The 72,089-nt window shown below is 45.0% G+C and overlaps 3 pseudogenes; 1 reads left to right on the forward strand and 2 right to left on the reverse strand.

Annotated features, from left to right (window-relative positions):
* Positions 1-13,110: 13,110 nt before the first annotated feature.
* On the forward strand, positions 13,111-13,230 carry LOC136656332 (5S ribosomal RNA; annotated as a pseudogene).
* Positions 13,231-29,798: 16,568 nt separating this feature from the next.
* LOC136656670 (5S ribosomal RNA) lies at positions 29,799-29,918 on the reverse strand (annotated as a pseudogene).
* Positions 29,919-51,460: 21,542 nt separating this feature from the next.
* LOC136656479 (5S ribosomal RNA) lies at positions 51,461-51,577 on the reverse strand (annotated as a pseudogene).
* Positions 51,578-72,089: the final 20,512 nt, after the last annotated feature.

Consider the following 72,089-nt stretch of genomic DNA (forward strand, 5'->3'; position numbering starts at 1 on the left):
AGGGTCTGGACTTTTTCTCAGTGGCATCACTAGGATTTACATCACCTGGTGTGGGAGGCCAGTGCATTACCCCCATGATGGACCTCCTCCCATGCAGTGGGTGGGGCAAAAGCCTGGGTGGTGGGCGTGGTGATGTACCATCGCCCTGCCCCCACTGTTTTTTGGGGCCATACCTTTTGACAGAATAGAGATATTTCAGTGGTTTGTTTCATTGCATTCTACTGTAAATTACACATCGAATTGTAAATAACATGATGGTATTATTCCTACAAACCATGATTTTAGCATATGACCCCCCCCAGTGCGCATCACCCCCCCGTGAGCATCACCCTTGTGGTTCACACCCCCCTAGCGACGCCACTGCTTTTTCTACATTCCCCCCACCACACAATACTGAGGGTTCCCTATCTTGAAAGAGATACCCAGCTACTTTCTATTTATCCTAGAAGCAGTGCTCACCCAGGTCAGCTTATCAACCCCAGTAAGGGACTGAGGAAATTCTGGTTTGCTTTGCTTAGCCGCAGGATGTGATGATGGCATCTGGCCTGGATGCCTTTAAAAGGGGATTGGACAAGTTTCTGGAGGAAAAATCCATTATGGGTTACAAGCCATGATGTGTATGTGCAACCTCCTGATTTTAGAAATGGGCTATGTCAGAATGCCAGATGCAGGGGAGGGCACCAGGATGCAGGTCTCTTGTTATCTAGTGTGCTCCCTGGGGCATTTGTTGGGCCGCTGTGAGATACAGGAAGCTGGACTAGATGGGCCTATGGCCTGATCCAATGGGGCTGTGCTTATGTTCTTATGTTCTTATGGTGTCAAAATGCCTACCCAGTTATGTCTTGGACTGAGCATCAGATTTTACAGAGCAGTGGTAACACTTTATCATGAATCCACACAACTGCTGTTCTTCCATAATGCACTAGTGCAGCAGTTCTCAAACTTCTTAGTGCCACAGCAACCCAGCTGATCCTCGCCAGCGGGTCACAAAGTGATGCATCCTTTAGTGCCACAGTGCCTCAATGGAAACTCCCAGTAACCATTTCCTGATCATGCTGAGCCAGAGACACACTCCATTGGCATCTGAGGGCCCTAGAGTGGCATCACTAGGATTCACGTCACCCACTGCGGGAGGCCTGCGCATCACCCCATGCAGTGGGCACAGCAACACCTCAGGTGGTGGGCATGGTGATGTACCATCACCCCGCCCCCACTGGTTTTTTGGCGGTACCTTTTGATAGAACACCAATATTTCAATGTGATTTGTTTCATTGCATTCTGCATGAAATTACGCATTGATTATTATATAACATGATGGTATTATTCCTCCAAACTCTGATTTTAGTTATTTTGAAAACTTGTAGAGTCTCACACACGCACACCCCGTGTCAACTTACTAACACCTTATTGCAGCAGTTCTCAAACGTTTAGCACCGGGACCCACTTTTTAGAATGACAATCTGTCCAGGACCCATTGGAAATGATGTAATGGCCAGAAGTGACAACATCAAGCTAATTAAAATAAATAATTATAAATAATTAAATTAAAATAAAATAAATAATTAAATAGGGGGGAGCCAGTCCTGTTCTATCAAGTGAATTTTCTCTGTAGTCTGCCTGCAATAATACCCCCCCCCCAAAAAAAAAAGAATCAGTGAGATTTTTAGCCCTCCCCATTGCCCAGTTTAAAGTTCTTCTATTTCAAGCATATCAAGATAAAGACATACCTGGCTTTGCAAGTGCAAAATAGAAAACATTCCCCCTATCAGTTGAAGCCTCTTTTTTTGTCCTTTTCAGGGGGGGGGGCTGCCTTCTGGAGCATTTGTTGCGCTCCAGTTCCATCGGATTGGGACCATTCTGGTGTCCTCACATTCCCCTTTGCCTGGCCTGATCACAAGCCAAGGCACATCTGCCTACTTGCAAGTAAACGTGACCATGTGGCTTAGCTTTGCTTTCCACAGGGTTCAATACATTTGCAACTGGGAGGGAGGGATCTCCCTCTTGGGTGTTTTTTTTGGGGCTGCATTCATTGGATCAGGACCAATCTGACATTGTTGGATTCCTCTCAACCTGCCCTTTCCGACGGACTAAGGCAAGTTCGCCTATTCGCAAGTAAATGCGCGATACAGTTCAGTTTTCACTTTCCATAGGGCTCCATGCATTTTTTTTTGTTTCTGTTTTTTTGGCCATAACTTTTGAAGGAAAGGAGCTATTTAGCTCTGGTTTTATTCATTGCATTCTGCTGGAAATTCTGCATCCAACGGTATATGGCTTGATGGGGTTGCTCCTAAAACCACGATTTTAGCACGTCATCCCGCCAGTGCGCGTCACCCCCTTGCGCATCACCCTGTGTGACCCGCACCCCCCACGCCCCCCTAGCGACGCCACTGCAGCCCTAGAATGTTTTGTGGGAGCAACCCGAAGTGACTTGTATTGCAAAGCTTACCTCAAATGCTATTTGGTCTGTGGCGGGGGGGGGGGGTAAATTCAGTGTCATTCAGCTTCCACAACTCCTAGGTGTTGAGGTTTATGAACTCAGGATGCTAATTGATAAGTTCAGGCTGCTAGTTGATGACCTATAGCTTGGAGTCAGGTGGGAACACTCATATGCCAAGGAGATGCTTTCACTGTCCTCTGTATGTTAGAATCTTTCACAGAGGGGAATGGAATGTGAGGCAGGACCTTCTGCTCACTGTTCTTAATTCATGATTGGGTTATCAATAAATGTGTACCAATACTCTTCGACATTAACTTATCTCATATGTTTATTTGGGGGTTATAAGGGGAATTTCTGTGATTCTATAGTACAACCATCCAGTGATTTGTCTCTTCGGTGGAAGTTAGCTTGAGAAGTTTTTCTCAACTGACACATCCAACATTAACAGAGCAGCCATGCAAATCTCACAGTAGGCCCCACTTATGCCCCAGTGTTCCATACAGAGATTTCTAAATTGACTTGGATACCTACTTGGACTGAAAATTGAACCAGCTTGTTCAAGGGCTGAATGTGAAAATGTTTCTTTGGGTTCTTCTAATTAGATTATATCCAAGCCTGTTTAAGCACTTGTAGGAGGGATACGATTTAGGGGGGGCTTTGTTGTGACTCTTGTTTGTTTAAACTGACTGATAATATCAGGAATTATCTCCCTTTCCAATACAATAGTACAATTGTTTTCACATCTGCCAACAGCGTAGTGAGCCCGGTGCAGGGGGGACAGGTCACCCCTGTGGCATGTTGCGGGTTTGCAAAGCTCTCTGTTGGGGAAGGTACTGTGCTGACCACCCTAGTGCTCAGAGCAGCGAGTAGCGTAAAGGTGGGTCCTCCCATGTATTCCTTTGCCTGTTTGGCTTCAAATCAGAGCCATTCTGGACATGGAGGATGACCTCCATTCTGGACATGGAGGTCCCAAGGAAGGGGGTGATGCAATGATGCAGGGGTGACATCCGGCATCATCATGTCACACTTCCTGTAGCTCCAGTCAGTCCAGCTATGCTGCTCATATCTGCTCTGAAGCAAGTCCCACTGAGTTCAATGGGGCTTAGTGCCAGGTAAGTGCATTTAAGATTGCACCTTAATCTTTGTCCATTCTTACACAGAGGAGGGAGGTGGACTAAAGACACAATAAATGGATAGTAGAGGATAGAACTTTGATGTGGAACTTTGATGTAGATAGAACTTTGATGTGAAATGTAAGGAAAAGATCCTAAAGAGAATGTGTTACCATCTGTTATCATACAATCAACCAACTGCAAGGCAGTGAAAATAAAAAAAAATCTAAGACACTTCAGGTCCTGTGACCCAACTTTTTATCTCTCCTTCTCCCAAAAGAGCACCCAAAGCAGCTTACAGAAACATGACATCATAAAAACAAGACATCATGTTCATGAGTGAAAACACGGCTGTTGATAAAATTAACATTAAAAGATCATTAAATCAAAAGACGTAACAGCTAAAAAAAATAAACAAGACTAGAATGACCCTGAAGTCCCACACCTCATGGATAAGTAGAAGTGGCTGCAGTTCATTGCTATCCTTAATATATGGCTTTACTGGTCTGACCTTCTGCCCCAGTATTTCAGAACTGTCGGTTGAACCAAGCCTTGCACCACAGCACATACTTGCTATAGCGGGTTGCCTGCTTCAATATTTGTACATCAAATATTTGTAGGCTCTTTCCCCAGAAGCCTAATGCTTGCTGCACTTGCATGTCAGGTGGGTCATGAAAATGGGAGAAATTGCCTGCCTTGGGGAAATGGAAAAGGGACAATGTAAAACCGATCGATCAGTCAATAAAAATGGAGTCATGGAGTCAACAAGAAATCATGGGTTAGATCAGCTATTTTCAACCACTGTGCACCAGCACATTGGTATGCTGTGAATACAGGTGTGCCACAGTAATTTGGGGGAAGGTCAACTACTAATAGAGTCATTGGGGAATGTGAGCGCCCCACCAGCAACATGGTGTGCCTTGCCAATTGTCAAAAACCTGATGGTGTGCCTTGACATCATTCATCTCATACATAAGACTTTTTTGCACTATCTTTTGTGTTGGTCACAGAGTAAGATAAAACTTTTCTTCCACTAAGCAAATTCTTACAAATACATGGAGGGCTGCCTGGGGATTTTTATTTCACCTAACTTTTCCAACTCATCCATAAGATAAAGATATTATCTTACTTTAGCCTTCTTTACTGATTCAAAGGCATCCAAATTCCTGTTTTGATTCTTTCTTCTATACTGAGCTTGAAAAAGAGTTGCTGCAAACTTGCTACATCGGCAATTTTAGATGTAAAATATTAATGCAACAGAAAATGAAACACATATTGTTTATTAAGAAACCTATAGGTTTAAGACAAAAAAATAGCACAAGATAGTGTACAGTACAATCCTGAGCATGCTCTGTATTGGCACTAGATCACTGCACCAGCCCACAAGTGTCATGAACATATCGTAAAGCATGTTTGCAGCTAATTGAGAGATGGGAATCCTGGCGTAGAGGCCCATGCTTGCTTCTGGAGGTCATATCCAACCCTGAACGGGGTGAGTTCATGCCAGCTGAGGCAGGCTGGCATGAGGGCTAGGTGGGAGAGGGTGTTGGGAGGGTGGAACAGAGGCAGGCTGGCATGAGGGGTGGGTAGGAGAGGGTGGTCTGGGAGGCAGATCAGTGGAGGTGTTTGTTTCTGCTGAGACAGGATTACAGGCTAAGTCTTAATGAATGCAATGGGCTTATTTATGAGTAAGGTAAATAGCATCATTTCCAGACAGGCAGAGGACTGGGCTCTGAGTGGCTAAAAGGAAGTCGCACACAAAAAAACTTTTGACAATCTCAGGGAACTCTCTACAAATACAAAACAGCATAACTTGGCAAACTAAAAGGAATTATCACTCACACATACAACACACTCCCTAAACAGCTTTGGAACCTTCCAAGTTGTACTTCCAGGATTTATGTTGAAACCATAAATTTGAGTTGAGTCTCAAAATGTTGGGGTTGGGGGGGAGAGAAATTGAGGGCAGAGAGAGATTGGCTTGGTCAAGCTCCTAACAAATTTCTAATAAATATTCTGATTGAGACATACAAAATTATGTGCTTTCTCCTTGTGCAATGATGAGACGAAAAAGGCTGAAAATCGCTACCTTCGCATCATCTCCCAAAAGGCTCCTCTTGCAGGCTGGATGCAGTTCTGAATAGGAGCATTCCTCTAAGGAGCTGATCAACATTTTGTTAAAGTGTCCACTTGCAGTACTGTGTGATGTCAAAGTCTAGACACAATTTGCAAAACTCTATGGTGACTTTTTTCCCCCCCTAGAGTTATAAGCAAGCAATTTCATGCTTCCGACAGGATTGAGAAGTGACAGATAATAGCTTAAAACACTCACGACAGAAGAAACTAAACGGCCATGGATTGCAATTATCAACCAAATTCAAGAGGATTATCTGATGGCGGACTGATCTTCAATATTCACTGGAAGAATTTCAAAAAGCTGGTGTTAATGATTCAAAGAGGTCTTGTTCCGGCAATATTTGAACATCCAAGACACTTTTTTCCCCCTTCCTTCAGGCTACAGTTTATAAACTGAGAAAAGACATTAAATTTTAAGCTGAGGGTTTGCTTTTCAACTTTAACTTATTCCTGTATCAGCTGAAAATCTCTTTCCATTTAGCGCACCCGTCTCTCTCAGGATTAAGATTAAAACGTTTGCATTGATTTGCCAATAATGCAAACATGAATCACCTTGACCTGATCCTAAATGAGGGCAGCAGAAATAATCAAAGCAATTTTTGTACTCCGTTTTATTTACTGGTTAGTATGCAGGTGAGCAAGTCTGTAAGAATCAATGCTTTCTCTCTATTTGAAGCCAACTTCCAATCTAATTTGCATCTGCGAAAATTCAGCAGAGTGGCTAGATTAGGTAGATTTGGGACCTCTGGGCAGCAGACCATCAGTGGGCCTTCTTAACCAGCAAAGGATGAAATTCACAAACACAGCACCCCAAAATCCTCTGCCCAGATTACGCATGCATACAATAATTTTTCTTTTCTTTTTTTACAAGTTATCTTCCAACACTCCAATGTTGGAAGGACTCCGATTAGGACTCCGATCCTACTGAGACCTTGAGCTACTGAAACTAGCCTTCCGGTGCTTTACAGTGGCGTGAAAGCTGGGCCACTGTTATGCACTACTAATCCAGAGGGGCAGTGCACAAGGCAACAGGTCCAGGTGTCTTCACAGGTGCTGGTAAGTTAGAAGCAGATGGGGAGGGAGTAATGGGGCATGTAGGGGGAGGAAATGGGAGTGTGTAGGGGAGGGAGGGGGTGGATCCAGTGGCAGAGACTGGCTCCCAGATTCTATCCCTGAAACCCATACCCAGAATCCCCCTGGATCTCCTCGAACTTACCCCTGAAAAACAGCTGGCATTGGTCCAAGAATACTCATAAGCACTATCTGATTGTTCTCCCCCAATGGCATGCAGAACAGTCTCCAGCAGCACAGCTATGTGCTATAACATGATGGTATAGATTGGACAATAAAGGACTACCATTCTGTTTACTAGGTCACCTTAGGACACCCTGTCCCTCTCCTTTTTTTCTCCAATCTTGGGCTAATAACTAGAAGACCATCTCTTGATATTCTGCATATACAAAAATAGCGCTACACAGATAACTCAGGCCTGTGAAATCGAAAAACTTAAAAAAAAATATTATGGTGGTTTTATATGAATTTGGGGGACTGATTGCAAAAATAGCATCAGTTTTGCCTTACTACAAATACTTTCAGAGATACAGCATAGCCTCATTAGTGAATTGATCAAGCAGCTTCCTCGTGAGGGCGGAGCATATCAGAGGTCCCTTTGCCTTAGGTCAAAGCAGAGGATTCATGGCTGCTGTGTAGCCGGGGCAGGGATGGTAAGTATTGCAGTGCCACAACGAGCCGTGTAAGCAGCCCCTCCCACTTGCTGTCGGAGCCATTCCCGGCAGGTTTGCCATTAGGTTTGGCGAGCGTCTGCATGGAATAGCTCTGAGGGCAGCTGGAAGGGGCCGCTTATTCTGCATGCCGCAGCACCGGCAGCACTTACCATTTTGCCCCATCTAGCTACACTACTGATTCACAGCCCCAGATGAGCTCTTTTGATGGCAGCTGCACCACAGACTGACAGCCAGTGGCTTGCGGACTGGCACCGGTCCACAGACCACTGTTTGAGAAGCCCTGCTGTATGATATACCGGATCATTATTTAGACTTCTTTCCGCATCTCAAGAGTCCACCAATTCCCATGAGAGAAACGTGTATAAAAATAAGACAATGGTAATACCTAGCTCACCTGTTAAAAATTCAATATATGGATTGCCTCAAGCCTGGATACTGCTTTTCCCTACTTAGAAACTCTCTCTCTCTCTCTCTCTCTCTCTCTCTCTCTCTCTCTCTCTCTCTCTCTCTCTCGCTCGCTCGCTCACTCTCTCTCTCTCTCTCTCTCTCTCTAACTCCTTATCTACTTATTCTACTTGATGAAATATATCCAGAACACAGAAGCAACAACGTCTAAATCCCGTGGTTATTTTGCTTTTGTGTAAAAGGCTAGGGAGTTTCAAGGATAATTTATGCATACTAGAGTGGAGGTTGGGAAATGAGACCAAATGGCCCTGTAGATATTTAGTTATTTGATTTTTCTCTGTAAACCGCTTTGTGAACTTTTAGTTGAAAAGCGGTATATAAATACTGTTAATAATTAATAATAATAGATATTTGCAGATGCTATCACCATTTTCTATTGGTTTGGACTGTTTCCATATGCTCTTTACTTGGAGGGGTGTTCCTCTCTCCCACCCCCTTTCATCTCACTCGAGTTCCACTTCACTATTATAGCACATCCACATTTTGCAAGCAAAGCTATAGAAAATTAAATGCCTAGCCACAAGCACCAGATCCAGCATAGCCAAGCAATGGTGGGAGGACTTTACTCAGTAGCTACAGGAAGGTCAACCACTCTGTGAACTCAGAGATCTTTCCCTCTCAGAGCTATGATACAGAGTCCTGTATAATTGTGGGAAATCCTGCAACCACGTGAATGAACTCATCTCTTTCAAAAGTTAAGGCACAAACATGCTTTCAAACAGGTGAAAGCCATAAAGATAAAATCTTGAATTTCCAGCTCTCCTTGCCTCTGATGCAGTGATGTCAGTTCTGTGAATCTCTTCATCTGTCTGCCTTTTCCTCCTGACCCGAGGGGTGCGGGGAGTCCCTGCATCAGCTTCTGCAGGGCTTCCCACACTGCAGAGACCCTCAAAATTCCAATTGTGACTACTTCCAGTTTTGTGTTCGTGAAACCGGAAGTGGTCGCAATCAGGATTTTTACTGACTCTGCAGCATAGGGGGCCCTGCAGAGGCAGGTGAAGGGGCTCCCAGCACTCCCAGGAGGCTGCTGCAGGCTCTGGTAAGCAGAAGCAAGCCCCTGCGCCCTTCCAAAGTGGCAAGATCCAGTGGATCATATCACTGCCTCCCTCCCTCCCCATCCCTTAAGGGGGCAGAGGCCAGGGCTCTCTGGCTGGGGCATCGCAACACCCCAGTTTGACAGCCACTGCTGTACAGGGAACTATTTTTTGTATGGAACAGTAAGCTCCCACTTTCAATCTGAAGCATCTGCAGTTCTAGATGCAGGAGGTCTGCACCTACTTTAGTGCTTTTACTGCTTCCATAGTGATGGGAGAAAAGTCAGCAGCAGGCAGCTCATCCTGCCTCAGTCCTACATTCCCCCTCCCTGATCTGTCGGAAATAATCTCTGCAACAACAGGGGGTGTTTTGCCACTGCAGGTACTATTTCCAACAGATGTGGGGGAGGGAAGAATGCTCTCCAGCTGCCTAACCTTGAAAGCCTTTTATTCTTTTCAACTCAGCCACACCTCTGCAGTATGGTGTTGACCTTCCTCACTGGATTGTTGTAAAGGAGCACTTGAGAGATGTCTGTGAAGAGCTTTGCATGCTCCAAAAAAGCTCATTTATTTTCCAGTGAAAAAGACCTACTTCAGTCCCCTGTTAGTGTTTTGAAGATGAATACAAAGCCCCTTCCCTTTGCATTGCCAGTTTATAAATGGTATCTGCACTCCTTAGATTTGTGGAATCCTTGCCATGTCTCTTTTCAAATAAGATTAGAGATGAACAGCGCAGTTTGTTTTATTTTATTCTTTGGTGTGAGTTTTCAATTCATCCTTAGCTTGATTGCAGATCTCATTTCAGTTGCGTTGTGGTAATTACAGCTACAGTCTCCAAAGAGAGGACTTAGTTCTCTGATTAGCTGTCTGGCAAATATCCACATGTTGTTTCCTATGGCTACTTAAGGTTTTGAACTCTCTCTCTCTCTCTCTCTCTCTCTCTCTCTCTCTCTCTCACACACACACACACACACACACACACACACACACACACACACACACAACAATTCATCGAAAGGCATTAATGATGGTCAAGTTTCTGCTGTATGAATTAGTGATTGGCAACACACATTCATACTGCTGGATTCCAGAATGGGCTTGGCAAACGGAGGTTCTTTTTAAAAAATGGAAATTGCTCTCCCCCCCCCCCCCCGCTCAGTGATATATGTGGATCAGCATCTTATTGTGAGCACCACAAGATTCCCCCCAAAGTTTCTCAGCAAAGTTTCTCATGAAGTCAGGGACAGCCTTAGGAGCTGCAGAGCCCAATACCTAACATTTTTGTGGGCGTCACACCCTCTGTGCACCCCCCCCATGCGCACTGGGATGAGTGGCAGCAGAGAGCCTGGCGTCGATAGTTCCTCGAGTGAAGCGTGGCACCCAGAAGTAGATGGTGGTGATATGACGTCTGTTTCCAAGGTGCCAACTGTTTCCTAGGGGCCAATTTCAGCCCAATTGGCCACACAAGTGCTCTGCTTGCCACACTGACCACTGCATGGAGGCTTTATCTCCACGTGAAGTGCTGGCTATGGCTGCAGGCAACCCACCCAGTTACGCAGAATGTGTACAATTGAGCTAAATCTGGCCCTACATGGAATGGGTCTGTAGCTTCTGCTGCTTGAGCCACTGCTGTTTTATTTCTTGGACTAAGAATGGAATGTCACTTATGAGTGGGTTTTGGACAACCACTTGTGACTTGAACATCTTGTGATTTGTGATAGGCCAGTTCCGTAGAGATCACAGTTTCCATGGTTTTCTTAAAGGAACTTGCTTCTCAGTTCCCAGATGTGTCAGAGCATCGTGGTCCATTCACCTGAGCCAGTCAAAAAATCATGGTCCATGGATGGAAAGAGTCAATAAAAATTGCATTATTCACCCCATGATCCATATACTAAGCTATGTATATGGCTATACATAGCTACTAAGCTATGTGCCAGATGTGAGGTGATTAACTAGTCACTGTATCTTCTACAAATTGCATTTTTTTTATTGTCCTATTATGTAGGGGTACCTGGCTCAAGCCGCTTGCTGCAGCTCATTGTAGGTAAGTGGGGTGAGGCGCAAGGACCATGCAGCAAGGGGGGGACCACACAAGGACCACATGAATTGGATCCTGCACCTCCTAAGGCCAGCCTTGCTAGTGGCAGCAGCGTGTGCTGAACCCTAATCCCCATCCCCATCTCAATCCCCACACCCAGGTCCATGTGGACTTGTGCCAGATGTATTGCTGGTATAGGTCTGAGTAGACCTGGCAAACCAGTATGGCCTTACCCTGGGGCAAAAGGAAGCCTCCAGGTGCCAAAACTCCTCAGTTGGACACAGCAGGAGTCTTTCACACTTCTGCATACTTCCACACCACTGTATTGCCACACAGGTAATTAGGATTGGGCTGTTAATTAATGAAATTAAAGAAAAAAAGACTGTTCTTTCAAATTGAATCATTTATAATGTGGAATTTTCTAGATGAATCAGTTCAGAGCTCTACCAGATATTTATGAATCAGTCCAGAGCTCTAACAGATATTGACTCCACCTAGTCCAACATGCCATGGTCAGCCAATGTACTGCGGTCAGAAGGGCATAAAGGGCATGAATGCAATGGCCTGTTCCATGTTGCTTGTCCCCAGTACGTCTCTGAATATAGATTCTGAGGCTAAGTAGCAAGGAAAGGCTGTCCTCTTCTCGTCCTGCCAAGATACCTACTTCCCAGGGATGTCTGACTGGCTAAGTTGGAAGCAGGATATTGGCCTGAATGAATCTTTGGTCTGACCCAGCAGGGTTCCACTTATGTTCCATTCATGGAGATCCTTTCATGCAATTTGCTGGACATAAAAGGAAAAGACAGGATAAGGAGTTTAGGGACCAGCTATCACCTCTCAGCCTAATCTTTTTCTACAGGAGGTTTGGCTCATGATGAAGACAGTTTATCAGGAATGAATGCTTAGTGCAAAAAAATATGTTAGATATGCTAAAATTGACAGCCTCATGCATGGCCTGGAACTTCTGATCACCGTTAAGCATCATTTAAAGTTGTAATTCTATTTTGAGGCCATCATCCATTCTCACGACATGACCGAGCCAACGCAGGCGTCTCTGTTTCAGTAGTGCATACATGCTAGGGATTCCAGCACGTTCCAGGACTGTGTTGTTTGGAACTTTGTCCTGCCAGGTGATGCCGAGAATGCGTCGGAGGCAGCGCATGTGGAAAGCGTTCAGTTTCCTCTCCTGTTGTGAGTGAAGAGTCCATGACTCGCTGCAGTACAGAAGTGTACTCAGGACGCAAGCTCTGTAGACCTGGATCTTGGTATGTTCCATCAGCTTCTTGTTGGACCAGACTCTCTTTGTGAGTCTGGAAAACGTGGTAGCTGCTTTACCGATGCGTTTGTTTAGCTCGGTATCGAGAGAAAGAGTGTCGGAGATCGTTGAGCCAGGGTACACAAAGTCATGGACAACCTCCAGTTCATGTGCAGAGATTGTAATGCAGGGAGGTGAGTCCACATCCTGAGCCATGGCAGACAGGCCAGGGACAGACTGCACTTGCTCCCAGTGTGGAAGGGTTTGTCACTCCCGAATCGGCCTTTCCAGCCACACTAGACGCTGTTCCAGAACCACCTTTCAGAGCGCGACACCATAGTCTTTCAAGACTGAAGGTTGCCAACTACTATTTTGAGGCACATAATATAGTCTTCCAAATGTTGCATCACGCTGCCCCATAAATGTTTATTCTTTAAAGCAGCACTTTTCAAATTTATCTCCATTGTGACGCCCTCCATGCTGCAGACGTAGCACCTGAAAGTAAGTGGCGATGGCATGTGACATCACTACCAGGTTGAGATCACCCAATTGCAGACCACAGAACGACCCCCAAAATGGGGAGGCTCTGAGTGAGCAGGCCCTTCCAGCAGCTAAAACCTCGCACATGAAGCCTGCCTGCCAAACCTCCAGTCTTTGGAGTTACGACTATGGTATTGCTGCTGGGAAGCAAACATCCATAATGTCCCTGAGAACTTGTTCTGATGCACACTTTGGGGATCCCTGCGCAGATCCCAATCTGAAACAGCGTGCACTAACTCGCTGCTGGCGTGCACTGTCACAATGGTGCCACAAAGCACATTTGCAAGCCCTCAGTGCCAGCCCATGCTGGAGCTAGCTCAGTGCCAGTGGAAGCAATAGCAACTGTTAACTCACAGCAACTGTTACCCTGTACATGCCTGATCTCGTCTGATCTTGGAAGCTAAGCAGGGTCAGGCCTGGTTAGTACTTGGATGGGAGACCGCCTGGGAATACCGGGTGCTGTAGGCTTACACCATAGTCTTTCGAGACTGAAGGTTGCCAACCAGTGGGAAGCCAGTGCTCTGCTGCTCGGTGGTCACCTGAACTGCCAGGGGCATGGCGGGTGGAGGGCGGGGATAGTGCGGGAGGAGCTATGGCAGGGAAGGGAGTGGGGCGGGAGAAGGGCGAAACCAGTGGAGCTCAACTCCACTGGATCATGAACTCCATGTCCGGCCCCACGGCTGATGTGGAGCACTGATTCTGCAGCAGCTCCTGAGCTGCCGTTGAATCGAGTAGCCCCATTGTGGGGCTACTTCCTTTGCTCAGGGAAAGGGGATGAACATCCTCTTCACTCTAGAAGGCTGCAGTGGCTGCCTGGGGCACACTGGATGCCATGGCAGCCACTTTTGCCACTGTGGCAGCCCCTCGCTCTGGGCAGCTCAGGATTTGGCTGCCCATCCACAATAATATTTCACTTCTGAACTGTAACGTATGTGACGGGTGTTAGTCATATTTAAAGAACACCACTGATTAGATTTTCCAGTCGTTCCTGGTGAGGCTACAGGAGACTGACACCATTTAAAGAGTTCTCTTTGCACCTGGCAGCTTTTGACAAACCGGAAAACCCACCAGGCTTCTACGAGCACTGCCTGTTCAGTATTTGCACTGTGCCTTTCTGCATTTTTAGTTGTTTAATAAAGCTGAGACAGGGGAGAGAAAGAAATGTCAACTGAAACTGCAAAATAAAAATCATAGAAACTTTCCCTTGACCTATAGGGAGGACCTGAACTGCAAACGGAGTGTCTGTCAAAGCCTGCTGCTTCCAGCAACTGAAATTTAGCTGAAGAAGGAATGCACAGGGAGCTTTTTGGTGCCCCTGCGATTTAGATGGGCAGCATCGATGAAGCTCAACTGCCTAAGATTTTTGAAAGGAAGTTGCTCAGAGGTTTGTGTACCTGTCAGACATGGCTCCAGGGCAGTTGAGGGCAAAGACAGTCTTTATATCACAAGAGTTGATCTCTTTCTATTAGGTCAAGGAGCTTCACTTGACCACAATCACCTTTTGGAGGAAGGAGGATTCCTTGGCAAGTGTGGTTGATCTTATAGTTCTCTCTTGTGGCCAGGCCTGGGATAAATTGTTACCTCTCAGGCCATCAGTTCAAGATCAGCTGTGAGCTTCAGGTCCTGATGGCATTTTTTGCATCCTGCCAACATTTCTGTAAATCCGTGTTTACAGTGTGGGTTGAGACCCACTAGGTGGATTGTGGGTCAATTTCAGGTGGGTCCCCATCCATTTCAATGTGTATTTTTAATATATTGGACTTGATGCTACCAGGATATGTGACTGCATTTGGGGAAAAGTTACAGATCTGTGCTTTTAACAGGCTACTATGTATATGCTTTTCACAAGGACAGTCAATGGGGTTTAATCCCAGGTAAGTGTGGATAGGATTGCAGCCTTTGGAATATTTGGGGAATTTATTTAAAACAGATCAACAAGTGCTTGAGAGGGTTAGGAAGTTTCTTCCTTATTTTAAGTAAAATAAATTTATTTTAAATAATTTTTTAAACTTATACTTATTATATGTATACTTGTACTTATTGTAAACTTCTAATTTACTTAATTGATGGATTGGTTTGATGTTGTCAAATGGGGTGTTAAAAATGTTCCTGATTGATGTCACTTCTGGCTATGATATCACTTCTGGTGATTTCTGGATCCTGATGATCCACTAAAAAGTTTGAGAACCACTACTGTAAATGACAGATAAATTCCAGTGTTATTCATCACACAGACCACTGTTCCTTTGAAGAAGTGTGGAAGTTTGTGTTTTCACTAACTTTCCAAGATAAAGACTTCTTGCATTATAGAGGTTTGTCCAGAAGTCAGATCAAAACAGCTGACACTTATTGCCTACTTGTGCAGCTACTAAAAATGATGCAAAGTTCATCCGATGAAACTTTGGGTAGTTATAATTCCAGCTATCTGTGGCTGAGCCCTAGACTCTTGCTTTGTACCCAGATGTCACGCAAGTAGAAATCTTCAAGCAGTTCTCAAACCACCTTCAGAAACTAGTGAACATTTTCATGGGGCTGCTGTTTGCAAACTTATCACTTTTGATTTCTAATTGAACTGAGAGCCAATTCAATTGTTACAAATGAGGAATGCGAAAGCATGAGTCACTCAGCTGTACATCTGCTTCTCCCATGTGCTGTCTCACCCAAATCAGTTCTAACAGCCAGAACTGTATGATGGTTAGACATGGGGGAACTAAGACATTGTGAGTGCCTAGACTTCTTTCTCAGCTTGTCCTATCCCCCAGGCTTTTTCTAAGAAATACAAGTGTGATCAGAATTATTAAGCAATCATTACACTGATATTTTTTATGCGGCAAATAATGAATGAAAATGATCATTTACAGCAAATATTTTTGGCAAACCTACAATGCAAGATCCAGGCCCCAAGAATTACTAAGCTGCCAAAATCCACAAATACAACCATATGTGGGCATTTTCTTAAAAAAATGCCTATGCTACTTAATATGCAGTACATTTGTCCGGAAATTGAAAGAGTATGATGTTTATCAACATATAATAGCGTTTGTTCATTACATTGATTTTTATTATGGGTTTTCACAATTTGCAATAATTGCAATCGAAACAACAGGAATGGATTTCTGATTGTTCATTGTTGGGAACATCTGTAGAAAATATGTTGGCATGGCACCAGAATGTACTTTATATAATTTTTTTTTTAAACAGTGGCTAATTATAAACATTGTCTATAATGGTTCTTTGTAGTTTATATAATTGCATTTTGTATAAGAAAGAAGCCAAGCTGAATCTGACTTCATTTTTCCATTAGAAAGGATTTGACTGTCTTTATTCCATAGCACCAGCTGCACTGAGCTTTGTATGAGATCACTGTGCTTAATTTCAATAGCCAGAAGAAAGATTTTACTTTTTAAGTACCTTCTCTTGCAGATGTGCTGGGGCGGGGGCATCATTTGGTTCCTTTAATTGCACAAAGAAAACTAGAGCAGTTCAGAAACTTTGCTTCATATGTTACTTCCTGACCAAGATTCTGCTGAGGATATCCAAACTTCAAAACATTTTTTTCTCAGCCTTCTTTCTGGGTAGATTCTTGCTCATCATCAGAATGATCATTAGATATGTGTAATTCTGTTCTTTTGACAACATAGGAACACTTTAGATGAAATGTGACTCCACAAAGATTGATGGCTTCCATGGAACCAGTGGTGTACCTATGGGAGGGTCAATGGGGTCAAGGGACCCCAGGCTGCATGTCTGGGGGGCGCCACCACATCCAGACATGCCGTCCCCCAACACCGCTCATGCCATCATGGCTGGAGGGTTGAAAAACATCACTTCCACTTTCTTGGGAAATTTTTATGCCCTTTGAAGGCCTTCTGAGGGCCGGGGAGGCCTCTATGCCCTTCAGTAGATCTTTTAAGGGCATAAAAACCTTTACTTATTGTTTTCAGGTGAAAACTGAAATGACATTTTTAGCCCTCCGAAGGCCTTACAAGACCCCCAGATGGAAGGCAGCAGGTGTGACTTGGGGGGGGGGGTGCCTGGCTGGTGGGGCAGGGTGGCAATTTGTGATTGTGGCCCTGGGCAGCATTGGAGCCAGAATCGCCACTCCATGGGACCAGTTCACATAAGCATGTTTATTACTTTTTGTGACTACAATATAAGTATCATATAACCAAAAAGTCACCGCTTTTCTAACTCCCAACATCAACTTTTAAATAAAGCCCATTCTCACATTCAGCTGTAAGTTATGAAGTACTGAGTAATCAAATGGTGAGAAAAGGGATACATAGAAGTGTGCCACAATCCATGAAGACTGACTAGTCTATTGTGTTCAAGTGATGAAAGTGAGTTTTAATTCACGAGACTTACAGGGGAAATTTGAGTCCTTTCTCTGAAATATCAGAGATGGACACAGACTGTTGCTAAAGTCAATGAAGTTTTAACATGATCCAATATATAAACCATGTTTATGAAGAAGTAAGTCCTATTCATTTCAATGAAATTTACTTTCACTATACAATATATATATTCTTACGCATAGTCCTACCACTGTCCTAGATTTCATACACACACCCGCCAGGACTGTAGGTGCTGTGACATTATTTCATGACCTCATAGTTGTGACCTACATTCATTCAAGAAGATAGCAATGAGTGATGGACTTAGCGTACTACTTCTCAATTTTTTAAACACCACTACTCACTTTGTTGGTCATGGCAACTACAACACACCCCAGAACACCTTGCGACTTCTGGGTAATGCCCCAGAATGCCTTGTATTTTCCAGGTAGTGCCTGTGAGTGACCCATTTCATTGGCTGTATTGTGCCCCAGAATGCATTTCGGCTTCCAGGTAACACCCATGCAACCTACCAAAAACCAGGTTGCGACCTGCTGGTGGGTCATGACCCACAGTTTGAGGACTTAGATTTGTACTGCAAACTTAATTTTCTACAAACACAAGAGCCGCTGTTATTAGAACATGTTCTAATGAAGAACATGGCAGCACCAAATGAATGAATACAACAACAACCTGATTAGGATGAAGATATAAAAATCACTTCTGACAAGTTACTTCTGACAGCTCCGTACCGACTATTTAGTAACATGTTATCTCTCAGGCTCACTTCCACCAGTAATACAGGCATAACAATAATGACCTACCTTACAAGGTTGTTGTGTTATTGCAATATATGTGAAAAGCTTTCAACATACTAAATGAGCAATATTTTGACTGCTAAGCATTATTACGCAATCAATAGTCTGCATGCGGTGCACATATTTGCATGAATTGGATTCTTATAGTTTACATAGCTTCCTCACCCAAGCTCCCTTTTTACTCCAAACTTACATCGGATAACTTTAATAAGCACATTAAAAAATTATATGAAGGAGTCACATAAAAGATTTTAATTAGCCATGTTCACAGTTTGCGGACACTAAAACTGTCTGGTGCTAACATTTTCAAGGATTTAATTAACAAGTACAACAAGATTTGTTTAATGTTATAATGTGGTAGAACATGACTGTGGATATCTATTTTAATACCAAAATATTAGATTAGTTAGGAGTGTCTATATATAGATTAAAAGTGCAGATCTCTTCTAGTCAAATGATATTCTTGCAGCTTCATTAACGTTCAAAAAGTTTATCTGATAGAAAGGTACCAATTCGTCTTAACTTCATTCTGCTATAATATATATACATTTTTTTTTCTCAGTTCCCCAAGTAAAAATATGAATTATCTAGTAAGATCTTCTGGTGGGAAAGTTCCAATGAAATCAAATGACATCTGGTCTTTCCAAACATCAGGTGTAAAGTAATATTTAAAAAATTAGACAGTCTAGTAGCATAGCTAGAGTGGGGGTGGTTCAGTAAGTACTCCAGGCATGCAACACATCATGCAAATAGCTCCTCCCACTTGTCCTTGGAACCATTCAGGGCAGTGATGAATGAACAAGCAGAAGACACCGTTTGGTTCGGCAAGCTCTGGCACATTGTCATTGTTGCCCAGATTGGCTCCCACGATGAATGGGAAGGGCAGGTTACATGGTGGGTTGCAGCACCAGGCAGTACTTTCCGTTTAGCCTCTCCTCTAGCTTTACTACTGAGAGAGTCATAGTGATGGTGTGCCCCCTTGGTTCACCACATCATTAGCTGGCTTGTTCTGAGCTTGAGATAACCTAGGGACATGGAATTTCCAGAAGCTTCCTTTCAAGGAAAAGCAGCGCATGGTGGAGCTGCAACCAGGAGCAGAACTGCTGAGAAGGCAAAGTAACAAAATTCCCTACCCTACAGCAGTATCCCATAAGCCCACATCATGCACTTACAGTGCAATCCTAACTTGCTCTGGAACAGGCAGGCTGGCAGGCCTTTGCTGCATCCAGCACAAGTTTGGGGCTAACTGCAGGCCAGCCCAGGGCAAGGGGAAATAATTCCCCTTAGCCCAGGTAACACTGCAGCAGAAGCCCCAATGGGGCTACTTGAATCCATGCCACCTATAGAGGTGGTGCAGAGTTGGTCCAGGCTGACCCAGAACAGGGCTACCAGCATAAGTGCCGAATCCTGACCTCACCTCCTACTCCCCATCCAGATACCTGTCTGCTGCCTGCCCTCCCCATACCCTGAAACCTCCTCCTCCCTGCCACCTCCCCACATCCCCCCAGACCTCTGCCAGCCTGGAAAGGCCAAACTCAGTCGTCCCAGGGGTTGCATATTCTGAGCAGATCTGGGCACAGGGATCCTTTGGGCAGTCACGTCTGTCTTGACGTCCTGTTGCACAGCCTTGTGGGATGCCAGGCAACACTGCCCAGAACATCCCTTTGCCCAGATCTACTTGGAATACATGCAGCAATGTAGCTACGTGGCAGAATGGTAAGCTCCAGTTCAAACAGGAACCGGCTTTTTGGCACGCAGTGAAAATTTGGTGACTGCATGCAGCGGTCATGATTTTGGTGACTGCTGGTGTAGCCCATCACATGGTTGGACCAAAACTCCTAAACCTTTTACTAATATCTTCCCAAACCCATTTTATTATCAGGGCAAAGTCTTCTTAGTGATAATAATTTGAGGACAATACTATGGACTTGGTAGCGTAGATGGTGGTGGGGGGAGCCAAAATGGTAAGTACTGCAGGTGCTGCAATTCTCAGTGTAAGCAACCCCTCCCACTTGCTATCTAAGCCATTCTGGGCAGCAACACCAATGCACAGAAGTTTGTTGAATCAAACAGCGTCTCCTGAGCATTGCCATTGCTGCCCAGAATGGCCTCCAACAGCAAGTGGGAGGGGCTGCGTACATGGTGCATTCTGACACCTGCAGTACTTACTGTTGCCCCCCCCCCCCAGGTATGCACTGCATGGACTTTCATAAAACTGTATCCGTCCTGAGAAGTGTAACAAGGAAATCAACACTGAGGCCCACAAAAAAGGCCAGCCCCTCAAAACAAGTTGGTCTGTCTTTCAGTTTTGAGACAGAGCAGCCACCTCTGTAGGGGCAGGGATGTTTCTGCGTATGTCCAGTTCACACAATTAACAGCCTTCAACCAGTTTCTCTCCCATGTTCTGCTTTGATTTCTCACCCGTTGATCAGTCAGACAAAGTGATGCAAGGAGAAGGTAGAAAGTTTATCTGGGGTTTTCAAAGATCTGATAAATCCCCTTGGACTGATACATTATGACAGGCTCATGGCAGTTCCGCTCATTTAGCTCAGAGGTGCACCTGAGCACAAACAAGCAAACCAATCTGGCTTCGGTCAGAGCGTTTTAATCACCAGCTGGCTAAATCCTACACTCATTGCGCTGTGTATTTTTTTCCCCCCCAGCAAAGATTATATAACAGGAGTCTTACTCCTCTAAACACCTCCAGATTGTCATGCATTAATTCATTAGGTCATAAATAAATCACACACGCTCACCTTTCCCTAAACCGATTCAGCGTCCTTCATTTGCATTCCAGTGGGCACTTCCATGCTAGTTGAGATTTCTTTCATCACTAATCAACCACATTGGTTTAAGTATGACGTGATGTATATAAGAAGATGGATATGAACCACAACAGCTTTGAGGCACAAGGTTGTGTGGTTTGTAATCACCACAGGATTAAGTATCACTTTTATCTACTTCTAATCATTAGGAAAGGATCTGTAGCCATGCACACACAGGTAGAGAAGAAAGCTAGAACACTTTCTTATACTAAAGGGGAAAGAAATCACAAAGGTTTTATTAACTACAGGCTGGTTTGCACAAGAGTGATATGGTTTGCAGGCTCATGACCCTTTCTAAAATGCCCAGAACTTTTAATGTCAACCAGAACTCATACTTTTAAATTTGGACTAAAGCAGATCCACCTTTGGGATCATCCAACACAAAAAGAACCTAAGGTAGATAAGGCAAGCAAGACTTTGTCCTGAAGGAATTTAATTGCATACATCCCAATATACATATACAGGTGTAGTGAATAAACTCTGTGCCTTTAATAAAATCAGGCTCCATTCCCTTCAGTTTCCATCCATCCTCTCTTTCCTTGGAAGACAGCCCAATCCACCACAATTCCCTGTGCATGATGCAGCAGCACCATGGCAACATCCGCTGTATCCCTCAGGGAGGTTTTGGCACATTGAGACCTCCTCAAGTAAGGGAACATTTGTTCACTTGCTCCAAATTAAGTCCCAGCTGCAGCCATGGGTCACTATGGACCTACACTAATGCTATCACTGGAACAAGTCCACATTGACCCTTGAAGGTGGATAAGGCTTGGGGGATTAGGATTCAGCAAGTGCCACTTCTGTCCAACCCACCGCCATCCCAGGCCCAATCTGCCTTCCACCACAACCCATCTGTTTCCTGTTCTGACCATCCACTTCCCAATTCTACCCTCCCAACTCCCTCTTGACCCCTGCACAGCTTTTCTTGCACTAGTGGGCATCCTCAATCCTTCTTCACATGGACCTGGCTACACATCACTTGTGTCAGCAGCCAAGCCACAAGCTTCAGTTGTATCATGTTTGTGACAGCCACAAAGTGCATTATGCTGGGGAACATGTGCTCTGCCAGCATAATGTACCTATAGGGTTCGGCCATAAGAGAATTCCTTTAAGAGCCCCACCAGAAACTCATATAAAATTCAAATAAATAAGCTGTTATGTTTCCAAAAAGTTCATGTAGACAGAATAAGTAATCAAGGCTCAACAGAAAATGTAGTACATACTAAAGCCCAACTCTGTGACCTCACCTACTCATGTGTATAACCGATATCTCTGGTGACAATAGTGGCAGTGATGTCACTAGCAGAGTGCCGGTGGTGCGGCCCTCACCAGGTGACACGCATGAGGGGTTGACACCACTACTCATAAATTTTTTTTTAAATCTTGTTATGTTCAAATAACACCATCATGTTATATATATCAATCAATGTGTAATTTTATGCAGAATGCAAGGAAACAAACAGCATTGAAATATCACTATTCTATCAAATGTTATAGCCAAAAAACCAGCAGGGGGTGATCGGTACATCACTATGCCCACTGGCTGGTGCATTGCCACAGCCACTGCATGCGAGGAAGTCCATCGGGGGGGTGACGTGCTGGCCTCCCACACCAGGTGACATGAACCCTAGTGATGCCACTGAATGGTAGTATTTGTAAAAAAGGGTAGTTGGAAAAGGGGTACTTGCAGAGAGAGAGAGAGAGAGAGAGCGAGAGAGAGAGAGAGAGAGAGAGAGACTTGTACCAAAAGTTTTGGGACCTTGTAGAAAACAGAGCTTGCAGTGATTAAGACTGGAACTACACCTTACATGACAAAGCTTGTAAAAAAAAAAGATTGCTGCTTCTAGACAAAGCAGCAAGGGAAGGAGCAACATGTTGCAGAAAATCGCTTGTAGCATTGCTTTGGAGGGCTGCTTAATATTTCCTCCACCCCCCTGTTTTTCTTCTGCAATTCCTGCCTGAACCACTTTTTCTCCATGGGATGCCAGATGTATTTTTTTGTCCAGTAGCAAGATTTTATTTCCCCAGTTTGTGTGTCATTTTAAAACCAATTCTGCTCTCTGTATTATAGCCACTGTATTCTGTATTCTGATATGATGAAAACAACTTTTTGAGACTCTTTTAACTCTTTGAAAACTATTACCATTTTTACTAACCATAGTTTCTATTATCATTGTTATTATTTTCAAACCATGGCAATCACTTCCACCTCATACATATCATACAAGGCACCTAGATAGCATACAGATACACATAGCTGAGAGTCAGCATTTGTTGCGCACAGTGTGTGAAGTGGTCCTCGTCTCATGGATGAGAAAACCCAGCAGGACTTGACTCGAGTCGAGTCTCCGAGTCACCGCCCCCCATTACTCGACTCAAAAAAAGAGTTATAATGGGGGCACTTTCCAAGTCACCAAGTCACCCTTTAGTAACTAATGAATCGAGTTGCCCCCCTTTAAAAAGTGGAAATAAATAGGGCTGCTGCCAGGGTGTGTGTGTGTGTGTGTGGGTCGGAGCTCTCTTTGAACACTCCCCTGCTATCTCCACCCATCTGTAAAGAGGACAAGAGGGGTGGGATGGACGGCAAGGGAGACGGAACAGATGCGGCGAGAGGGAGGAGAAGGGTCACAAGCAGCAGCTGGGAGGCTTTGCAGGAAGACCTGAGCCTTGCAGGTCTACTCAGTAGTCCCTCTTTAGTCACTCCTTCAATTAGGGCCCCCCCCTCCTGAAAAACAACAGAGCCATGCCATGCAAAGTGTGATCACTATGAACTCCTTCCCTGCCTTCTCTTTCTCCCTAGGCTGAGTCGCCCCCTTAAAAAAGCCACCTGTGGGAAAAACAGGGCTGCTGTCAGGTTCTGTGTGTGTGGGGAGTTCTTTTTAACTACTTCCCTGTTGCCCTGTTCCATGTGTAAAGAGGGCGGGAGGGGTGGGCAGGATGGAATGAGAGCCAGGACAGAAACAGCCAGAATGGGGAGGGTCACTAGCGCAACTGGGTGGCTTGCCAGGACAACCTAATCCTTACCAGCCTGGGTCCTGGCATCTGCCCAGCAATGCTGAATCCCTGATGCTGGCCCTGACTTTGCTTAGTATTAGGCCCTCCACCCCTTAACAATGTTGGTTGATTCGCTTATAGTTTACTTCCTCCAAATTACGCACAGTGTGTGGGGGCGTTTTCATCTCAGTTGCCTTCTTGTAAATCACACTTTGCCTTCACTTTCCCAGGTCTATCATTAAGTTCCTCATTCAGTTTCCAGAAGGATGTGATGTGCAAATAATAGCAGGCTTTCTACCATGGATCTGTGATGACATATGAACAATACATGAAGTAGAATTCAAAGTTACTTTCAGACCCGCTCGTGGGTTGCAGCAAGACTTCCCTGCAGCTATTTTAAAAAGTCACACTTCAAATCAAGTCATCATACCAAACATGACCTGCGCAACTAATTTTACCATTATTTCTAAACTCTAAATGAATATATATTTTCCCTCCATTGGCATTTGTTTTTCTTTTGTAAGACCTCATCCTATAAATAAATAAATAAATAAATAAATAAATAAATAAATAAATAAATAAATAAAAAGAGACTGCTACAATCCATCTAATGTCAGGTCATTAAAAAAAAATTCAAGTACAACCAGTAATTCTGCAATTTTTTAATTGCAAGCCAGTATAGGTGTTTTTTTTTTAATTGCAACCCAGTATGGCTGCACTAGTGGGGGAAGGATAGGATTGAGTTCAATATTTCTCAGCACATTTGATTACTGTGCACTTGATCACTGAGAGCTGAACCTGCTTGAGCCAGCTGAAAAGCACATGTCAGGGTCCAGTGTAGGCCCTTGAGTTGCCAGAACTTCAGAACCAGGAAGGGTTTCTGTGCACGGATGGTGACGGCTGGGCATGCCCAACAGAGCTTCAGCGGCTTGATCCACTGGGGGATGTGGCCGGCTACAACAGAACTCCAAAGGGCTCCAGGTGCTGAGGTAAAGCAGCCAGCTGCGAGCGGAAGGTGGCGGTAGCCACTTGGCCCCCTAGGGAGCCCTGGCACCAGGACCAGGGGGCGTGAATGGGAAGCCCCAGAGCCTTCTGGGGCATTGCCTGGTCCAGACATCAGCAGCCAGCAACCAGGCTTCCCAGTGCTGGATGCGGGGAGGATACCACTGAGGAAGTCGTCCACAGAGATTCTCCCTCCCAGTGTGCAAGTAGGGTGGAGGGCAAGTGAGTTGCACAGGGAGGAAGGTGGGAACAGATGGGGGGCCACCATTAGCAACCAAAGAGAAAGGGGCAGGCTGCACAGGCAGCACTTTTGTGGACCTCTGAGAAGGAGAGGAGCCAGGTGGGGCTACCAGGCCCCCAAAACCTCAGGGTGGCCTATGATGATGGGCCAGATGGATGGATGACCTGCCTGTGAGTCTCAAAGGAAGTGAAGCCAGGGAGGAGGATAAATGTAACTACCTCACCCTGTAACTACCTCACCCTGGGCCAGTCAGAGGCTTCCCCGGCAGTGGACATTCAACTGGGAACCCCAAAGGTTCCACGAGGCCCCCTAGAGGTACACCCCTGACCAGCTAGCCTGACCCCTTTGGGGCAGCATCCACCATCCCCAGGGTGTGATAGCACCACATTTCAGGATGATATGCATATCCTTGCAGGTATGATATGTCTGACTTGGATAATTCGCACATACAAACCATTCCTTGGAGTTAATGTAACCATCAGGTTCTGCTTCCAACCCACTCCTTCTCCCCTCAAAAAATAAAAAAAATAAAAAAATCCAGGCATGGACAAGTCAATTGGCACAACTGCTACTGTTCTATTCTGAACACTGGGTACGTGCCTCTGCAGAATCTATACTCAGAGCGAACAATGTGCTCTTCTATATTTAGGGGGGTGAGCTGATATACAATTTCCATTTGCTAATGTACTCTTTGCAGGTGACAATCTAGAGTTTTCTGTCTTGCTCTACTTCCACAAATTCCCCGTTTCTAACACCTAGCACATTTGGAACATTGAAAACAAGAAAACATCTTCAGTGGCAGATGTTTGCTGACAGGCAGCAGATAAATTCTGCATTGGGCATATGTCTAATTAACACAATCCCCTCCTTATGAAGTTAAAACATGTTGTTTTCAATTTTTTGAAGCACACATTTTTATCTCGTCTTGACTCTGCTTCATAATGCACTTGAAAAGTCTGCAAATTTCTTTTTATTCCCCCCCCCCCCCCCATGATTCTCAGACTGGTCAGGCCAACGCTTGTAGCAAGACAGCAAGCACATGCAAAGATATAATTAAATTTCCTATAAGCTTGAGGGCAAGCCCAAAAGGTGTACGAGCATTCTCAGATTCCTCATTCTCATATATCAGAATGAAAGAAACAGCCTTTTGGTTGAATTATTTGGCAAACAAAAGGCTAATGCTTATTACATTACATGACTGTTGACTGTGATTGGTTATGATTTATGACAATATGGTCATAAAATGGCTGCCTGTTACCAATTCATTGTTAACTGTGATACCGGAGCAACACTTCAACAAATCCTGTTCAACAATGGGGTAAAAAAAAAAAGAAAGCAAAAGAAAAATAAACTTGAAGATCTGCTTTACTCAGCATTATGAAACTGAATTCAGGCCAGCGGCTTCAACCAATAAGAACATAAGAACAGTCCCACTGGATCAGGTCATAGGCCCATCTAGTCCAGCTTCCTGTATCTCACAGCAGCCCACCAAATGCCCCAGGGAGCACACCAGATAACAAGAGACCTCATTCTGGTGCCCTCCCTTGCATCTGGCATTCTGACATAGCCCATTTCTAAAATACAAATACTTGTTGACCTTGCAATCTGTTCAAGCGCAAGTGACAGTGAGATTTTCAAGGGGAGCTTTCAGCAAATCTGAGCACTGGTATGCATGGCTTTCGTACCATTCATGTATATGGCGCTTTACAAAGTAACACAGGCAAGAAGAAGACATCCGTACTCTCAAGGAGCCTGCAATCTTCCCAGTGAGGGATGAGAGGGATGGGGCGGAGAGACAAGGGATAGGTCCACACAGGGGCATAACTAGGCCAGAGCTTGAGGGGCACCTGTCCTGGAGGTGCTCACAACTGCCCTTCAGGCTCTACCCTAGTTACAAAGAAGGTGCTGGCAGCTCTGTGCCCCCCCCCATTCCTTCAACTGTGGAGGTTGCCCTTCAAGGGGAGCCATGAAAAGGGAATTCCACAGGAGAAGAAATGGGGGCACGAATCTACTGTAGCAAGCACTCCCTCCACTGGGAAGAACTGGAAATGATTACCTTGTGTCGCAAGTAGCTCAAGGCAGTCTCTTCGGGGTTCTCCCCAGAGGAGGAGGTGCTGGCTTCCTCCCCTTCAAGGAAAGTCTCCAAAGGAAAAGGAATGGGAGGCACAAAGCTTTTGCAGTGAGTGCTCCTTCCTCCAGGGAAAACCTAGAAGTGATATCACAACATCATGTACCGTCATGATGTCTGGCTCCAGACGCTAGGGCAGTGCATTATGGCTCTTGTTCCATGTTAGGGCTCTGAAGCATGGCTGAAACAGTGTCTCTTTAGCTATCCAGTAGAAGCTCAGTTGTAGTTGTGGTTTCACAGGACACTTAATATTGCACCTTCTCCTCATTAACTTCCTACAATCTTTATCTCCAAGGTAGAGGTAAAAGCATATGATGACACTGACCTAGGACTGCGGACCAAGAATGCTGACTTGATAGTAAATCGCATCCCATGCAATAATCTCAGAAAGGTGCATTTAGGACTGCAGACCTTTCCACTGTTGCGTTGTGGCTTTTGTACTTATTGTGGGTCAACAGGAATGTGAAATGCCACTCAATGCATGGGCGCAGAGCTGAATTCTGTGGTTATTTTTATCATTTGGCAAGGGGAGGGGGAGTTGCATGGTTTAGACCTCTGTGCATACAAGAGCCTATGCAGAGCACCTGGTTGCTTAATATATGATATGAGGTTGGTGAATGGGCATGTGCTATTTGAATTGGTTTGTTATTGGGCTGTCTGGTACACAGATTCTACAAGTCAGGGTATGAAGAGATCAACTGGGGTGGTTCAGATGCAAGGGAGGGCACCAGGATGAGGTCTCTTGTTATCTGGTGTGCTCCCTGGGGCATTTGGTGGGCCGCTGTGAGATACAGGAAGCTGGACTAGATGGGCCTATGGCCTGATCCAGTGGGACTGTTCTTATGTTCTTAAACTACAATTCCCAGGAGGCCTTGCAGGTCTCTTGTTATCTGGTGTGCTCCCTGGGGCATTTGGTGGGCTGCTGTGAGATACAGGAAGCTGGACTAGATGGGCCTATGGCCTGATCCAGTGGGGCTGTTCTTATGTTCTTATGTTCATATTTTGGGGCTGGGTCTTCCTAGTTTTGCCTGCTCCCTGCCTAGGATTGGGATCATGCCAACTGAATGCCTTTGGTCTCACAGAGTCGTGACCTAAGTGGGGGCTGATGGGAAAGGGAGTGCTTCACCTGGGCTGCCCATGCCTCTTTCCTCCTTTTCCTTCTTGCCTCACAGTTCACTCTCACATTTCTCCCCCTCCAGCCATCTCCCTTTCCCCCTTACTTCTTGTTCACCTTTCTCTGCTGTTCCTCTCCTCCCTTCACCATTGCCATCTTCCTTTCTTCATCCCCTGTTCACCTGTAGTATTGCTCCCTTTCGTAGTCTTTGTCTTATCCTTCCACTTCTCTCTCTTTCTCAACTAGCCCTTTCATCATCCTTCCACTTCCCGACTCTTTCTCTCTTCTCTGCTGCCTGTCCCACTTCTGTCCTCCCTTGCTTGTCTCCAACCATCCTCCTCTGCATCAAATTCCTTCCCTTTTGTGTCTCTTGTCCAGGCCCTGCCACCTCAATCAGCAAGAGGCAGGGCAGTTGTGTGTTTCTGAACAGTTTTCACAATATGTTGCTGCCATCAATGACATCATGGCCAGACAAGATACCTGGAAGCCCTAGTCCACCACAGTTGCTTGTGGCATTCTGGTCGGCCATGGCTGACAGCATAGAAGACCTATTCAGGGTCACTTCAAAAATTTAAGGCCATCTTGCCCTGGATGGTCTTTTGCACAAGGCCTATTCAAATGAATGGGAAATAAGAGAGCCAGGATAGTGTAGTGGTTCTGGTGGTGGACTTAGACTTGGAAGATACAGGTACAAATCCTGGCTCAGCAATGAAGCTTCCTGGGTGACCTTGGGCCAGTTGCTATCTTTCAGCCTCACTGACTTCACAGGATTGTTGTGGGGACAAAAGAGAACCACGCACACCACCCTTAGCTCCATGGAGGAAGGGTGGTATAAAAATGTGAAAATTAAAAATAATAAATAAGCAAGAGCACAAACCTTCCATTCATTTCAATGGGGTTGAGCAGGCCATCTTCCCAGAGGATTCCACCCATAACATTCTATGGTAAATTGTATCCTGGACCCCTGCAGTTGAATACAGTGCATAAAGTCACAGTATGCGCATTTTTAATAGACATACATTGACTCTGAAAGGAGATATATATTTCTGCTTTGGGTGCTTGTATTATAAAAACTGTATCTCATTTTCAGAAAGTAAAAGTGAAAATGAAAGCAGATGTGGGAGACGAGACTGGTAATTCATGACATTTCCCACCATTAATTTTGAATTCATCTGTTCTTTTCCATGCTACTCCCATCTTACCCCCACCCCCAGGCTGGAGTCCCCATATGAGACTTGTCACAATCTGTATCTGTCAGCTCAGGCAAAATGAAAAACCGCCCAATATGTTGCAGACAGTAGGACTTTAACAGAGTGGGTGGACCGGTAAACAGCATCTTGATTGACACTTCAGATATCTCTTATATGCACTGTGGATTTTTTTTTTTTCATGTTTTGGCTGAACTCAGGTGTTGAGAAGCAATGTGAGTTAACCGTTTCACTCTGCTGCTTGGAAAGACAATAATGTCTCACTCTAAGCACACCAGGTCCTCTGTCTGTTTACTCCAAAGTCCGTTTCACTGTGGGCTATGGGATTTGCACACTAGTGTTTGCCAACCTTCAGTCTCGAAAGACTGTATAAGCCTACAGCACCTGGTATTCCCAGGCAGTCTCCCATCCAAGTACTAACCAGGCCTGACCTTGCTTAGCTTCCGAGATCAGACGAAATCTGGTATGCGCAGGGTAACAGTTGCTGTAGAGCAGAAGATACTCAGCTGTGGGACTTTTTGCACAAACATTTCAACATTAGCGTGTCCATTTTCTTTGTCCTCTTGCACCCAAACCTCTGGCATTGCACACATTGCATAATGTATGCAGGGCCATACTACTTTGCATAATGACATCATCCATTCACGACATGACTCCTTCTTTGAATGGGTCCACTCATGGGACTAATCCAAGTGGCAGCCAAAGGAAGCATCTCACTGGGTTGTGTGATCCCCATCACATAATAGTTCCTTTGAGCTCTGTCCCCTGAAAAACTCTGGGAAGCCTGCAATAGGTTCAGCTGTTTCTTTGGTTGTTGTCCTGATCTTAGAAAAGATCATGAATGACCTTCTCCTCTCTAACATGCTGTTTTTCTATGCGCAAGGGACTTTTTGGAATGGAAGCACATCCAATCATGTGAGCTGCTTCTGAAGTCTGAAGTGGTATAGCCCAAGCACAGGTTTGTCATATCAATGAGAACTAGACTAATGCTGAGGCTTCATTGAAAACAACTTAGGGCAATTGTTCCCAAACTTACCGGGGTCACAGTGATGCCGCAGCCTCTTCTTCCTGGTTCAGCCAGTTGCCACCATCTTGGATTGTGCAAAATGTTCCCAAATCTCGCGAGATCTCACATGATTCAAGATGGTTGCACCCGAGAGAGCTGGTAGGAGGGGTCACTGGGGACATCCCACAATGCCCATGTGGTGCCCTAAGACAACAGTGCACAGTTTGGGAATCACTGTCTTATGGTACACAGAAAAGCTAGGGTGATGACAATAGATACTATGCGGGGCTACCCATGATGATAGTTCAGACACTGCAGAGTGCCACAGCCTGCCTTCTAACAGGGTCTAGGCATAGACACTACATTGTAATTGTTTTCTTTCAACTGCACTGACTGCTAATTACTTGTCCCAGACCTTCCAAAATACCTTCTGTCATGTGTGCCACTCTATTTCCTGCAATTGGTTGGGGAAGCTTTACTCAAGAGGCTATCCATTAGGGAAAGGGCAGCAAAAGAGCACCTGTTTTGCAGGTAGAAAGAGCAGGCTCAATCCCTTTCATCTCCAGGTAGTGCAGAGAAGAATTCCTATTTGAAATCCCCTGGAGAACCACTGCCAGTCAGTGTTGACAGGACTGAGCTCAACAAATCAATGGCTGCTTCCTTTGTTCATAAAAGGAAGGTACTCAGGAGAGTAGGGTAGCAACAAATGTAGAACAGCCTCCTCAAAAACACTAGGCTGAAAAGATTTTCAGTTTCACAGTCTGATTTCCCCAGGAGTTTAACCCTGCTGTGTTGGTCAGCATAATGAGATGTTCCATTTGCTTTCTGAACTCTATCTACTCCTCCTGACCAAGGATGACCCAGTTTAATCCAAAGGTCTACACTAAATAACATTGATGGGCTCTCCTGACTGTGGCAAAGAATATGCAACAGTACTGTTGGAGATAGGCACTGCTTGTCTTGAAAACAAGGAAAGGATTTGAAGGGAGTCCAATGGAATGTGCCCAAATCCTTGACGACGTAATGAGCAGTTGATGTAGACATTCTCAGAAAGCCCGCAGTCACCACATCTGTTGCTGCTACCTCAAGTTGTCCTCCCAAAAACTGTCTGAGAAGGGGAAAGCAAAAGTGTCAATGGGCACTCCAACCCCCAGTGAATAATGTAGGAGAAAGCAATTCACATGCCCTTAAACCAGGGACCAACTTTCCCTACTGGGAGGTCAATATGTACACACTTGCTGAATATATACATTGCTTACATGCTGCTGCCTCTCCAACAGGGACAGGGGAAAGGGGAGGCAGCTCATAGGACTGAAGTGGGCACAATCCCAGCCACAGTCCTGATAATCTAGACTGTGTAAATCCAACAAGGTTGTTTCTTTTTGTCTCAACACAATCTTGACACAAAGTCTGTGGTCAATGGTCAGTGAAAGTACTCAGTGCTGTAGTTGGTGAATTGAGTAATAATATTTAGATGAGTCTTTGCCTGCTCATACAATTTGGAATGAAGATAACTACTGAAGGCCATTGTAAGATGGCTGCTGGAGTTACTCCTGGAGTAGCTTTTGGAGGCTAAGTTGTAGTATAAATTATATACAAATAAAGAGTTTGATTTTTTCCACAAGAAGTTGGTGCACATATTTTGGAAGCTATAAGACACTGTGTCTGCATTTTATTACAACATTACCTGCACATCATGTGATCTGTGAACCTGTCCATCATTTCAATGGATCCTAGTTTTAGTGATCAAGGACTTGTTATTTACAATAGAAACACAAGGTATCTGGGTTAGTTTTCTGGATTTTTTTTTTTTTTAATTAGAGATTTCCATTGCTTTGAGCAAAATCAAAACTTGGGAGGATATAATACACCCAAGACTTTCTGAAATTGCTTCCTTTACGTGGATCACCGTTTCATAAAACACATTTCACAATTTCATCCTCTGAAAAATGAGTTTTGGTTTAATTTCCCAAGTTGGGGGAGAAGGAGCAAAAAAAGTGCATTGTCGCGAAATGCCCATTAGGAATGCATTTGGTTCTATACAAAAGAGCACATTTTTAATTGTCTCCAAGGAATGCAAAAGTTTGAGAAATCTTCATTACCATTTGCATGCCTGAGTAGTCAACCAAGGATGCCTATAGGAGGAGAAAAGAAAGCCCGGGGAGGGTCAGCAAGAAAGGTGAGCTAGAAAAAATTAATTTCCTTCTCTTTAAAAAAAGGAAAGAGATTTTGCTTCTGTTTCTAAATCGTACAGTTACAAAAAGGCTACCCTTGCAAGGAACAAATGAACTGTCTGACTGCTTTAGAAAGCCGTAATGAAGTGCAGAAGGGCCTTATTGAACTTTCCGCTGCGGCAAGGCTGATCATTGAGGTCTGTAGCGAGAAATGCGAAATGGAAAAAAAAGGGTGTTGAGAAGGTAGCAGAGGGTTGACCCATAATGCCTGAAAACAAATCATTTGTTCAGCAAAAGCCAGACTAATAACAGCAAATTTCTCTGTGTGTCTCCACAGTCAGCATATCTGAATACATTGGTTACCCTGCTCAACAGATTCCAGGGCCCGTGAAAGATATGCGCTCTCTGCAGTTCTGATCATTTTCTAGCATAATCGAATGTCTCCCCCCCACCCCCACTAAAGTAACAGATTTGTGGACAGCAGAACAGCCTAATCAGATGTGTTGTGCATTTGGCATTTATGATCCTGTTCAAGTTCCTGACCCGGTGGTTTCTAAGGATGTACCTGTATATAAGGGACAGAGGAAAAGAAAGGAATTTAATTTTCTCCTGCACATAGTGGGATGAGCATAGAGAACCCTAATTTGCCAAGGGGCCATTCATAGCTTGGATGTTGAAAATCCACTGTGCTGCTCACTGCACCTTTGAATGTTCAATAGGGTGCTGCTACCAGCTGTGCTTTTAAAATACACATGTAAGATGTGCAGTGCGCACAGAAGGGAAGGAAATTGTAAACTGGGATTGAAGTAGGCCGATAGAGTTGGGTTGTAAATTGTACAGGTCTGGTTTAGCAGTTGCTCAGGTGTGCACAGGAGCAGAGAAGAAATCCTTATGGCTACAGGTCATGTGAAGGAATTTCAAAAATGACAGTGTCAACATATTATCAGAGGTGAATCTGGGGTGTGACAGGTGGGGACACATGCCCTGGGTACCACTTGAAGGGGGAAGCTTCTCAGATGACTTTCGTCTTCTGACAAGATGTGGCAAACCTCAGTGCACAATGGTGTTTACAGGGGCTCGGCCAGAAAGCTGCTGCACAAGGAATGGGGTGGCACCCATTTTGTGAAGCCATCACCACTGTCCTCCAAACCCAAAATTGACATCATAGCATCACATGGCATTATGACATCCAATGTCATGTGATGTCACTGCCCAGGTGGGGCTGCCCCTGGATATGTCTCTGCATATAATGCCATTTTTTTTCTTTATTGAGGATCTTGTTCACACACATGCATGCCAATGACTTGATGAGTGGTAGCTGAATGAGTGAACTGATTCGACTCAAAAGTATTTGGGAAATGTAAAGTCTACCTGTGGTGTTTGCTCTATGGTGTCTCATTCATACCTTCGGCCAGTCAGTATCTTTCAGCCTCACCTACCTCACAGGGTTGTCATGAGAACAAAGGAGTAGAGGAACTACATAAACTACCTTGATCTCCTTGAAGGAAGGGTCGTATAAACAAGTGACAAATAAATAACTAGAATCTCCTTTTCTCTCAATTAAGTACTCCTCGCCCACTGGTTGTTCTCCAGACCAGTGGATCCCAAACTTACCTGGATCAAAACACATAAGAACATAAGAAGAGCCCTGCTGGATCAGGCCCAGGGCCCATCTAGTCCCACTTCCTGTATCTCACAAGCAGTCCACCAGATGCCTCAGGGAACACATGCAAGACCACAAGATACTTGCATCTAGTATTCTATTTACACTCACACACACACACCCCAGCGAATACACCCACAGCCTCTTCTTCCCAAAATCTTGTGAGATCCGAAATGGTGACCAAGATGAGATTGGAGTGGCGCCATCTTGGGTCTCACTAAATCTTGTGAGATCCAAGATAGCGATGCCAAAATATTGCATGATTTGGGCTCTGCCATATTGGAAGATTTTGCAAGATTCAAGATGGTGGCAACTGGGGACACAGTCAGGAGGGAGTACTGGGGACATCCTGCAGACCCCCTGTGAGTGTGCTGTGACTCCCTAAGGTGTTGCAATGTACACTTTGGTCACCCCTGTCCTATCCCATTAAACAGCACGCAGAGATCCACAAGCATACAACTCTACTTCCTGGACACACGGGGAATTGGATGGTTAAAGCTTCACCTTACTCATGCACCCTATGCATTCAAAGCTGAGGAGAGGGGCCGTGGACCCTCCTCAAAGGGCAGCAAGCGAGGAACATCTATCACATTGTGCCACCTTGAAAACTTGAATTAACTGCACTCTAGCATCTATCAAAGAGTGTGAGAGATCGTCTGCCCCACATTAGCAAATGGAGGACGTTGTGATAGCAGCGCACCGAACTGCTTTGTCATCTGGGAAGCCTTTCACACTCTGACTGCACCTTCTTCCTCACTCTCTTTGTCTCATAATTGAAGAACTTTTCTTTTTAATTCCCGAGTCACATTTCTGTTGACACTCACTCTTTTTACAGTGATCAAGGGCAGCTGCTGCTCAGGGGCAGAAAAAAAAAGCCAAGTGGTGTACATTATATATCCTTTCTTTTCTCTAATAATGCAGCGTCTTTTTTTTTCCCCCTAATGGCACCGAGGAATAAAAGCCAAATATCATCTCAAATGATAACCTTGCAGAAATATGGTTTCGTACAGCACCCGAGAAACTAACACTCTTCTTTGTAGAGTTAAAGGGGAGGTGGTGGTGGAAATCAGCTCTCTCTCTCTCTCTCTCTCTCTCTCTCTCTCTCTCTCTCTCTCACACACACACACACACACACACACAAGACTTATAAAAGCTTAATGTGATGACAGCATACCATACAGAAGTCTCCCAAGGGCTCTCTTGAGAGTTGAAGACTTTGCTTTGGACTTAAAGACAAGTATTTGCAGAGCAAAGTACTCCTCTTCCACCCTACCTGGAATTCTTATGAATCATTCATTCACCATCCAGTCAGCAATAGCAAGTCTGCTAGACCTTTATCCAGGGTTTCTGCAGAGAGAGTATGCAGGGAAAGAAGGAAGAATAAAAATGTTCCTGTGATTTTGGGAGGGGGGGTTCACAATTTCCCACTCGGCTTGCCCACTTTTTAACTGGTCCTGAAGCTGGTGTCTGTAGCGGTAACCCCAATGAAGACATTTACTGGTGAGGCCTCCCGACAGGTGCAGCGGTGTATGGGAGCCTCTTGGCTCCAAGGACTGGGCAACACGGTATTGCAGAAATGTCACCCCCCACATCATCACATCCCCCCTGCCCTGCATCAGACAGCCCCCCCCTCCCGCTTCCATATTGGCTCCATTTCAAAGCTGTTTTGAACCAAGGTAGGGCAGGTGGGTCCAATTTACTGTATTTGCCGCTTCCAGTTATGAGTGCTGTGCTCCCCCCCCCCGCAACAAGCCTGAGAAACACCCAGGGCACCACGGAAGGGGGAGTGCATCACCCCAGTCACATGCCGCCAGCCCCTTCGAAACCTCCCTACAGCATGGTACCTAGGGCCCATCCCCCCGGCCACCCACTTCACCCACTACTACATAGGTGAGAGGGAAGGCTTTACAGAAGCAAGAACAACAAAATTAAATTTAGCTATCCTATAGATCAGCCATTCCCATATGGCCTCCTGGGGAGCCTTGGCATATTTGAATGGGACCACAAATGGAAAACTATGAGAAGGCAGTTTGATTGTTATCTGTTCGTGTTATATCCTTTTTGGATGGGCGAGGCACCTTGGATCCCGAGAAAAGCTCTTCAGGGGCTGTAGGGGAAAAAACTTAGCTGTAGGTTTATTTATTGCTATAAATAAAGATTTATTGCTATTTTTGAATTTTTTTTCCTTATGGGTCTATACCGTGTACAGCAAAGTGTGCACAAACTGAACACAAAGTGGATAGCAGTTGGTGTTCCAGATCAGGGGTGTCCAAACTTTTTGGCAAGAGGGCCACATCATCTCTCTGACACTGTGTCGGGGGCAGGGGGAAAAAAAGAATTAATTTACATTTAAAATTTGAATAAATTTACATAAGTTTACATTAATTAATATACTAGAGGTGGAACTTATATGAATGAATGAAGGTCTTGCAATAGCTCAAGGCCTATAAAAGGTATCACACAAGGCAAGGCTGGCCTTTTCTTTGCTGCCGATACTGCATCACAGATGTGAATCAGCAAGCAGTGGAGGGAGCCCTCATCCCACAGCTAACATGAGAGGTAAAACAGTCGCCAAACAGTTGCCCTTATGCTGAGAGCAGTTGTGTTGGGCCAGTGTGGGCTCCAGCAAATTTCCAGAGGGCCAGAGGCTCATTGGAGACTGGGGTGTCCCTGAGGCCACTGGGGAGTCCTCGAGGGCCGCAAGTGGCCCCAGGGCCGGGGTTTGGGCACCCCTGTTCCAGACTATATCAGGTCCCACTGCTAACAGATCGAATGCTAAGAATATAAGAACATAAGAGCCCTGCCTGATCAGGCTCCATCTAGTCCAGCTTCCTGTATCTCACAGCAGCCCACCAGATGCCTCAGATAACCAAGACCACAAGATATTGGCATATCTTTGTCACTCACCTACATCTGGCATTCTTTTTACCCTTGTACCCCTTCAAAAAAGACAGCAGACTGCACTTGGGTTTAACTTGGGCCATTTGATTAAACACAAGTTACCAATTTTTAATGCACAAAACCTACAGAACACACCTTCCCTCCCTCACCAGTCTGGGGTAGGTGAAAAAAACTGCCATCCACGGCCAGTCCACAGCCAATATGATATATTATCAAGGCATATGTAAATATAGTCCTATGCAAGTGCAGTCCTTATTCCATGAAAACTGAGGAGGGAGATAAAGGTTGCATTTATGGAGCATGGATGCCTATTGATGCTGAATAAGTGGAAGAACAAAGAAGTATAAATATCAGATCCCCTTACAGAAAATCACACAATCACTGACTCTTGTACAATAGCTAGAAGCAGCAACACCCAAGGGAGCAAACAAGAACAGAAATTGAACAATTGAGGCAAGTGTCAAAAACCATCCAAAAAACTGAAGACACTTTCCAGCACTCACAGACATTGAAGTAAGTCTGTTGTTTACAAGTGCTAAAAAAACTGGAGGCTCACCAAGGGGAGTAGATCCAGTGGTTAGCACTCAACACTCCCCTTTATGGTCTTTGTTTCACTGATTTACTTGGTCAACAGCTGCATGGGAAGGGGTAGATATCCTCTGCCTACATCCCAGGCTGGATAAAGCAGTAAAGGGTGTTCCTCAGAAAGACCTCTCTTTCTAGGAAAGCACAACACTGAGCATTTTTTATTCCACACCAAACTGCTGTTGCGAACCAGCTCTAGAACCCAAAGAAGAATTACATGTTTTTTAAATGAGAAAACAAGCTGCATTTCTCCTGCCTCTAATTTTGCTTTCTTCCAGCCAACAGGCAAAGATGGCTTAGAAGATTACAAGGAAAGGTGTACAGGCGGGGCATCAGATCCATGAATCTGGTACCCCCCCGTGCAACCTTGCATGCCCATTAACGTCCTTTAAAGTCTTACCTGTAAGTGTTTCTTGCTGTAAACAGAGTGCTATAAGCATGCAAGCTTATAGTGCAAAGACAGAAGGCTGTTGGCAGCCTGAATGCCTGACGAAGAGAGACCTAATGCTAAATAGGAAGCAGTTAACTCTCACTTCTTGTTAGTGTTAGGTATATTTTCATCAGGCATTCTGGCTGACGGCAGTCTGCTTTCTTCGCGCTATAAGCTTGAATGCTTATAGCAGCCTGTTTAAAACAAGAAACACAAGTAAGCCTTTAAAGAATGTTAATGGGTGCACAGGGCTGTGCGCGGGGGGCCCATTATTAATACAGGCATACCCCATGTCCACGGTTTCCTTATCTGCATGGTGTCCCTGGAACTGATCCCCAGTGGATATGGGGGCACAGCTATATTCTTCCAGGGAACCAACCTGCTATGTAAGATTTTTCCAGAACCATAGTGTTACAGAAATGTATATCCTGTCCTTTCTCAGTTGACCTTATCTGCTTAAAGAAATCATATACAATAAATTCACTTTAGGACTCACTTTCAAATTAGTGCCCTTCTGTACATTGGTCCATTGGCCTACTGCAGAGGTGCCCAAACCCTGGCCCTGGGGCCACTTGTGGCCCTCGAGGCCTCTCAATGCAGCCCTCAGGGAGTCCCCAGTCTCCAATGAGCCTCTGGCCCTCCAGAGATTTATTGGACCCCACACTGGCCCGACACAACTGTTCTCAGCTTCAGGGAGACAGTTTGACCTCTCGCATGAGCTGTGGGATGAGGGCTCCCTCCACTGCTTGTTGTTTCACGTCTGTGATGCAGTAGCAGCAGCAAAGGAAAAGCTGGCCTTGCTTTGTGCAAGGACTTTTATAGGCCTTGAGCTATTGCAAGACTTTCATTCATTCATATAAGTTCATCTTTAATATACTCATTTATGTAAACTTATGTAAATTTATTCAAATTTTAAATGTAAATTAATTCTTTTTTTCCCCTGGCCCCCGACACAGTGTCTGAGAGACGATGTGGCCCTCCTGCCAAAAGCTTTGGACACCCCTGGCCTACTGGAACAAGATTGAATAGGGCTACAATACAAGAATGATTGATAACATATTAAATGAATCCTGAAACAGGTTTGAAAGTTCTACAGATTGAAGAAATTTGAAGTTCTACAAATCCACCACAAATTGAAACATTTTCTGCACAAATGAAAAGGTCTATGATAACAATTACTAATATTTTTAAAAATTACATTTGAAGAAATAGGTATTTTTAATTGTCCTGGGAAATTTCGTGAATAGTGCTGAACCATAATCCATTTGCAATTATCATTCTTAACACTTATATTTAAAATGGTTTTCATACTGCTTATATAGCATGCTAAATATGCAGCTGTCAAGGGGATATGATTAAAGATAGGACTTCATAGACACACTTTCAAGTGTTTCATATCACACTTGCTCTCCAAGGTATGTTCAGGAATCGGGATAATTTTAACATTAACTTCATCATTCCATTAACACATCTCTGGTTCCATTAATAGCAAAGATATCATAATTGGGTTCTGCATTATCTTAGAAAACACACACTGGTGGTGCTCAGGGACTTGTACTTCCCATAGACACACTGAAGGCCTGGTCTATATGTGCAGCAGAATGAGGTAGCAGAATGGACTGAGGTTTAATGCTGTAGTTGGGCCTTCCTCTCTCATGACTGCCACTAGGAAAAGCCTGAAGCCACCCACAGCTATGAAGCTGTCCCCATGAGCAGGGATGTGGTCCAAGAGATGAAAACAGTGTTGTGGAGCACATGGGGGGACTGGACAGATTTATGGAGGAAAAGTCCATCACAGGATGGGTATGCACAACCTCCTGGTTCTAGGCTACATCAGAAAGACAAATGCAAGGCAGTGGCTACAGGATACAGGTGTCTAGATGTCTTGTGAGATAAAGGAAGCTGGACTAGATGGGCTTTTGACCTGATCCAGTGGGGCTTTCCTTATGTTCATATGTTCTAAAATTCCTCAATTTTTTTTCTGCTGTCAAGTTGGAACTTCCACATTTGCCTTTCATGTTGTGTGAGGCAGGACACTGGATAGCCTAAGGATTCAAAGTTACATTGTATCAACATATTAAACCTTGCAATGTCTTCCCCAAGCACATTCATCATTCCCCATTCCTCCCATTGCAAAGCTTAGAAGCAATCTTTGTAAAAGTTAGTGTCTATAAGAACGTAAGAACAGCCCCACTGGATCAGGCCACAGGCCCAACTGGTCCAGCTTCCTGTATCTCACAGTGGCCCACCAAATGCCCCAGGGAGCACACCACATAACAAGAGACCTGCATCCTGGTGCCATCCTGGTCCGAATCCTGGCTGGGCTCCCATCTGGTTGGAAGTGACCCAGGGGTCAACCATTCCCCTCCTTACTGGTAGCCCCCCAACAAGTTCACAGAGCCCCCGCAACAGGGCGCACAGCTCAGAGAGGCTGGGCACAGCGAAAGAGCCAAAGCTGGAGCTGAGGCTTTGGAAGAGAGAGGCGACATGGGACAGAGTGCAAGGAGGAAGAAAGGCATCAAGAGAGCAAGGGGGAGAAGGGGGGCAGGATCCTGCAACAGACTTATCACACCACAGAGGGAGGGGGGCCCCAGAGGCAGCCAGCAAATCCTTTGTAAGGCAAGAGCAGGCCAGGGATGAAGGTGAATGGTGACGAGAAGGCTAGCTGACCTATGAGCCTACAAGGAGCCACTAGCAAGGAAAAAAATAAGGGTGAAGCAATCCCCTTTCTCCATAACCTATCGGAGGTCTATTGCTCTGGATAAGCAAAGTGGAAGCCTCCCCCTTTGCCTAGCAGCTGTGACATCTCATGGACCTCATTGAACCTGATACCCCTGGGGTGGCAGGTGCCCCTTCTGGGGCTAGACACCTGGATACTAGATACTTGAGAGTTCCTTTTTCCTTAAAGAAGAAGCTGGTAAACAGTACAGACTCCATTTATTTATCTACTTTCCACCAACCTATTGCTAAACCTCCAGTTATTTATTGTCAAGAGCCAACATGACAGCAACTCTCTTAACAGAGTGCAATGTGTGAGAGATTGCTTCCCATTTCTAGACCAAGCATTGCCATGGGATGGCCCTGGGGGGCTGAGTTGAGCCCCCAGGCTGCTAGTTGCCTCTCCTGATTCTAGGAAGAAGCTCCGTGTAAGTCTAACTAAAATCCAACACATTTACAGCACCTGGGTTAGGAGAAATGTAAAGATTCGAAGCTTCATAACTTGCTAAGCATCACAAGATGTTATCAATGATTTTGTTATAGCCAGCAAGTGACATTTGGAAGATACCTCAGTTTATTGTTCGCCTATCAATCAGCAGAAATAAAGGGGCGGGGAGAGTAAATACGTTTTCTTGGACAAAAAAAAATGACAATTTTTGCTAAGACTTTGAATCGTGTTTTTTGTTGTTTTTTTCCCCTCCCCTAACCAGGGAAATAGATCTGTGTCATGGGTCCTAAATATGCCTGACAGATCAGCGACTCAAAGCTTTCACTGAAGTTTAATAACTATAGGGACTGAGTTTCAAAAACTACAAGGGCACTAAATTGATGTATCCTTTCTCAAAGGAACTCAGATCAGCTCCTTGACTGACAGTTTTAAAAATGCTTTCAACTATTATAAAATAGACGCTCAGCTTTATGTTCCTAAAACACTGAATTATACTAGCCTAAACTGAGTCAATATGGGATTTATCTAGCACAGATGCATAATATTTCTGATCAGAATGGAAGAAACCAGCCAATTTTTCTCCAGATTAGAGATTTCTCCAGCTAGATTAATTCAAATATTTGGCTAACTAAGAGAGAGGAATGCTGAGCAAATATGTAAGCAAATAATCTTTCCCGCAGAGTGCCCTACTTTTTACTTGCAGTCATAAGAACATAAGATCAGCCCCACTGGATCAGGCCATAGGCCCATCTAGTCCAGCTTCTTGTATCTCACAGCGGCCCACCAAATGCCCCAGGGAGCACTCCAGATAACAAGAGATCTCATCCTGGTGCCCTCCCTTGCATCTGGCATTCTGACATAGCCCATTTCTAAAATCAGGAGGTTGCACATACACATCATGGCTTGTAACCTGTAATGGATTTTTCCTCCAGAAACTTGTCCAATCCCCTTTTAAAGGCATCAAGGTCAGACGCCATCACCACATCCTGTGGCAAGGAGTTCCACAGACCGACCACACATTGAGTAAAGAAATATCTTCTTTTGTCTGTCCTAACCCTCCACTCAACCATCCTAACCATCCACTCAATTTTAGTGGATGTCCCCTGGTTCTGGTGTTATGTGAAAGTGTAATGAGCATCTCTCTATCCACTCTGTCCATCCCCTGCATAATTTTGTATGTCTCAATCCCTGACCCAATAATGCACATGACCCGGAATGTGGATGTTAAGGGGGCCACAGTATTATTGGGTCGTGAAAACATACTGCAATGGATACTAAGAGTGCGATCCTAACTTGGCCAGCTCAAGTGCCTTGTGTCGGCCTGGTCGTGTCACGAATGAACTGTAAGGAATGTTCATGACTACTCCAGATTCATGACTGCACATCTTTGCACCAGCCTCCCTGCACCAGATCCAGGCCCCGGGATGATAAGCACCTTGCCAGCCAAGGGTGGCTGTTGCGGGGAGTTGGACTGGGTGGGATGGGAGTGTTTTTGGGTAAGGAGAGGGCAGGGGAAGAGAGGGCCAGTGGGTGGGCCAAGCCTGGGAGGGGGTGGGAATTAAGGCTGGATCCTGACCCCCCTCACTGGCCCAGTCAGCCTTACATGGGCTGATGGATTTGTACTAGTGATTTCTCCGGCACAGATCTGGGTAGCCCCATAGCAGTGGCTGGGGCATTATTTGCGATATGAGATAAAATATCCCCTTACTCCAAGCTGTGCCACAGCCACATCCACATCCTAATCTGCCACTTGGCCTTCCTGTTCCAGTGCAGGCTAGGATTGGGCTGTACCTCTCCAAACACACCACTCTTCTTTCAGTGTAGGCCAGCAATTTTCAGTCTTTTTCATCTCATGGCACGCTGACAAGGCACTAGAATTGTCAAAGCACACCAGCAGATTTTTGACAATTGACAAAGCACACTATGTTGCCAGTGGGAGGCTCACATTCCCCATTGGCTCTACTAATAAATGACCCTCCTCTAAATTCCCACAGCAGACCTGAAGATCATTTGTGGCACACCAATGTGCCACACACCCTGGTTGAAAATCGATGGTGTAGGTCAGCCATTTTCAATCACTGTGCCATGGCAGAGTGGTTCCCAGGTGTGCCACAGGAACTTGGGAGAGAGTCATTTATTAATAGTCATTTATTAATAGGGCCATTGGGGGATGTGAACCCTCCAGTGTGCCTTGCCAATTGTCAAAAAACCGATGGTGTGCCTTGACCATTTTAGCTCCTTGTCAGTGTGCTGCGAGATGAAAAAGGTTGAAAATCATTGGTGTAGGTGCTTGCCTTGAAGGGGGCAGCTCAGCTGTGCAGTTATACATTACCCCTTTTTTTCATTTGTTCCCACCCTGATTTTAGAAATGGATTATGTCAGAATGCCAGATGCAAGGAAGGGCACCAGGATGCAGGTCTCTTGTTGTCTTGTGTGCTCCCTGGGGCATTTGGTGGGCCACTGTGAGATACAGGAAGTTGGACTAGATGGGCCTATGGCCTGATCCAGCAGGGCTGTTCTTATGTTCTAATATTCTCATGTTAGCCCACATCTTATGCAAGGGTTCCATGCTGAGGTTGGTGCACAAAGCCAACATCATATAATGCTAGAACTCCCTTAAATCCAACAAATATGGACTGTCTCTTTAAGAACTGCATTCACAGTATGAGAATTCACATGGGAAGAGAACAATTGAGAGACCAGCAGCTTCATTCTCTCATTCCAGGCTACTTCAGGGCATAAGAACATAAGAACAGCCCCACTGGATCAGGCCATAGGCCCATCTAGTCCAACTTCCTGTATCTCACAGCGACCCACCAAATGCCCCAGGGAGCACACCAGATAACAAGAGACCTCATTCTGGTGCCCTCCCCTGCATCTGGCATTCTGACATAACCCATTTCTAAAATCAGGAGGTTGCGCATACACATCATGGCTTGTACCCCATAATGGATTTTTCCTCCAGATACTTGTCCAATCCCCTTTTAAAGGCGTCTAGGCTAGATGCCAGCACCACATCCTGTGGCAAGGCGTTCCACAGACCGACCACACACTGAGTAAAGAAATATTTTCTTTTGTCTGTCCTAACCCGCCCAACACTCAATTTTAGTGGATGTCCCCTGGTTCTGGTATTATGTGAGAGTGTAAAGAGCATCTCCCTATCCACTCTGTCCATTCCCTGCATAATTTTGTATGTCTCAATCATGTCCCCCCTCAAGCGTCTCTTTTCTAGGCTGAAGAGGCCCAAACGCCATAGCCTTTCCTCATAAGGAAGGTGCCCCAGCCCCGTAATCATCTTAGTCGCTCTCTTTTGCACCTTTTCCATTTCCACTATGTCTTTTTTGAGATGCGGCAACCAGAACTGGACACAATACTCCAGGTGTGGCCTTACCATCGATTTGTACAACGGCATTATAATACTAGCCGTTTTGTTCTTAATACCCTTCCTAATGATCCCAAGCATAGAATTGGCCTTCTTCACTGCCACCGCACATTGGGTCGACACTTTCATCGACCTGTCCACCACCACCCCAAGATCTCTCTCCTGATCTGTCACAGACAGCTCAGAACCCATCAGCCTATATCTAAAGTTTTGATTTTTTGCCCCAATGTGCATGACTTTACACTTACTGACATTGAAGCGCATCTGCCATTTTGCTGCCCATTCTGCCAGTCTGGAGAGATCCTTCTGGAGCTCCTCACAATCACTTCTGGTCTTTACCACTCGGAAAAGTTTGGTGTCGTCTGCAAACTTAGCCACTTCACTGCTCAACCCTGTCTCCAGGTCATTTATGAAGAGGTTGAAAAGCACCGGTCCCAGGACAGATCCTTGGGGCACACTGCTTTTCACCTCTCTCCATTGTGAAAATTGCCCATTGACACCCACTCTCTGCTTCCTGGCCTCCAACCAGTTCTCAATCCACGAGAGGACCTGTCCTCTAATTCCCTGACTGTGGAGTTTTTTCAGTAGCCTTTGGTGAGGGACCGTGTCAAATGCCTTCTGAAAGTCCAGATATATAATGTCCATGGGTTCTCCCGCATCCACATGCCTGTTGACCTTTTCAAAGAATTCTATAAGGTTCGTGAGGCAAGACTTACCCTTACAGAAGCCATGCTGACTCTCCCTCAGCAAGGCCTGTTCGTCTATGTGTTTTGAGATCCTATCTTTGATGAGGCATTCCACCATCTTACCCGGTATGGATGTTAGGCTGACCGGCCTATAGTTTCCCGGGTCCCCCCTCTTTCCCTTTTTAAAAATAGGCATGACATTTGCTATCTTCCAATCTTCTGGCACCATGGCCATTTTGAGGGACAAGTTGCATACCTTAGTCAAGAGATCTGCAACTTCATTCTTCAATTCCTTAATAACCCTTGGGTGGATGCCATCAGGGCCCGGTGACTTATTGATCTTTAATTTATCAATGAGGTCTGAAACATCTTCTCTTTTAACCTCTATCTGACTTAACTCCTCAGTCAGGAGGGGCCGTTCGGGCAGCGGTATCTGCCCAAGGTCTTCTGCCATGAAGACAGATGCAAAGAACTCATTTAATTTCTCTGCCATCTCTAAGTCTCCTTTTATCTCCCCTTTCCCTCCCTCACCATCCAGAGGGCCAACCGCTTCTCTGGCGGGTTTCCTGCTTCTAACATATTTGAAGATCTAACATATTTGGCATCAACAGTTGAATGGTGGGCAGATCTGCCTGCACTATATAAACTGTTGCTTTTCTCTGTCCTTTGCAGGGAGAGCCACAAGCACGTATACTTGAGTTTGTGCAAGTCAATCGTGCATGTGGGCTGACTATACTCTGCAGGTTGATTTTTTTCCCTAAACATTGGATTGGAGCTCCCCTGACTGCCTTTTTTTTTTTTTAATGACAGATGCTGTCAAAGGGGAAGCACATCTCTTCACAAAACCTTTGGAGGAACATTCAGTTTGGCTCATAGGAATAACCACCTGCAGCATTTCTCAAACTTTGGATTGCAATCCGTTGTGTGGTGGGTCGCAACCCAGTGCTCCCTGTAGCACTGTGAAACATTACTGGGAGCCACTGGAGGCTGCTTCCAGGTTGCACTGGGCCTCCAACCCACTCCATTGGCCTCCAAGGGCCCCAGAATGTGTTGGAAGCAACTGGCGGTTCACGTCCACAACTTCCAGTTTGCTTCAGTGACTTCTGGTTTGCTTCCACAAGGCATTCAGAGACCTACAGAGGTGAATGTGGTGGGTCCCAGGCCTGGCGTGATCTTGAAACAACCTCCAGTGGCTCCCAGTAATGCTTTGTCGTGCTCCAGGAAGCATCGGGTTGCTATTCGCTGCAGAAGATAAGATGGGTCACGGATGTTCAAAGTTTGAGAACCGCTGGTCTCCTGAATAAGGTTTTTGTAATGTGTAGTTATCCCTGAGAAATGGAAATCTCCCTATTTGGCAGGAGATGTAGGACAGACCAAAAGGACTACTTCTTCATACAGTGCATCATTCATCTGTGGAATTCTTTGCCATAAGATTGGACAAATTCATGAAGGGCAAGTCTATCAATGGCTCCTTGTCATGATGGTCATGTGCTTCCTCTAGGTTCAGGGGCAGTATGCCCTTGAATACCAGTTGCAGGAGAGCAATGACAGGAGAGAGGTTACTAGGGTATTTTCGACCTGGATGACTGTGTCCCAGTCAAATATGTCCTAGTCATTAGAGTCTCTGGACATTCACATCTCCCCCCCCCTTTTTTTTTGTGTCTTGGTTATGTGCATCCCATTAGACAACAACATGTGCCCGAACCCTACCTTTGTGTTTTAAAAAATAAAAAGTACATCTAATATAAGTATACATATATTGGGACATAAATATCCAGGATGCAAAGAAACTGGGCACAGATACTCAGGGACGCCAATTACCAGGGAGCATTTTTCCAGGGCATCGTTGTCCAGAACACAATGGCACTGTCACCAGGAGTGAGATGTGCCTTTCTCTCCTGCTTGTGGGCATCCCATAGGTAGCTGGTGGGCCATAGCGGGTAGGTGATGGGCCACTAGGATGCTAGACTAGATGGACCTGGCTCTAATCAAGCAGACCTTTCCTTCTTTATCTTGAGATGGAATCTCAAATTCGGCAGGAGTGAGTGAATCCTTTCAAAATGTTTTGCTAGCATTCAATGCTGGATAAACAGAATGAGTTGGGTGCACAAAGGGTGGGTGGGCATCTTTGAGAGCTTACACACTGCTGCGCCCGATGTGTCTTTTACAACCAGAGGACACCTGTAATGTGTTTGTTTAATCCATTAATAGAGGCACGTTTACACCGACTCCAGTGATATTTGTTGACAGGCTAATAGATAGCACCATTCCAAGGTTGTTGATCACAGTCCCATAATTGCCTCACAACATCATTAACACATACCATATTAAGCGACTGGAAAGATCTTGTTTCATCAGTTTGAGCTAAATCCATTTATGCTGGCATTCAGGGAGGTGGAGGGGAAGGGAGGGAGAAGGAGAGAGACATGGAAAAGAAGAAAGAAAGGAGGGAAGGAAGTAACTGTGCCTAAGGGAAAATATGCTCTGATGTCATCTATCTTCTTGACACTGAAGTTCACAATGTGCTGACAGAGATCTTTGGATTTTGTAGCTATAGACTTAACATTGCATGTGCGATTCGGGGGGGGATGTAGTGTGCTTATAACTTAGCAAAGCAAATTTCAAGAGTCCAGACATGCCATGCTCAGAATAAGAAAAAAATTTCTTATACTCCCTTTATCAAGTTCTCCTCCACATCTACTGATTTGCAGCTATGGGATGTTTGTGAGCCACTGAGATGCATTCATAAATATGTGGGAAGAAGCTTCTTTGTAAATAATACCCACGTACATTGAACTAAATCAACACACACACTCCCATGTCAGACTTTTAAAACCAGCCTCCAAAAACTGGAGTGATAAATTTGGTTTGGATCAACGTGACATACCTCCAACGTTTTGAAGATGAAATAGGACCACTCTTGTGTTCTTATAATAACCCCAATTCTTATGTCGAGGAGCACTACCTGAATACCCACACCTCTTGGTTATTGCACATTGAAAAAAAAAGCTTGGATGTCTACATTTGCCGAACACAGTATTCATTTATTCTGCATGGCTTCTGAAGTAAGCATGTTTAACTGACCACAAAAGTCAGTTAAAAAAAAAAAAAAAACAAGAGAGGGGGGAAAAGTACATAATGGATCTAGTCATGCTTATTATAGAATAACTTCAATTTGAACACACCTAGAAAGCTAAGACTGACAAAGCTTTTTTGCAGCCTTTGCATATCTTCTGAAAAAGGCAAAAGAAGAAAAAAAAATAGAGTGGTTCACCAGAAAATGGGTACCATAAAAACAGATGATCCATGAGAAAGAGAGACATCTGGAGCATATGAGATGATTAAACAGGCCTGAGGGTCCAAAAATCCATCCAATCATTACCTGACAACACAGTGTCTGAGGAGAGTCCTGAAGCAAGTAAGCCTTGAACACTGGAATAACGTTATAGGTGCAATTTTGACCCACGTTCAAAGTTTACTTAAGAACATAAAAACAAGAACAAACAAATTAAAAAAAATAAAAGCTACAGAACCTAAAAACACAGGAGCAGTTCCTTCCTTATTGCACTCCTTGCACTGTGTCATCAAACCTGGAAGCGCGGGATTTCTGGTTGTATTTACAGGGACAGCACAGTTCATGAGGCAGTGATGACTCAGATGTTTTGTGCTGACTGTCTTTAAACACTCATTTGCTTGCCACCTTGGTCTCAGCAGCCCAGTCAACTAGCAGATTGGCTGCCAGTTCCACCCTGGCAGATGGCTGAGATGATCTAAAGCCAAGAGACCATGAATGAGCATCAAATGTGTTTGCTGAGGCCATGAGTCCCAGACAAGACTGCCCAAACAGCTGTCTGTCCTAAGGTTATGCACCTATGGTTGAAGAGATGTGCCACCACTAATCCATCTCAGAGCCTGTGAAGGGGGAAAAACTACCATCTGAACTTTGGTAACACTGATTCAGGATTAACAGATAAAACAGCTATGATGCTGTTTCAATGATTGTAAATGGAGGAGTAAAAGTGTTTTATTGAAGCTTTGAATATTATGTGAATATTGTTTCACCCCTGGGGGCTGGGGAATAAGAACAGGCCCTCAGTTTGGCTGTACTTGTTGTAAGAGGTGACTAAACAACCACTGGGTAGATGGGACTCAATAGCCTGGGAAGGCAGCTCATCTGAAAGAAGGAAAACTCTGATCCCAAACCTCCACTTCCTTGTGGCTACATCCAGTTATGGAAAAGGCTTCAGGAGTCAACCTTGAGGCAAAATCCGGAGCCAGAGTCCCTGAAGCAGTTCATGGCTGAACACAGTCATGTTCTGGCAACTCCTAAGACACTGCTGGAACCAACTGTATTGGCTTCTGCCTTTCCATTGGACCATTTCAGCGACGTGGAGAGCGGGGATTTGCTGCATGGGTAACAGCCTATCCTTCATACCTACTTTACCCAGGCTTCGCGCACTGGAGAGGACACTCTGTTCCAGAACCACCATTCAGAGTGCGATACCATAGTCTTCCGAGACTGAAGGATGCCTATAACTAGAATATTGTTTACCTAAAGAAATAACCTTAGCCTAGCTAGTTTTGAAGAGTAATGAACTCTCTCTCTCTCCCCCATGAGAGAGAGATTTGTTTACAGTATTTGTTTACTGTAATTATCTATTCTCTTATACTTCACATATTCAAATACAGTTGACTCTCAGTATCTGTGGGTGATCCCAACCCCCCAGTGGGTACCGATATCCATGGATAATGGAATCTGTGGGAAGGCCTCATGAACCTCCTGGACGTGACCAGAACTGTCTTCTGGAAGTGAAAACTGGAAGTGCCTTTCTGAGGCCTCCAGGAGGCCTTCTGAGCTGTGGGGAGGCTGCATGTGACCTTCCCACACCTCAGCATACCTCCTGGACACAACTGGAAGACACTTCTAGTCACATCTGGAAGGTCAGGTGAGGCCCTCCAGGATAGGGCGGTACCCATGCTGAGTCAAATCTGCGAGTACTGAACCCACAGATAAGGAGAGGCCACTGTATGTTTTGTGTAGTACTTGCGGCTTGTTATATGCACACACTACACATTGGATTTGATACTGATTTAGCATAAATTATATCACCTCATGGAGGCATGATTGCCTTTGCACCTCACCCCAGTAATGCACGAGACAAGCAGACCTGGGTTTAAAATGAGTCCCGATTTTATTACAATTTACATACAAAGACTTGCATCAGACCTATCTCCATTGTCATTCCATTCCACTCCCTTTTGGAGTGGGTTCCCTTCCTTGGGGGAGACATTAGATGTGGTCTTTTCTCCCTATGAGTATCCTTCTCCTGGCTGTAAGTAAATGGTAACCTATGAGGATCACAGTGTTAGCACTGATAAGCTGTGCTAACGTTCAAGGAGATCAGGGAAGATCTGGATTGCACCACCCACCCCAAGGTGAAAAGCCTTTGTGGTTGGCTTTACAATCCATGGGTAAGCCAGGGTACTCGCCCTGAGAAGCCTCTGGTGATCACTTCTGGTCTCTCTCCCCACTGTCCACTTTCCCAAGATGCATCCCAATCCATGTTCCTAATCCCTACCATTACCATGAGCCACCATGAGCCACATCCACCCTGCCTAAGTAGTCATCTTACACCTGCCCCATTGGACCCTACCTAGAGAACAAGCTGCTCTCCATACACTGGAGTAGGATGGACCATAGGACATCTCCTGCAATCCAAGTTCTAACACGAAATCCCTGCCTGAAAGCCTGAAAGTTTGTCCTCTGCACCAGGTCATTCTCATCTAAGTGAACCACTGGGACCTGGAGAGGAGGGTTCTGCAGCAAGTATGGAGGAAAAAGTCCATTGACTTTATTTATGGATGAAAAGTCAATCAATGGTGGTAAAGAACACCACAGGTTACAAGCCATGATATGTAAATGCAGCCTCCTGGTTCTAGATGATGATGTCAACTCTCAAGGTGGGAATAGGGTAGAACTTGGAACAAACATAGAGAAACTGAATGGTTGGCAATCTTCAGTCTCGAAAGACTATGGTATAAGCCTACAGCACCCAGTATTCCCAGGCGGTCTCCCATCCAAGTACTAACCAGACCTGACCCTGCTTAGCTTCCGAGATCAGATGAGATCGGGCACGTGCAGGGTAACAGTTGCTATCTATATAGAAACTAATAATGGCCATTCAAAGACAGCAAAGAAAAATACTTTAGAAGAAAGAGAACACTTGAAGGGCAGCAAAATACAGTATATCTAAAGTCTCAAAGCCTTGATGGAAGAATGAGAGCATTTGGTACTAAATGAGAACATAGATGTAGACATATCAGAAACCTGATACAGCAGGTTATACGGTTATCCTTCAGTATTAAATCTATAGAAAGGACATAGACAGCATTTCTGTACAGGTCACAGAGGACATAGAATCCATACAATGAAAAACATAAAAAGAAACAAAAATCCTTCACCGAATCATTGTGCGTGGAAGTACAAGGTCACACAACTGCTCCCCTGAATAAACCTGAGATAGAGAAATAAAAAAGGCAGTCACAGGAGAAAATGGTGTAATGAGTGACTTCAACTTCCATCATCTTGACTAGGTAAATATACAACCCCGCCATGATCAAGTCTCAATATTTCTAGATATAATAAACTGAGTGGGCCGTAAAACAGGTGCAATCCTGTGCATGGTTACTCAAAAGTCAGTCCCATTGAGTTCAGTGAAGATACTTGGTTCACGCAAACATGCTATTGGTTTCAGTAGGGTGAGGGCTACTGAAATGTTCTCATGGCCTCCCTGGTCATCCTAGAAGTTACAGCCTTGGGCCATGACTCGCTAGCACAGTCAACCATACTATCTCTTCATAGCATTAGAGACAAGTCCTCAGAATGTGTGATGCTATAGTCAGTGTCGTTGCTAGGAGGCTGCAGGGGTTGCAGGAGGCAGCAGGTGATGCTCACGGGGGGAAGGGGTGACACCACTACTAGCCAACATTTTTTAAATTTTTGAATAATACCATCATGTTATATATCATTCAACATGTAATTTCACGTGGAAAGCAATTAAACAAATTGCGTTGAAATATCTCTATTCTATCAAAAGTTCTAGCAAACAAACAAACAAACAGCGGGGGTGGGGCAATGGTACAGCACCACACCCACTGTCCAGGGCATTTCCCCTGTCCACTGCATGGGAGGAGGTCCATCATGGCTTCCCGTACCAGGTCGTGCAACCCTAGTGACGCCACTGTTCCCCAGAATGTGTGATGCTACAGTAAAGAGTAAATAAGAATAAGCATTTGCTTGAACTTCAGAGTGGTTCACATCACCTGTCTCAAGTGATTGTACAACCTTGTACTGTATGTTAGCATTTATGCCCATAGTGCTCTGTATTCCAAGAACCACAAGGTGAGTTCTACACATTGAAAGGAGCTCTGCATCCAGGGCTGACATTAGGAGCTGTGGAGCCCAACTGGAAACTTTTTTGCAGGGCTCCAGGTTCGCAGCCAAGGTCCGTAGAATCTTAGAGATATAAATGGAATTTATTACAGACTTTAGATCTCTATGGCAGAGTGGAAAGCCATCAAAATGTGCACTTAAAAGTTCATGTAAGTTAATGGACCAAATGGATCCAAGTAAATTTTAATATAAAATTGCATACAAGACTAGAATAGATTACCTCAGTGCTGGGTGGGGTGGCGGAGGGGCTTTAGGTATGGGGTCCAATTGTGAGCAGTTGGTGCAATTGGCTTAAAGCCAGCCCTGCATATGACAGGTCTCTTTTGGGACTTTGGAAAGTTTCAAAAGCAGCTGGTGACCCAAGCATGGATTCAGCTGTTCCAAAGAAACAGAAGTCAATAATGACACTGAGTTGGACACACCGAAAGTGACGCTTTGCACCTTAGCCATTGTAAAGGGCAGGAGGGAGGTTAAGCCTTATAATGGTTTGCCCAAGGCCATCCAGTGGACTCGTGTACCAGTTCATAGAATCAGAGTTGGAAGGGACCGAAAGGTCATCTAGGCCAACTCCCTGCCTGTAGCAGGAAATTCTCCTAGACTACAGCATCTCCATCAGGTGTCTGTCAAGCCTCTTTGAACATCCCCAGTGAGATAATCAACTTTACTTTCTGCTTTGCAATTCAGACTTGTCCACTGGGCTATGCTAGATCTCAAAAGTGCCTCTGGGCCTATGCTGAGTCCTTTCTCCAGCCTCCAAGTAATCAGAATAGGCCCTCAGTACTTGTCGTAAGAGGCAACTAAACAGCCACCAGGTAGATGGGGCTCGTCAGCCTGGGAAGGCAGCTCATCTGAGAGAAGGAAAACTCTGATCCCAAACCTCCACTGCCTTGTGGCTACATCCAGGTATGGAAAAGGCTTCAGGAGTCAACCTCGAGGCAAAATCCAGAGCCGGAGTCCCTGAGGCAGTTCATGGCTGAACACAGTCACATTCTGGCAACTCCTGCGATGCCACTGGAACCAACCGTATTGGCCTCTGCCTTTCCATTGGACCATTTCAGCGATGTGGAGATGGGGGATTTGCTGCATGGGTAACAGCCTATCCTCCATACCTACTTTACCCAGGCTTCGCGCACTGGAGAGGACACTCTGTTCCAGAACCACCATTCAGAGCGTGACACCATAGTCTTCCGAGATTGAAGGATGCCAACTCAAGAAGTAACCAAATTCTGCCTGTACCCATAACAGAAGATTAAGAAGCAGAGCTTCCAGGGCAGGTGGCATAGGTCCACCGCAGGTTTAACGCGGGCACCTCTTTTCTTGGGAAATACGTATTGTGAATTACTATATGAAAGTGACTCTGACAGTTATAGCCACAGTTTATGACCAGGGGAAAACCTCGGGCTAAGGAATGTGCTGAATTTCAGCTGACACTCTGACATGTTGATGGAAGATTGCTGCCCTGCGGCAGAAAGTATGAACATAAGGCTTCCTCTAGAGTCTTTCTTTTAAGGAGCAGACATACAGCTTGCTTTAAGCCAGTTACCTGTGTAAAAGGTCACTTTGGGTTCTATATTAAATCCTTTTGTTACTTTGTAACCATTAAAGCTGGCTTTATCCATTGCTATATATTGCACAGCGACTGGAAATGTCTTGCTAACACAGCCATTGCCTTCTCATTTGCTTGTACCAATCTTCTTTGGCTTCTTCTCATTTAGGTGTCAATTTCTCTGTGGGTCTGTTGCCATCCATTCACTCCTGTGCCATCGCTAGGTTGGTTTCTGACTGTACCCCGTCTCATTTGTTCAGCACCACTGAAGACACCCACCATACTTATTTTATGGTTATTTTATTTAAAAAACACACACATAAGAACAGTATAGAAAAAAATTATTAAATCACAATGTATTAACATAGATAGAGCATAAAAGGATTTAATGTCAAATCATAGATAATACATCTTGTCTAATATTTAATTAATTAATTAAGAGATATATACCCCATCTTTCCACCCCACTTAAAGGCCCTCAAGGCAGCTTAAAATAATATTTAAATATTTAAATATAAAACAGTGCTAAAAACACTAAAACAATTAAAACCACAAAAATAATAAAACACAATAATATTCCCATTACGCATGATGCAATTTCAGTATATAAGAAATGGATCCCAGTTTGGGGGGAAAAATGTCTCATCACAGCTCATTTTTCCTGCCAAGAGATGTCTCTGATCATGTATATAGCTATACTGTGAGAAGTCTATATTTCCAGATGTCCCTTTCTGACAGCTGAGGCTTCATTCAACACTTAGCAACAAGTATCACAGGTGTTGTGAATGTATTTTCCAGGGTTTCAAGTTAGTGCTACTAACTAACTAGCTACATGCTACTTGTTGTTGGCATCCTTCAGTCTCAGAAGACTATGGTGTCACGCTCTGAATGGTGGTTCTGGAACAGAGTGCCCTCTCCAGTGTGCGAAGCCTGGGTAAAGTAGGTATGGAGGATAGGCTGTTACCCATGCAGCAAATCCCCCCTCTCCACATCGCTGAAATGGTCCAATGGAAAGGCAGAGACCAATACGGTTGGTTCCAGTGGCGTCGCAGGAGTTGCCAGAACGTGACTGTGTTCAGCCATGAACTGCCTCAGGGACTCCGGCTCCGGATTTTGCCTCGAGGTTGACTCCTGAAGCCTTTTCCATAACTGTATGTAGCCACAAGGCAGTGGAGGTTTGGGATCAGAGTTTTCCTTCTCTCAGATGAGCTGTCTTCCCAGGCTGACGAGTCCCATCTACCCGGTGGCTGTTTAGTCGCCTCTTACGACAAGTACAGCCAAACTGAGGGCCTATTCTTATCCTAGTAGTACATGCTACTAAACCTATCATGTACATGCTACTACATGTACATGTAGTAGTACATGCTACTAAACCTATCACATGGGGCCAGATGGAGCATCCAAGGATCATCCAAACTGGCCCTGCATCTCCGCCTTCACCGATGCATCTACCATTGGGCTGTTATTATACTGTGGATGAATTTACAACACAGACACTGTTTGGAGAGTGTCTCAATAGGGTTAAAAAATAGTAATAAAAATGATCCTGGAAATGCTGTGCTGGATTGTGCCTCATTCAATTTAGCAAGGCTCTTCCTGATGAAGCATTTGGAGGATCAAACTATCAGTCTGATATTCATCACAGAAATTTTAATAAACAGCTTGTCTTGCATATAATACATTTGGAGCAATGCTGCAGCAGTTGCTATTTAAGCGTGATGAATGCCAACGCATTACTGTAAAGACCGAGTCATTATGATGGATCAACATATTTTAATAATGCAAACATATTAACTCTTTTTTTCAAAGTATGTTATTATTGGACTTTATTAAAAGTTTAATATATTGTGCGCAATTCTTTGGAAAATAGTATTTTGAATGTACAGCCAGTGATTTATATTTCTCATATACACAATTTTGTGTTGCAAGAGGCATTCTGCAGCATTTTAAGGATGTGGGAAAGAGCTGATCCCCACCTGAGAATTTTTGCTAGTCTTATCAAAGCCCCTCATTTTTAAAAACGAAAAATAAACATTTTTTTTCCTTCAGCTTAAGCCATTTCTGCCCAACATTGCATATACGCAACAGGGACCAAATGTGTACCCCTGTGGGTCAGGGGTGATGTTAGTTAATGTGAGTTAAATGCTTTAGAAAAGTGTTTTCTCAAACTGTGGGGTGGGACCCACTAGGTGGTTTGTGAACTAATTTCAGGTGCGTCCCCATTCATTTCAATGAATGAATGAATGAACCTTTATTAGGCATAGATTCATTTCAATGTCTATTTTATTCTTGACATATCAGACTCAATGGTACCATGGTATGTGACTACATTTGAGAAAATGTTACAGATCTGTACTTTTAACAGCCTACTATTTACAGTCGGGCGCCAGTTAATGATGGAGATCAGTACCGGAATCCCCATCGTCAAGTGGCGCTTGATGCTATCTGAACCTTCTGCTAGGAAGGGGATGCTCCGCTACCCTCCCTTCTGGAGGGTTGTCTGAGCCTCCCAGAGGCAGCGCATGTCCAAGCGCTGTGAGGCTCAGACGGAGGGAAGCTGCACATCTTGCGCAACTTCTGATTTTGTGGAGGAAGCCAGAAATCACGCAAGAGGTGCAATTTCCCTCAGTCTGAGCCCTGCAGAGGCAGAGCTCAGATATGCTCAGCAGCAGTGCTCAGCAGTGCGCCCAGCCGCACACGAAAGCTCTGGATCCAGTGGAGTGGAGCTCCACCAGACCACCTCCCTCCCCACTTCCTCCCCCAACACGCCTCCTGCCCGCCCTCTCCCCCTCCCCCCTCCCTGGAATGCCTCCTTCCTGCCTCCCCCCACCCCTGCTTACCTTACCTTACCGTGGCTCAGCAGCCTATGTGAACGCCAAGCTGCGGAAGACAGGTGCCTGCCCGGTGGCAGCCAGTGCTGGGCTAGCACAGGCGTTTGCCCTGTGGCAATAATAATAACAACAACAACAACAACAGGTATTTATATACCGCCTTTCTTGGTCTTTATTCAAGACTTTATTCAAGGCGGTTTACATAGGCAGGCTTTTACTTAAATCCCTTATTAAATAAGGGATTTTTACAATTTCAAAGAAGGTTCTTTCTTTTAAGAACAATTACATTCAAGGTGTTTCATTCCGATCTGGCTTCACATTCTGGCCTCCATCCTCCCACGCTCAGAGCAGATGGAATTGCTCGGCTTCAGCTTGTCAGCTGCTCCAACGTCGCACGGTGCCGGTGGCCTCGAACTGGCGACCTTGTGGATGTTATCTTCAGGCAGACGGAGGCTCTACCCTCTAGACCAGACCTCCTGCCCTGTGGCAAGCCTCCTGTGGCAAGCCTCGCAAATGTGCCTTATGGCTTACACTGGCAGTAAACTGGCATGTCGAGCCCAGCACTGGGTTCTCATTCATTGTGAGAGTCAATGAGAAAGGCAGTATAGAAATCCTGTATGATGATGATGATGTCACTTCCGGTCATGACACCACAAACAGGTTAATGACATCACTTCTTGTGTGTCCTGACAGATTATTGTTATAAAAAGTGGCTCCTGGTGCTAAAAAGTTTGAAAACCACTGCTTTAGATTGTTTGTCTAAGAATAAATTGTCCCCCATGTTGGTAATTGACACTAACAATGTTGATCATCTGTTTTGTGAGGGGATCCTAACATTCTGAAGTCTGCTGGGACTCCGTGAATGAGTTTGGATCAGTGCCATACAATGGTGAATAGGAAGTGCAAAAACCTTAGATGCTGTTGGTTGTAACACAAAGGCATTGCAGTACTTGTTTGATTCTTGTATACAGGAGTTCTTCCGAATCAGCGGGGTATAGGTTCTAGCCGCCAACGCGGATACCTGAAATCACAGATAGCAAAAAATCCTACAACAAGCGGTTTACAAATTCTCCCCATCGCGCACATGATTCTCTGATTGTGGCCCTCCTATCGCTTTCTCCTGTGTCTCTGTTTCTGTGCTGTCTACAAACACTATCAGGAAGCAGGAGGCCCTAACAGGAAGTGGGTTGGATGCTGTTCCGAGGTCTCATGAGATTTTGGAACCCAGGATGTAGTGGAATCATGCTTATAGCATTTATTTATTTATTTATTTATTTATTTATTTATTTATTTATTTATTTATTTATTAAAGGATAGAAAGACAGCTTTAAAAAAAACAAATAAGCATGATGAATTTACAAAATGCAGTGGGCTGTCTTCAGACACATGCAACAGAAAGATATGTAAAATGTAGTACACATGACCCTAACTGTAATGGAAGTGTTACCATCATACATCAAAGGTTGCACTTTCCTTCTTTGAGACATCATCGTTGCTAACATCACTGCCAGCCCTCAGCAGGCGCCATAAATGCTGTTTGGCCCCCTGTATGAAATGAGTTTTGACATCCCTGATTGAGCTCACCTCTCTTCCCATGCGATATACAGCCTCAGGAGAATTCTGGAGGTGTTCAAGTTAACCCTAGAACACCTCAGGTTGCAACGCTCTCAGGTTGCAAAAGGTAATAATGAAACTGAAAAGTTCTGGTCATCAGATATTCTGCAGAAAGCAGCTGTGTGGCCTTGAACATGGCCCAGAATCATCTGGTACGTGTGCACAGGAGGCATTCCATATAGAAAGGTTTCCCTGAAGAGAGAAAGTGTAAAAAATAAAATAAAACAAGCCCAAAAACGGCCGTGGCATTTAGAAAACGTCTACTTGCAATCGAGATGGAAGATTCAGAAGGTTGTTTGGGAGGAGATATACTTTATTGAATATTTTTGCAGAGGTTCTAGCAAGAATTGCTTTACTTTAATTTTCTGCATAATTTAATAAAGAAACTCTCCTACAAGATATTAAATTAGGGGTATTTTATTCCCAGCTACTTAGAGAAGGGTATTCTTGAGCTCTTGTTGTTGCTGCTGAGTGAAAACAAGATCAGAATTTAATGTTGCCTCAGCTTCAAACCTAATTGCTCGGTATCGATAGGCCTTTTTTCAGCACAATTGTTCCACTGAGAAATGGTGCATCCTGAATTCCTAAGTAAGGTTTATTGTATGAGCATGGATTGCAAATGTGCCATGTTTAAAAAAGAAAAAACCACGTGGATGGGAGGTTCTTTTTTCACCTTTTTGCACCGTACTTTATGAGTTCATTGCACCGTTATTGCCAAAATATTTTTCTCTTTATTTGAATGACCCATTTAATTTACAGGTTAACCATTCAAATTGTTGGAATGGCACAGTACAGAAGATGGAGAATACAATAGTTGTTGCCTGCCACTGAAAAGATGGAGAAATAGGCTTCTACAAGTGGGTTTACACAGAAATGATGTCTACGTGGGGTGCCTCTGAAGACTGTTAGGAAACTGCAACTAGTGCAGAAGACGGCCACCTGTGTGGTTGCTGGGACTTATCGGTTCGACTCAGTCGGGCCACTGGTTCGGCAGCTACACTGGCTGCCAGTTCATTTTTGGGCTGAATCAAAGTGATTTTGATTTTTAAAGCCCTGTATGGTTTGGAACCAGGGTATTTGAGGGACCGCCTTTGTCCGTATAATCCTAACTGTCCTCTCAGGTCATCTGTGGTGGCCCTTCTGACTGTGCCGCCACCAGTAGGGGGGGGTGGCAGCTAGGAATATGGCCTTCTTGGTGGTGGCACTCCATTTATGGAATTCCCTTCCCCTGGAATTGAGAACAACTCCCTGAAGACTTTTTGGGAGGGCCTCAAGACCTTCTTATTCATGAAGGCTATTAACTGATACTGGGGACTGGCACTTTTTAATGATTTATATTTTGATTGCTGTGATCCAGAGTGTTTGTTTTTGATATATTGCATGGATTTTATGTGCACATTGTTAGCTGCCTTGAGACCCTTTTGGTGTGGGAGAAAGAGGATAAAAATGCATTAAACAAAACATCCAAGTTTCAGAACACTTGGACACAAGAATGAGTTGTCAAGACAGTGGTGAATTATTTGCTAAGCACCAAGACAGGTAAATAAATACTTGTCCGTAGGGTCAGGTTCACACATGCATGTTTGACACTCAACTGTAGTATTGAATGATGACTTACAATGGTGAGTACGCTGGCTCCCCAAATACAAGTGTCTGAGTTACGAATGTCCAAGTTACAGATGGCTACATCAGTGCTTTTGCACAGACTCACTACTTCCTTTGGGGGTGCTTTCATGCTAGAATGTTCTTCTCAATGGCACTAGGTCATGGTGCAGCATCACCCACAGGGACGTGATGGATCAAGAGGAAGTAAAACATAATGTGGCTGCAGGATCCCTCCTTCCAGTTTTCCAAGTGGCAGCTCTTCTGTTAACTTTATTCTCCCCTACCCAGAAGTCCCTATTCCAGGCATCTATGCACTAGGATAGTGTAGCGCAGTGGTTCCCAAACTAGTGGGTCATGACCCACCAGGATAACGCTGCTACTGGGGTGAGGGTTTTTTCCTTACCTGAGCGAATCCCAGCCTCCGGGGGGGGGGGCTCTGCAAGGCTCCCCAAGCCTCTGTTACATTGCAAAACATGATCAAAAATCACATTCAGTATTCCATCAAAAACAGGAAGTGGTTTTCATTTGTGTGTTTTTTTAACTATACGAGAAGTTTGGGGAGCTCTGCAGAGGCATCTGTAGGGCTCCCCATACACTCCCCAGAGGCTGCATTCCCCAGGAAAGTGTAAAAACTCCCTTCCCTCCCAGTAGCAGCATGATCCTGGGGATTGCATCGCTGCCATAGCACCTCCCCTGCAGACACAGTACTTGTAGTAGGGAAGCACTGGTGTAGTGTTTCTGGAATCAGACTTAAACCTGGAAGGTTCAGGTTCAAATCACCGCTGAGCCTTGAAGCTTCCAGGGAGACCTTGGGCCAGTCATCATCTCTCAGTCTTGCCTACCTCACAGGGTTGTTGTGGGGACAAACTACGTACACCATCCTGAGCTCCTTGGATGAAGGGCATTATAAAAAAATGTGAAAATTAAATGTGAAACTACTCTGAACAAATATGTCAAATCTGTGTTTCTAGGTTAGCCATTTTCCTGATTTTTCTGGTTTGGTATGTGTAACAAGGCAGCATTTTGTGTGAGGGAATCTTCAACATTTGATCTCCCACCTGTGATCTGAATCAGTACAGCCCAGGATTCCAGCTTGTCTGTTTTAGCTCTTATGCTTTTGTTTTTTTTCCCCTGTGCTTATGGCTTTCAATTCACCAGCAGCGATTGAATGATTAAATTCTACACTTCTGCTGCGACAGAAGCAATATTGTTGTCAATTCTTCACCTGCTCCATGTTTGGCTGCTTATATCAGTAACAATGGACTGCATCTGTTTAAAACAATTGCCTTGTCCCTGAAGTGCTCTGTAGAATCCGCTCTAATTTGGCTTCTGTTTTTACCATATATGTCCATTTTCATCCATCGCTCTCTCCTCAGTCTTGCTTACCACGGGCTACATGGCTAACAAAATGATGATAGAATCTCTGGTGTGCTGCAATTTAGATTTGGATATGACCAGTGGTGGGATTCAGCCGGTTCGCACCGGTTCTACAGAACCGATTCCTAATGTAGGGATCGGTTCGCAGGACCGTTTGCTAATGAGCGCAAGCTGCAATCATTCAAACAGGAGACTGCAGGTTGCACTCCTGCCAGGCGCTTGCGTAGAAGGGCCCTCGCTGTGCTTTCCCTGGAAGGCGCCGAAAGGGCATCAAAGTCTGAGTTGCGCTGTCACCCTCTTGTTCTCGGCGGCTCTCCAGTCTTGCTGGTGGTGAATTGGAGAGGGGGGCGTGGAATAGTGGGGGAGGAAGAGTTCAGTGGAATGCAGGGAGTTAAGTGGGGGGAGGAAAAAACATAAGAACATAAGAACATAAGAACAGCCCCACTGGATCAGGCCATAGGCCCATCTAGTCCAGCTTCCTGTATCTCACAGCGGCCCACCAAATGCCCCAGGGAGCACACCAGATAAACACCCCAGGACTTTTTCCTCCCTCACCTTCCCTCTCTTTCTTGTTCCTTTCCTCCTCCCCGATTTGCAGTGGCTTTGGAGAAGCCGCTAGCAGGTTGTAGTTACACCACAAGCACCAGCACCATGGTGCACTGTCAACCACATTGCCAAAGTTCGAGGCTGCAGCAGCGCTGGAGCAGAGCAGGAAGATCCTGGCATGTGGTGGCGGGTGAAAGCTTTGCAAGGAAGACAGCCCCGTGCGCTAGGACGCCAGCGAGGAGGGTGTGTGTGTGAGAGAGTGTGGGTCTGTACACACGTGTGCATCCCCTTAGGCTGCAAAACACTTCTCAGCAGCAGCAATGCGCAATCGCCAGGCTCCGCTTGCAGCAGCAGCAGCCTGTGCTTGCCCCCCCTCTCCACCCCCTCCCCTCCACCCCCTTTCTCTACGGATAATGTTCAGAGCCTGCTTTCTAAACGCCCACCGTAATAACAATGATCTCTTGAAAATTCAAAACTATCTGTCTCTTTCTCCCCCCCTTTCCTCCTCCTTTATGCATCTCCTTGCTGAAAAGCCTGCAAGTTCAAGAGGGAGGTTGTTGCAGAGAGTGGGTGTGTGTTGGGGGGGATTAGCCCCCCTAATTAGCCAAACTAATTAGCCCCCACACTAATTAGCCAAACAAGAATGGGGATGGGAGGGAAAGTGAGTGCGGAGAAGGAAGGGGGTCTAGCTTTGCGTGCCTCTTCTATTGTTCTTATTTGAGTATTTAATGCATGAATTATTAGACTACCTTTCGGTATATCTTTTGGTCTACTTAAAATGGTCATTAGGACATAGAACCTGTTGTTAATTTATTTGAATCCCACCACTGGATATGACCCAGTGTGGTGAGACAGGATCAGGGGTGGATCCAGTGTTAGTGTTGGGAGGGGGAGGCATGAGCACTACAGTAACTCCAGAGCCCGTGTCAATCAGGCAGGTAGACCTGGCCTCCCAGTTGACATTATGGCCTCTGTGGTCAAGCTTTGCTAGGCAGAAAGACCTGGGCCCCCACCTGAACTTGCAGACCAGATCTACCCGCCAGGGAGACCTCGGCTCCTGATTGAACTTGGAGCTGTGGCCAAGGTTTTCTGGGTGGATTGATCTGGGGTCCCTCCGGAACCTGGAGCCAAGATCTACCTGCTGGGTAGACCTGGGCTCCCATTTGGACTCTACTGCATTGGCTGAGCATGATCTTGCCCCCAGTACCCCACCCAGAGGGCATTCCCCTGACACCCATCTTTGCTACCCAACCTGGCAGACACCCTTTCCTGCTGGTGCAACAGTTTGGGGGGGCACATACCCATGGCTCCCCCTCCTTAGACCCGCCCCTGGACAGTACCCACCACTTGAAAAAACTGTGTGTGCATTTTAAACACACCAAAATTCACAATGGGTTTCCCACTCATGTTTACATGTCTCCTATGTCTTTGTTCCTCCCCTGTAAATACACAGGTATGTGTTTTGTGGCTATTCCCTGCTCCTTACACTTATAATTGTACAAGAATTTGACATGAAGTGTGCAATAGAGCCTTACAGCCCCATCCTATTGAAATTCCCCCACACTGATACAGTGGGGCCAGTGCAGCTTGTGCTATATCCCAAACAGTAGTTTTGTAGTCTGGAGGTCTCCTCAAGGTAAGGGGACATTTGTCCCCTTTCCCCAGGGCAATCTCCAGCCACAGCAATGGGTCTACTCAGACCTGTTCCTGCTAAATCACTGGTGCAAGTTCAAGTGGATCGATGCCAGTGGATCTGACCTGGGAAGGGGGATAGGATACTGTACAGAACAATGCCACTAATTATACCCCCTCCTGGGCTCTGATCCCCCCCCCAACGCATGGCTTCCTTAAACCTGGGAAGTGTGCATTGTAGCTAGACTCACTTAGCAGACAAAACAACAAAAAGCCCCTGATTGCAATCCAGCTAGTCATGAGCTTGCTTCTTACCCAGTCATTGCACTTGTGAGTGATCAAGTGGGTTCTCCTTTCCAAGCTCCCAATGAACAAGTTATTTGGGCAAAAGGCAGAGGACAACCAACACTTCTTGTGAGCAGGCACCCTTTGGACATAGGTAGACAGATCTGGCTGCAAATATTTAAGCACATTCCAATCCTGGAGGGAGGGGGTAGTCATTGGAGACAAGAAGAGAAGCTGAATCCACAAGCATCACATTTGGGGAATAACAGTGTTTCCAGACAAAGGCTGCTTGCAAAGCTCCACACTCTGGAGGAGCTAGGGTGTGGTGCTAGCAGTGGCCCCTTACTCAAGGTCAACCAAGAAACCCAGGATTAACCCCAGGGCTCTAATTAGCAATGGGTGGACTGCACAGCCACAGCCACTAAAGGCAGCCAGGTATCCCTCTACTTTTATCCCAGGTAGAGGGATAAATGTAGCACCTAGAGCAGTGAGAATTTGTGGGTGGCAGAAGGAGGAAAGCTTGGAGGAAAGAAGGAGAGAGGACTAAACTGACTGACCGCTTGACTGGCTGACAGATCAACGAACTGGTAGACTAACAGACTGGTGGATGGACTAACAAACCGGTGGACTGACCCATGGACTGGCAAACTGACTATCCAGAGACTGCTGAGTGGTGGAGAGTTGAGGTGTACCTAGAAGAGTTGCTGCTTGGAGAACTGGAAGGAGGGACCCTGCAGCACCACAGGCAAGCCACCTACTAGTCACCTTCCCGCTGATGCTGGGGTTCAGCACTAGGTTTATATGCCACTAGAGCTAGCGATGCCAGGAGGGCTAATTAGCTTAAAGTGGGCATAAGTTCTCTAGGCCAAATTTAGAACAACAATTTGGCTAAACAAGGATGCCCCAGCAGCTTTGTAAGCTACTGAACATTCACAAGAGCTTCTGAGGAGTTAAAAGTGTTTGAAAATATAGAACCCTACTTTTTTTAAGGTACTTAAGATTCCATTTTTATTTCTGACATCTCTTCAGTCTGGCTTAGTTGGTAGAGCTGCCGCCTTGTATGCCTGAAGATCTGAGGCTGCCAGTTCGAAACAACCGGAAGTACCCGAGAACTGAGGACAAGTTGATACACTGATGAGCTGACCCTCAGTGGCAGAGAGGAGTTGCCGTCAAGTGGAGCATGGGAGGCGAGGGGCCAGAGAGAGGCCAGACCGGGAAGGAATCCAGCTGGAACGAGGATTCTATGAAAGACTAGAACTATTTTATTGTAAAAATCCCTATGGGGGTTTAGAACAGCTTGCCTATGTAAACCACCTTGGATTAAAAGTCTGAGGAGAAATCTGACGACCAAAGAAAGGCGGTATATAAATTTCTGTATACATATAAATATAAAATGGGAACACCCCTGATCACTTTGAGCCCCATGTGCTCCACTGTTACATATGGTTGAAAACAGGAACACCCCTGATCCCTTTGCGAGCCCCATGTGCTTCGCTGCTACATATGGTTGAAGGCTCTCGCAGGCGCTGGTTGCATGCTCTGTTCATTTATCCTATTCCAATAGTCTGTCCCCCACTGATTTAGAAGCCAAAAGGGTGATTATCTTGTTTGTTGTAGAAATACCAGGGGGAGGGAAACATAATTGCCCTACAAACAATATGTTATCCACTGTTCAAAATATATCTTAGCAGCTGCAGCTTGTGAAATGGCAGGCTGCAGAGCACACAGCATGGCATCTTCATGTTCTGAGCCTGTGTTGACATGAATCTGCCCGACAGAGAAGATTCAGCGATTTAACTTCCAGGTGGGAACTGAGCCCTAAAGAATCATAATACTATCACACTAACATCATATGAAACAAGGCAAAAGAGGACTCCGCTTTTCCAGGGACAGAGACCAGAAATAGGTCTCTGCTTTGCTATGACTGTGAAAAAGGCAATAACAGCCTAATTCCTACCTATTAATATTAATGTTAATATTGATATTAATACATATTAATATTATTAACAATAACAATAATATAAAATTACTATTATTCACTGAAATCTCTGCAAACAATATATTTTAACCTCACACCAAAATTCCTAGGATCATCAACCTGATTTATAGCCCAATCCTGAGCTGCTCAGCACCCAGAGAGTGGCATCTCCTAAAGGGAAGGGGACACTTGTCCTCTTCCCCCGAGTAAGGGTGCAGGCTCCACATTGGGGCTACTCAAGTCTGCGCCAGCTATTTTGCCGGTGCAGAGTTGAGAGTTGCCAATCTGCCAATCCCACACCCTTACCACCCCAATTCCTCCCCCCTTCCCTCTCTTCCCCTGCCCTGGAATGCCTCCCTTCCAACCCCGACTGACCTCTTCGCTGCCTGGAGCTCTCCCCTTGGTCCAGGCGGTGTGCAGAGGTCCTACTGCTGGCGCTGGGCTCAGCACAGACTGGCGCTGAGCAGGCACTAGCACTGGCTGAGTGCTGACTGTTGTGGACATGCCTTATAGCACTTTTGCAACACTCTGCACCGGCACAGGGCTGAGAGCTCAGGATCAGACTCAAAAACACTGAGAACAACCAAGCAAAGATCCTTGGGACTTCAGATTACAAAGAGATAAACATCTAGAACAGGGGTTTCCAAACAGGATATGGCTTCTGAAAATTTCCGAAAAGTGATTTACAGAGGTTTGTGAGGTCCAATCTGAGGCCTGCAGATGCCTATAGAGTGGGTCACTGGACTGGGAGAGACCTCTGGTAAGTTATGGGGTTTCTGCAATGGCTCCTATTCGTAGCCAAACCAGCATAAGGGCAGAAAGGATGGCCCAGATTGCGACCCTAGGTTCCTAGGCTTGTGATCCACCAGTCGGTCATGACCCACACTTTGGGATGCACTGATCACAGTACATCAAACACAACAGTAGTTGACAAAAAGGGAAATTATGTTTGGATTATTGATACTGCAGCTCCAAGTTACAGTAGAATTGGAAATTTTAAAAAAAACAAACATGAAAAGATCAGAAGATATCAAGATCTGAAAGTAGAACTCGGGCATCAGTGGGAGAAGAAGGTCAATATTGTGCCAATGGTAATTGGAGCTCTTGGAGCAGAGCCTAGTAGTCTGAAGAAGCACCTTCAAATTCTTGGCCTTGAGCAAATTCCACCAGCTCTGCTCGAGAAAACAGCATTGCTTGAAACAGCAAGAATCTTATGGATGTCTCTGTGATGCCCAGGAACTTGGCTAGATCCTGAATTGTAGACTATAATCAGCCCAGTATAGTTGTGTTGTATATTATTATTATTATTATTATTATTATTATTATTATTATTATTATTATTATTATTATTACTTAATAATATTAAGTTATAATATTGTTATTATTATAATTATTATTAATAATAATAATACAGCAACAAAGAATGACATGTTAGTTTTGAATAATAAACGTTTATATTCTACTGTTGCTCTACTGTTGCTCTCCCAATAGGAAGGTATTCCAGGTGGCTAACATCAATGGCAAGCAGCACTAGCCAAATGTTCCTACAGAGAGAAGGATGCAATTAACTTGATATCTCTTGGACTCATTCACCACAATTAATCCTGATCTTCTTCCCCACTCAGCACAACTACCTATGGAGCAAGGTCATTGCATCACAAGGCAGATTTTCAGCAATGGTCTTTGAGAATGCAGGCCTGCACCCCACAATCCATATTTAAATATCAATTCTGGAAGAAAGAGGGTTTTTTAATGCAAAAAAACCATTTTTGAAAGTTGTTTGCATCATAATAACAGTAATTTCACCGTCTCTCATTGCCTTCTAATTACTACTTAGCAAGCAGATTAAGTCCCATTGTCTCCTAAAGTAGCTGTAACGTGCAGTATTGCTTATCAATACAACCAGCTGTTCAGTGATAGATCCTGTGATGATGACGGCATTTTTAATTGCTTTCTCTCCCCCCTCGTTTGGCTAAGTAAGTTCAGATGGTCACTAATTAGTTCTGTCATGCAGAGGTAGTTTTGTTATGAACAATGCAATCAGTGTTTCATTGAGAAGACAATGTCCTAAGATCAACACCGCTTAATTATCTCCAGGAATCCATCCTCCGTTTTTGGTATTTGTTGTCGCTGTCATGAGTTAAAAAAAAGGTGTCAGGAATTCAACTCAACCAAGGCTTCAAAGAATGCTTCAACTGGTTCGGATAATGAGTTCTCATTCTCTTCAGCTCAAGCGCTGAAACCAGTCATAATGAATTATTCTTTATTAACATTTATGCATTGCTTAAGGGCAGTCCAATGCTGTTTCCAAATTATGAGATATTGAAGCCAAGTGGATGTGTAGGGGGCGGCGCATGATGAGAGCTTGAGCTTCAGATCAACTATTTCACTTCCATTCCGCTGAAAATAAAGAACGCCTTCCCTGGAATGCCAAGAAAAGCAACAGGCTATTTCTCTGTACCAGACGGGTTATACTAAATAATAGAAAAATAACTGTATGCAATAAATCAGAAATATTAGTTAATTTTTCATTGTCTGCCTCTATTAAATATATTGTTGTTTGCTCTTCTACCCTTTAATCATAGAAACTCATGCGCAAAATTCTATAAAGGAAAATAACCTGATGAAAACAGGAGATGGCCACCACTGTCCTTGGTGGGTGTTGGTGGGTGTTGGTGGGTGTCCTTGGCCTGGGTGTTCATGCTTATTGTAATGTTTCTTCTTTAGATCTGTGGAGGTCAGAGGTGTAACTAGTGTGGAGCCTGAGCAATGTGTTGCAATGTGTAAGGTAGTTACTTCTGGGTTCTCCCTGGAGGAGGAGGAGGAGGTGCTGGCAGCTTCACGCCCCCTTTCCTTCTCCAAAAGCAAGCTCCATAGGAAAGGGGGAGCCTCCACAGGAAAGGAACAGTGGGGCATGAAGCCGCCAGTGCCTTCTTTTCCAGGGAGAACCCAAAATTGACATCATAATGTCACGTGACATCATGACATCATTGCTCCAAGTGCCATGGCCTCCAGTTACACCTCCAGTGGAGTTTAATGCAGGTTCCCAAGGTGTAGGTGTGGACTATTTTGGATCACCGCACGTGTAAGTTGGAAAATGTGAATTCTTCCAACCTCCTCCTCCTCCTTCTTCCAGGGAGCAACAGGAATGCCCTCTTTATCACACAGTACTGTGTTGCATCACTGGGCCAAAATGCCAAAGCATCAAGTTACTTGTGAGGGAATTGCTGCAGAGTTTTGGAGTGAAGAACTTATTGCCACCCCAGACTAGTGTCTGCAGAGCGGTTCCTTAAGGTTAGGTTGTCATCTTGTTGTTACTCTATTGGTCACTTCAGGCTGGTTGGCGAGGACTATGTCATGGCTTGGCCTGAGGTAGTACTTCCTAACCAGCTGCCAGGTTCCTTCCGTTTAAATAAGCTAGCCCAGTTAACCCTAACTGGGTCCCGTATCATTATTTGGCCGTGTGTGTGTGTGTGTGTGTGTGTGCTTGAGTAATGCCTGTGGGCATTGAGTAATCTTCTGACACTACACCACCTACATCCCCCATATAGTACACTTCTAAAGTGATTACAATTTATAAAAGTGAGAACATTGAATCAAAAGCACATAACTCTGCTTTCTGCATTTCTTATTTTTGTCCAAAAACAAAATCTGCCAAAAAAAAAAAAAAAAGTTTAGGACACCTCTACTTATTCCCATTCTCCTTACCTGTTGTTGTTTCAGCTTTTTCCCTTCCTTTCACTGAACTATAGGTAGTGAGAACAATAACATGCGAGACTATAGCCCAGTGATTCCCAAATGTTTTAGACTGGCTGCTCCCTTGAACTACTGAGCCACTGGCCACAGTTTTCCATTATGGTTATAACCCTATACATTGTATAGTGTGGCTGGTTCTCCCCAGTGATTCCGTGGCTCCCTTGGCTGGTTTCCCCAGAGACCCACAGCTAACACTTTGGGAACCACTGCTGTAGACTTTATTTATAGCTGAAATGGTCTGGAAGTGAGGGGCGGATGCCTTAACTTAACACTTCACCCCAGTTATTTATTTATTTATTTTGGTGCAGGAACTAATTTGCACCTTATTACCCAGAACATGCAGGTGAGCTGATTCCAAATATACAGGCAGTATGTAACGAACCTGTGGAACTCTTTTAACACCTGATGATATTGAGGGCGCAATCCTGATCTGGTGCTTGGCCGGCACAAGTCCTTTGCGCTGGATGGTAAGGTCACAAAGGTGCCATAAAGCATGTTTGTGTAGCCTTTCGAAGTGGGGAGGCTGGGGCAAGGATGTGTGTCGGCCTCCCTGCGCCAATGTGGGCCCTGGGCTGGGTGAGTTCATGCTGGGCTTTCAAGGCCGGCATAGGGTCTGGAGGGCATGAGGAGGGTGGGGAGGAGTTGTAGAGGAGGCATTTCCAGACAGGGGAGCGTGGGTGGCCAGTGGGCCCGTGGGCGGATGGGCATGGAATGGGAGGCAAGGCAAGGATCTGGCGGTTGTGCTGGATTCTAACTCCATTCCCTGACAGCCTGGGTCAGCCCCGGACCGCTCTGATTAGCGCCACCTCTTTAGATGGCGCAGATCCGAGTAGCACTATTGGGGCTGCTCTGGCTCTTCCCGAAGTAAGGGGAATTTTTTCCCCTTGCCTTGGGCCGAGCCTCAGCCAGCCCGAAACTTGTGCTGAGTACAGTTCAGGCCTCTTGGCCTGCCTGTTCCAGCACAAGTTAGGATTGTGCTGTAAGGGATTTAAAACCATCATCACAGAATCCCAAAATGGCAAACCAACATTTTATATGAAAAAGACAAAGGTTCACAATTCTCTCAAGCATCATCATGAAAACCACTACTGACTCAGTTTGGGGATAAAACTCTCCAGGCTTTTGAGCACAAACCAGCTAGTACCAGATGGAAGTGACGCCTACAGCTCTCTCGGGGGTAGGTTACTGCATGATGGTGTACCAGGAGGTTTCTTATTCTCCATGTGAAATATCTAGATATACTCAGTTAGATGGACTGTTGGATTGATTGGGTATGACAATGCCTGTGTTCAAACCACTTGAAATGAATGCCAATTGCCAAATTACTAAGCATGCAGAATTCAGATTCAAAAAGATGTAACCCATCCCACAAATTCTAACACCCTCATCTGTTTTGCTGGAACTGAAATTAACAAGATTTTTTGAAACAAACCAGCACATTTGCGGGCTGCTATGTTTTGCTGCTTTTACGAGGCACTATATTAATACATCTCAGATTCCTGTGAAACCAAATGTAACAGCTACCTGAAATCTGTACTGCTAATTTTTTTTTTTTAAGATACTTTTGGATCAGGATCGAGAGAGAAGCAGCAGCTTAGTTGTACCAATCAGGCTTTACAGTCAGCACCAGGCGGCATTCTGGGTCACACCACCCCTGGCTGGGTGGGTGGGACCAAGGAACAGAGTCTTGACATTACTGCAGAAGCGCAAGGAAGTCTCACTGGTCTTTGATCTAACTCCCAGCACAATCCTATTGTGTCTCTGCATGGGAGCTGGCGCAAGTCCAAGGGGCAGCTGGCCCTAAAGGGAATCACATCTGGCACAAGTTACTTGACTGGGTGTCACCACCTATGAGCTCCAGCACACCCTGGCCCTCCCCCAATCTATCCTGATCCTCCCAACCCCTCGCCCCATTCCTCCCAGACCACCAGGTTCAGCAGGGCTCCTCTTCAATATTGCCATGTGGTGGGGTTTTTGCCACTATCTGCAGTGGTAGCCTGGATGCTTTTGGATCATCATCCTACACAGGCTTTTGGATCACGATGCC

Source organism: Tiliqua scincoides, chromosome 6 (genome assembly GCF_035046505.1).
Source record: "Tiliqua scincoides isolate rTilSci1 chromosome 6, rTilSci1.hap2, whole genome shotgun sequence".
Lineage (NCBI taxonomy): Eukaryota > Metazoa > Chordata > Lepidosauria > Squamata > Scincidae > Tiliqua > Tiliqua scincoides.